The 72,089-nt window shown below is 43.0% G+C and overlaps 1 protein-coding gene across 1 annotated transcript; it reads left to right on the forward strand.

Moving 5' to 3' along the window:
• Positions 1-22,918: 22,918 nt before the first annotated feature.
• On the forward strand, positions 22,919-35,113 carry LOC310779511 (adhesion G-protein coupled receptor F1-like; the record flags this gene model as incomplete). Its single annotated transcript, XM_083640041.1, has 9 exons — positions 22,919-23,041; positions 23,236-23,457; positions 25,400-25,615; positions 25,867-26,013; positions 26,126-26,304; positions 28,600-28,764; positions 28,877-30,250; positions 30,397-30,438; positions 34,904-35,113. The coding sequence occupies exons 2-9, from the start codon at positions 23,292-23,294 to the stop codon at positions 35,111-35,113; spliced, it is 2,499 nt and encodes an 832-aa protein (XP_083496167.1). The 5' UTR covers positions 22,919-23,041; positions 23,236-23,291.
• Between the last annotated feature and the right edge of the window lie 36,976 nt (positions 35,114-72,089).

Genomic DNA, 72,089 nt, shown 5'->3' on the forward strand with positions numbered 1-72,089 from the left:
TAGAGTGAACATCTCTCCAGTAACTTTGGATCTTGTCACAATGCAGAATAAATGAGTAAGAGTTCCTGGATGAGCTTTACATTTAAAACACAAATTGGAAGTGTCTGGGAACATTTTCTGGAGGCGAACAGGGGTGAGATAGATTCTATTAAATAATTTGTAATTTTGTTCAGATACACTAAGAGGAGTACAATTATAGGAAAGATCTTATTACAGATTGCTGACCAGCTAGGCCTACTCAACGTGGCGCCAAGATTGTGTTCCCAGACTGGCTTCAAAGCATCAAATGAAGATGAGCTGGCCATCGACAGAAGAGCATATATATATGAAATTTGGCCTTTTCTGTTTCTGTTTCTGTTTCTTAATGCTTTTTAATCATGAGAGACTAGTAGAAAGTTTAACAAGTCTTTAATGATACAACAAATTAATTTTGGCGTATGACTCCATGATATGATGACACTCTCCTGAGATGATGAGGGCGTCGTCAGTGAAGAATAGGATAGGAAATCCCCCATAGGGAATTCTTCAATCAGGAGTCATGACGATGGTGGTGGTCAGGGGAGGAGGTGGGGCAAAAACTGCTTCAGGATGATGATCAGCAACTGAGAATGACATGGCACATACACAGCACATAGCAAACAGAGTACAAAACATGGACCCTGATATACTACGCTGATTAGGTGATTGGGATCAGCTGGAGAGGAATGGTTTGGGCTGATTGGTTATTGCCACATGTGTGGCAAACTGTGAATGAGGAGACCGCATCAGAGAAAGGGGGCGAGCCTAACAATGAATGGGTTATACAACCTCAAAGAAAGGGGGCGTGCACTGTGATATGACGTGAACTGGGTGTTAGCTGTTAAGTAGTCTTCATTATAGAAAATAGTCCAAGACATCATTTGTTCTTCCATTTTTTTCCCGTTTTCATTTTCGTTTTCCGTTTTAAACTTTAAAACAGAAAAACGGAAAAACTTTTTTTGCAATTTTGTGTGTGTGTGTGTGTGTGTGTGTGTGTGTGTGTGTGTGTGTGCTAAATTCATGGCGGGCCACTTAAAAACGGGCAGCGGGCCGCAGATGGCCCGCGGGCCGTAGTTTGGCCACCCCTGCTCTAAACCTTTTGGCATTAGTGGAAAGTTTGACAACAAGCAAACCCAGTGGACCCATCCAACTAACAACTAAACTGACCCACAGTTGGACTAACTTGGTTGAGTAAAGCAAACTTAAATTAGGCATAATAAAGTATACACTGAATAATGCCGATTGAACTGAACACTTTTTTTCCTTCACTGTAAACTGAACTGGGTTGGATTAGCATTTTTAATAGATGAACCTGCTCAACATTTCAGCTTGTAGTTTATGTGCTGTTTTGTGAACTGTAGGTTTAATAACCTGATAGATTGAGCCAGGTTGATTGGTTGAGCCATACGTCTGTCTGCGTTTTTGGTCACGTTTTTGGTTGCACATTGTGAGATTTGTGATGATTTTGGTCAGCAATGATGTCACTGATGATGTAACAATGTCTATGACATCATCAGTGATGTCACTCGAGCACTCGATGATGTCATCAGTGATAGTCACTCGAGCAATTGTGATGTCACAGAGGATGTCACAATGTCCATGACATCATCATGACTAACTTTTCTCTCGATACCAATCACTCGCTGACGTCATCAGTGATGCTAAGTTGAACAATAGTGCATTGTGCATGCCAATAGAGCAGGCGAGGCCACGCAGCAGCAGGGTGGGCGAGCCCAGGCAGTATCTTTATAGTTACTGTTCCATGGTCTCCCCTCCATTTGTTTCTTTCTTTGTGTCTTTTTATTTTATTTCTTTTTATTTTAGGTAGTTGATTTGTATGGGGATCTATTTCACTGGATAGGCACTGCTTGTACAATTTGGTTATTGAAATGGATGTAGGGTTTTATAGGATTGTTTTGGATGAATCCTGGACACTTTTAGAATTGTAAGGTAAGCTTTAATTCTAGAACTCCCCTTTTCTAGAATTATTGACACAATTAATCTGTGATCAACAATTATTGACATTGACCTTTGTCTGTTAGTAATATATAACTGTCACTAGTCAAGTCAAGTCAAATTTTATTTATATAGCACCTTTCATACACAAGGCAATTCAAGGTGCTTTACAAAAAATAATCGAAAAAACAAGCAGCAAAGCAATGCACATATAAAAAAACACATAAAAAACACAGCCGACAGTTTTAGTTAAAATATATACTCAAATTAACAAACATGAAACATTATTTCTGTTTTAAATAAGTTACAAGGCACTCTTCAGTATTATTATTACATGTACAGTCCATTTGTTGGAAATGTACAGGAATCTTTTTTTTAAATTACAGGCCGAGAGAGGCAGTAGTTTAGTAGCAGTTAAAAGCAAGAGTAAACATAAAGGTCTTTAGCTTGGATTTAAAAATAGGCAGAGTAGGGGCAGATCTAATGTGTTCAGGGAGTTTGTTCCAGTTATGAGAGGCATAGTGGGAGAACGCGGCTTCACCATGTTTTGATTTGGTCCTCGGGACAATTAGTAGACCAGTGCCTGAAGATCTCAGGGATCTGGATGGTTCATAGTGTAGAAGCATTTCAGAGATGTAGTGTGGGCCTGACCCGTTGAGAGATTTGTAAACTATTAGCAGAATTTTAAAGTCTATTCTAAGATTTACTGGCAGCCAATGCAGGGATTTGAGAACTGGTGTAATGTGTTCAGCTTTCTTGGTTCTTGTTAGAACTCTAGCAGCCGCATTCTGAATGAGCTGTAGTTGTTTAATAGCTTTTTTGGGAAGACCATTGAAAAGACTGTTGCAGTAGTCTAGCCTGCTAGAAATGAAAGCATGAATTAGTTTTTCAAGATCTTGTTTGGACATGTAGCCTCTAATCCTTGCTATATTTTTTAGATGATAGAAGGCAGATTTTCTTATAAGCTTGATGTGGGAGTTGAAATTTAGATCAGAGTCAATAATAATGCCAAGATTTTTTACCTGGTCCTTTGGCTTCAAAGATAGGGATTCGAGGTGAGCAGTAACTTTGAGCCTATCTTCTTTTTTGCCGAAGACAATTATCTCTGTTTTGTCTTTATTAAGTTGGAGAAAATTCTGGCACATCCAATCATTAATTTGCGCAAGGCACTGACACAGTGTCTCTATGGGGGCATAGTCATCCGATGAGAGGGCTATGTAGAGTTGGGTGTCATCTGCATAGCTATGATAAGCTATTTTGTTTTTTTGCATAATTAGGCCCAGAGAGAGCATATAAAGGTTAAACAGGACAGGACCTAAAATTGATCCTTGGGGTACCCCACATGTCATTTTGGTTTGGTCTAATGTGTGATTAATACAACTAGAAATGATACAGTGTCAGTAATCAGATTTTAATTACAGATAAATTACTAAAAACGAATTCTACAATATGAAACTAGTTGAGTGAGCTATGTATTAGTATAATTTGCAAACAAATGCACACCAGACAACATAAACACTGTAGCCTGCTGCATGAAATGCTACAAAGAGAAGACTGTCAGGACAAAAATACAGTTGTACATGTTTGAAAACCTTGATAATCCAATGTTGGTGCTTTTCATGTTTTCACTTTAATCAAAGGATTATGTGAGTATAGTTGTGAAAATTATGGAGGAGTTGGACACTCTTACTGTGGTGCTATTCCCCTACAAAAAACATAGACAGTACTACAAAAAACAGACAGTACTACAAAAAACATAGACAGTACCCGTGGAGGTTTTGGGAAAGAGGGTTGCAAGTAACTGTGCTGGTCGATTTGGTGAAATAGTTTCCCAGGATAACCACGCCCAGGCTGGGCATCTAAATAGTCCCCAAAATCCCCCTCTGATGGCTTCCCCTTCCTCTCTCTGAATTAACCACCAAGAAGGGCCTGGCTTGGCTGCCGCCCCCCCCCCCCCCTCAAAATGTAATATACTACATATTACTAGTTACTTTCATTTTGAAAGTAATAAGTTACTTTACAATATTACTTTGTGTGTAGAGTAACTCATTACTTATTACACTACTTTTGCATTATTTTTACCAAAACAACAGCAGCAGCAGAGTGACAAGCATTACTTATGTCAGCATGTATTTTGAGCAGAGCTAAGTTTGAATCCTCTATAAGGCTTAGTCAGTGTCAAAAGTGTGGTTTTGCTATGTGTCAAAAGGGCGTGAGTGCAATTACACCCTTCTGACAGCAAACAAAACAAACGTTTACTGACTGCAGTACGCTATACAATGATTCCCCTGACCCTGTACAAATGGAATGACCTGCCATTTTACCTAAAGAGCAGCTGGATCCTGTGTCCCAGCCAGCACACATTCAATAAGTGATGTGTCCTGGGTGGGACACATCACTTATTGATGTGTCCTGGGTGGGACACATAACTTATTGAATGTGTCCCATCCTGACTGATGAGTGTCTGTCCCAGGGAGAGGTGAATGTGTCCTGCTCCTCTAAGACGGGGGACAGTCGTCAGTACAGCTGGACTCTGGAGGGACGCACACTGGTGGACAGATCGCCTGTCCAGTGATCGCGCAGCTTGCCGATCATGGACCAATAGCAGGCGGACATCCCCATCTCACGTGAGGTGCGGAAGGACTCAACCCATTCCCTCCCACTCCCACTTTACTAATGTCAATTATATCAATTATGGAATAAATTGTGTGGCCCACCCACTTTTATTCAGGCCCACCTGCAAATTCATTTGTGGCTCTGCGCCTGGGTAAATTAAAACGTTTTCTCTGAAAAACATCAGTCAAGTACATTATCAGTGAAAGCATTTAAAATGACAAATGTCCAGTTTTTATTATATTTTCCTTCACAGATTGTAACTTTAATTGAGCAATGTAATGTAATGTAATGCCTTTCTAATGTGAGAGGAAACCATTACTAACATGAGGATTTATATTTTATATTTTTTAATCTCTCCTTCTTAATAACAAACAAATTGAGAAAAATGTCCAGGCGGTAACGTTGGTCAAATCTGTACAGCGCTACACTAGACGTATAGAGATAGTCTGACCGAGCGAGACTAGATTTGTATTGACATGTCCTTGTATGTAACAGTTCCATTTGTAAAATTGCTAACACTTACTATTAAGTATGCTTTTAGAGAACATATTTCATAATATGTTGAATAACAAGAAATATAATACATAGTATTAACTGTAATTTTTATAAAGTGTTATAATTTTGGAAAATGTGAAATTCTTTTAAATTTACATTAAACTGTTTAGAGTAGTGTTGCAGAACAGGATATAACACAGGATACATCTAAGATGGAGGACTCCATGATTGCCACTGAAGGTGTCTTGTCACCTTGCTAAACTTCATATTTTTGGTTGCAGAGTGTCACCTATGTGAACTCTGCTGCAGCCTCCGGATCTCAGCCAGACTCCACCTACCAGACCCTCAGTGCAGCCACCATGGATCATCAGGACCAAACATACTCTACTGTCAGACAGGTGAGGTCAACATCACAGATGCTTTGCTACAAGCAACAACTGCTGGAGCTACTTAAGATACAGGATGGTCCTGTAAGGTCCTCCTCACAGCGGTATTGGTGAAGGGTGGTCAGAACATTCACATTGTTGAGAAGGTCAACCCTTCTCTTCAGCAGGTATCTCAGGGTCACAAGCATTTTGCCCCTTATCATGTACACGGTACACCTCACCTGAGTGGGGCATAGTGAAGACCACATTAGTCTTTGCCTGCAGAAGGGTTCCAACAGCGGACAACCATCTTGAGCTGGTCTCACCTGCCATGGCTATCTCCCTCGTGGCTTAATTCCTTCAGTTGTTTGGGTTCCAAGCCAACCTTCTGTAAGAAATGGTGCACTGATGTTGCTGAAACCGCCACAGCTGATTTCAATGGGGAATAAGGTCAATCAAATTTTGGAAAACGTGAAATCCTTTAGACTTTACATTATATAAACGGTTTAGTGTGTAGTAATGAAGCGACGCAGATGCACCACAAATGCATCTGGAAGAGCAGCCAGTTTCATTTCAGTGCCCTTGTTAAGTTGCCAAACAGGTGTCTGACGCAGAAAGTGCACTCAAGGAAGTCAAATAAATCATGTCGTAATTTGCCTTGGCTGATTATTAGTTTCTATCTCTGCCATGATTCTGCCACCCTGACAACAGATACTTTCTGGAAGCCAGAAGCCAAAGACGGGTAAAATACTATCTACATTTGTATATGAATTTGATCTAATATAATTATATTGATCGTATAGTCAGTGTTGTGTAAAAACTGTGTATCTGCAAAATGTCAACTTTTCAGGAACTAACAAAAACAGGCTTGTTTTTAATTTACTGAGTTTGATGAAAGTAAATAAGTAAGTAAGCTTTATTTATATAGCACTTTTCAAAGACAGGTTATAAAGTGCTTTATAAAGGAAAACGAAAATAAATTACCAGATAAAAGTAAACATACAATTGATACAGTAATAATGACAAGCAAGGTATGGGTTGTTAAAATAAATATAATACAGAGAAAATAACAGATTCAAGAGATAGGAATTCGGTGCATTGAGTCAATTCATCATACACTTCTTGCTATTTGGACATTTTTGTCCAAGGATATAAGTGTGAGAATTTTTTTCCTCTAATATTTTTTTTAATTTCTGCTAGAAACAACTTCAGTCCTCATAAGTTTTTAATCATTTTCAGAATTTTAACCCTTTAATGCCAGTTTGGTTATATAATGCCACTGGGTTTTATAGTGTAAAAAACACAAAAAATCAATTATTTTCCAATATAATAATGCAAAGTGTGTGTGTGTGTGTGTGTGTGTGTGTGTGTGTGTGTGTGTGTGTGTGTGTGTGTGTGTGTGTGTGTGTGTGTGTGTGTGTGTGTGTGTGTGTGTGTGTGTGTGTGTGTTCGGGGGAGCGTTATCAGAACCTGGGATATGTCAAAGATTGGGAGCAACATTGATTTTGATGCATCCTTTTTTGTGCAATGTCAGATTTAACAAAATCCCGATTAAAAGTCCATTAAAAAGGATTCGTCATCGAATAAAAATCACCCCGAAAGCAAAAAAAAAAAAAAAAGTGAGACTTTTGAACCTCCAGCCATTTCTGCATAGAATCATTAATTACCTGATGAGAAGCATTCATCCTGGAGTTACTGTACAGCTTCAAATTTGTAGTTTTGACCGTGTTTTACTATTCCGCACAATTTCCCCGTGTTTGGATCAATTTCATGTAAATTGCATGAAATTACTTCTATGCTCACAGACATTTCAGTCAGTATCTGTTGGCAACTCTCTTCCATTAGAACAACTGACTTACTTATGCTTATCACTCCTTTTTCATGGAGCATAGGCCATTGACAACAGTTTGCCAGAGTTTTCTGTCCTGTACTTTCCTTTCCAGCTGTTTCCATGTCAGCCCGCTGTGCTTGATGCGAGTCTCGAGGTCCCTGCACCAGGGGTTCTTGGGCGGGCCTCTCTTTCTTGTGCCTTGGGGGTTCCATCTATGCAACGACAGTTTTATGCAGGGAGCGTTGCTGCCGTGTAAACAGGGCCTAAGGGCCTGTCATTAGATTAAAGGGAACATGAATCCAGAGATTCCACACCAATCACAAAGAGAAGCAGACAAGTCAAGTCAAGTCAACTTTATTTATATAGCACATTTACATACAGCAGCAGCTGAAACCAAAGTGCTTCACAGGCGAGGGGCAAATAAGGAGCACAAATGTAAACAGGTAGGTGCAGAAAATACTGAATAAAGTGCAACACAATACAAGTACTGAAGGCAATTAAAAGGAGAGAAGAAAAGGACTAAAAACAATAAAACAATAAAAAAATAAACAAAACAATAAAAGCCAGGGACCTATTGAAAGCTAGGTGGGGGCAAAGGCCAGGGAGAACAGGTGAGTTTTTAGTTGGGACTTAAAAACCTCTAGAGTCTGGGCGGCCCATACGTGGAGCTGTTCCAGAGCTTCGGTGCAGCAGCCGAAAAGGCTCTGTCTCCCCTGGTTTTTAGCCTGGTTCTGAGCACCACCAGGTTAGAACATGATTTTTTAAGCTTTGACACAATGGATTGTGAAACCCAATATCTGGAAGATGTCCCTAATATCTTATACATTCAGTATATGCAGATGCATAAAGACAGTAAATTAAAATGAGTGGCCTGTAATTTTACATTTTACAGTGTATAGCTATACTCAAGACTAGAGGCTATATTTTCTAATCTAGTGATAGGCGTTGGTATGGCCTTGAAGCATGTAAAAATGCCAACCGTTACGTATACAAAATTATGATTGTTTGAATATGTATGACACTTTTCTAAGAAGCTTAATGTGCTTCAGATATGGGGGGACTCAACTCATCCACTACTGGCCACCTGGGTGATGCACGGCAGCCAATTTGCACCAGAACCTCACCACATGGTGAAGAGTTGAGGATTGAATGTGCCAATTAGATAACGAGGGATAATTAGGTGGTCATGATGGAAGGAAGGCCTTCCTTATACATGATGGAGACCTTTAGTCTCTCAAGCCAGACTGTCTCTTCTACATTCTTCGAATGTACCAGAGACAGTCTGTACTTCACGCCCACAGGGGGAAAAAAAAATCACACGTACAGAGCCTGGGCAAAGGAAGTTGGGGGAGGGGGAGGGGGGAACGCTTAAGACCGGAGGAAGTTCGAACCGATGCAGGTGATTGGAGAAATACGAGTGGCTGTCCCGGCTAAAGGCGGGACATCCGGGACACCCCCCCATCATCGCTCATTATTTTTCCTGAGTTTCCATTTCCGTTTTGGCCAACTTCCTCCTCTACGAAGTACTGTACAGACGGGTAGGCGGGAAGCATTTGAAAATTGCAGGAGGCAATGCATCCGTTTTAAGAGACTATAAGGCCTTTCTTATGGAAGGAAGTTTGGAAATGTATCCAGGGCACCAGGGTTACACCCCTACTCTTGCGAAGAGTGCCGATGGGATCTTCAATGATCACAGAGTCAGGACCTCAGTTTAAAGTCTCATCCGAAGGACGGTGCTACTCACAGGACAGAGTCCCGGGTCTCTGTCCTTGGGCATTAGGAATGGGGAGATTATTCATGAGACCAGAGGGAAGAGAACCTCCTACAGGTCCTCCAACACCACTTCCAGCACCATGGTCTCCCATCCAAGGACTAACCAGAGTCAGCCCTGCTCAGCTTCCCCAGCAAGCCAGCGATGTAATGCAGGGAGCATGTGCTATCCCAGGGTTCAATGTCCCCAGGGTGATTGGAAGGTGGTAGGGAGTCGGGATTCAGGGGGTGGTTAGAGCGAGTGACTATGGGGATATTGGGGGGGGGGGGGGGTGGGTAGGGTTAGTGCAGGGGTGGGCAACTATTTTTCATGGGGGGCCACATGAGAAACCCAGATTGTTGCCGGGGGCCGAACAAATATTGTCATGCCGTAACCCATGGATGGGCAACTTTGATGATAGAGAGGGCCACAAAAAAATGTCCTCGCTACTAGATTTTGCTGAGGGCTGAACGGCACCAGGGCGAAAAATTTGGGGCATTTGAAGCCAGGTTTAGAGGAATAACTCATTTTAAATTAACAATTGTGATGTCATTATTCAGTCTTAACCACCAATATTTGATCCTTTTCTCACTCACTCCTATGTCACCACCTACTCTCCCTGCAGGGCTTGAAATTAACTTTTTTCACCACCTGCCAATATGGCTGCTAGATTTTAAAGTTACCAGCCAATTAGAATTTCCACTAGCCGAAATGTTTTTCTTGAAATAAACCAGAATATGAGTGGGTTAATTTAAGCATAAGTATCAGTAAGTGGCCCGGGATTCTCAAAGCCTGTGTTGAGGGTCACACAAGAACAAAAATGCACTCTTGAAGCTACATAAATCCAAAACCAACAAGTTAATTATTTAAATTTCTACTTCAATGTAGAACAGTCATTTCTTACACATGAGATTACTTTTAGCCTTTTAGTCATAAATATTATTGAAAGATATTCCATATTCTAGACTGAAATGCTATAACAGAAGAGTATTGGCCAGAAGGGTTAGAAGGCTAGAATGACATGAACATTTGGACACTTATTCAGCGGGTATCTTGCATGTTGCGTTCAGGTGCACTGTAAAAATTTGCAATTCTATCGCGGGCCACACAGGGGGCGCCGCGGGCCGTATGTTGCCCAATGGGTTAGTGGCTAGTGGTTTGTGGGGAGGGGCAAGTAAGCAGGGCTGTTGGGATTATTCTGCGGAGAAAAGTTCCTCCCCAGGCACTGCAGCGTGGTGCAGTGTGGAGAGAGAGAGGGAGGGAGGAGGAGAAGGAACAACGCTAGTCACATAACAGGGGCAAGGGGAGGAGGGAATGGTGGCTCAAAGGTTTGCGCTAATGCACCTGACATTGCTGCTGGGTCACCTTAAGTAGACAAAGCAATATTTTCAACTTGATTCGATCAGGCGAGGTGCTTTTCAGGATTTTACAGGACATTCCTGGTGTTTCTAGGCGTTTCCAGGATGACTTCAACTTTATTATTTTAAATATAGAGCTGGGGAACATTGAAACCTGGGAACATTGAACCCTGGGAGAGCACATATTTAGGCCTGGGAAACATTGGAACATTGAACCCTTTGTCATGTTCCCATTAGGTGCCATATAAATCTGGGGAACATTGAAACCTGGGAACATTGAGCTGACCCCATAATGCAGGAGCCATGGTGCAGGCTAGATAAGGCATGTTTAATACGCCCAGGTACTGTAGTCTGTATAGGTACTGAAAATAGAGATGCATAGATTCACATAATACCATTCCGGCCATGTGTTGGGCAGTAGCTAGCTACAAGTAGCGAAGCTACTAGCTTAACTACATTTCTCAGTAGCGCGGGGGTAACTTTAAATACATTGGATATAGCTTCAATGTAGTGAAGCTATATTTTAATGTAGAGTAGCTGGTAGGAGCTCACTACATTTTTCAAGTAACCAACACTGGTTCCGGCTGCTGTAAACTTGACTGACAACCATGAGTTTAAATACCAACGTGTGGGAACGTTGTCTCCTTCCTGGTAGCATTCCAATAGCCTGGAATCGCCTGACTAATTCACATTGCACTGCTGCCACAGCAGATGACACGAGCTAGCTGGGACTTTCGTCAGGTTCCCAGGCTGGCATTGCAAAGGAATCTGCTGCAACCGTTAATTGGAACTGTCACCACACCTCGTAGTTTCAAGCACCTAGCTCTGTCATCTTCAAGCATGTTTCTATTATGACCCGGCCTAGGGGAACCGGACCACAACACAAAGGTGCCCCCACTCCCAAGGATGATCAGCCAAACCACGGTCAAAAGTTCACAACAGGTTTATTTTCAGAGCAGATCATGGCCCCAACACAACAAACAAAACAAACTAATCCCCAACCTTAAAAACTTACCTAACAAATGAAAAGGGCTGATTACACAAGACACAGCTCTTACCTAAGCTCCTACCTAAAGAAACATGAGAAAATATGTTACAAAAAAACCAAAGGGCTTCTCCCTCCTACTTTCTGCTACTTGGGTAAAAGTTATTTACAGTGTACAAAAGTGTAGATCTGGAACGTAGCTATTTACGGTTTAAACTGCACAGGTCTACCAAGATAACTACACATCTTAAGAAAGTTCCACAGAAGTACTAAAGTAGGCCTACACAGTTACTACCAGACAGCACACAGCAAAGAGTCAGCAGAGCAGCCATCATCGTTGGGAATGAGGAGAGCAAGGGGCAGAAGGATGGCATCAGCCGTCTTAAATCATGTCCACCAGCCAATCAGCCAGCAGCAGCCGCATCACCTGACCAGGCCAATCAGACTGAACACCACCTGCACCTCATCTCTCATTAACACACTGAACACACTCACACTGAGGAGGAAAAGATTGATGTTAACAGATGACAAACAATACAGTCCATATCGCAGGGTTATAACAGTCTCCAAACCATATAGGATCCAAGCAAAAGGGATACTTTTCCATAGTTTTTGAGTGATTTAGTTGTAGAGTACTGTGTGCTAATTGTGTTTTGTCTCCAGTCTTCAGTGATGATATTCCCAAAAGTAGCAAGATGCCTGTTTGTTCTTCTGATATACTGCAGTCTGGAGAAACTGGGATACAGACAGTCTCAAAATGCATTATTTGAGGTAAGAGGGTGACAGCCAGGTACACTACAATAATTTTAGTATGCACTGTTTAGTGTGCAGAAGATCTCTTTCAGGCTGGAGTCCACAACACAGTATAGTGTTAAATAAATTTTGTATAACAGTGTGTAACAAGCAGTAATTATCAGTTCATATGCCATATATTAGGCTATTGGCCATGTTTGATGTTGGTGAAGAACCAACAAAGAGATATTGGATAAATTAATTATTTACCTGTAATTGACTAAAAACTGATGTAATTAAGTAATTAAGTAATTTTAATTAGTAATTAATTAGATCAACCCTTTCCAGAAATCGACAGATGCGCAAGTATCACACATGCATGTCAGAGAAAAACGAGAGGGTAAGTAAAATTTTGCTTTTTCAGCTGAATTCAGTGCTAGTATTAACTATAGAGACACTGCATGAAATAGGCCACGCCCATCACGGGGAAAAGCTCTGTCCATTTCCACACACCAGCGTCATTTTCCTTGAATTAAACATAGCTAAAAGCTGTTGTGTGGTGGGCTGCACAGACAACAAATGTAAAAAATCGCCAGTTAAAGTTTTTTTGTACTCCTGAGCAAAACAAGGAAGCCATTGAGAATTGGCGAGAAGAAAAATGTGGATCTAGCTGTCAAGGAAGTAAGTTGGAGTGTTCATCTTCCGTATATACGATCTTTTTGTGCAACACGTTTTCCCCCGTCTTGGGCGTGGCTTCTGAATGATGACGCATTACGCAGTGTCTCTATTGTAGTGAAACGGTAGCTAACCACACTGAGGACAGTTCCTGTCTATTTTTCTTGTAGCCTTGATGCGAGACTCAGCCCCCAATAGACCCTTCTCACGGGGGCCATTTTGTGTCGAAAAGGCAGGGTAAACACGGGTGCAAGCAAAACACTAATGAGGGTTTCAAACTTCCATGATTGGCATTTGGAAACCCATGGTACCTGGGCCAAATTTGGGACCCAAAGGATTCCAGACCCCTAAATCATCAACACACAAATACCGCTAAGGACAGAATCTGTCCCCAACCTTAAACCTCCATGTCTAGGTTATAAAAAAGGAAAAGAAAAAACAAATAATCAAATTGGGCTTAGTTTTTAGCCGATTGTATGCGTGCCTCAAAAGATGTAATTTAATTCCAACATGATAAGGCAACAACGGCTACGAGCAGGGCCACAAGTTTGTGTCACAACTGTCTATTATATCCTTAGAATCAAAGTGCTCTTTTGTGGCCATTTCTTCCAGTGCATTTGTGTTTGTAAACAGTTTTATATTTGTTCTCATTTCTATGTGCTGATTGCTTCCCACGAAAAGGTATTCAAGGGCATTCCAGGAGAGCCATGCATGCTTGTTGAGAGAGAGAGACACACACACAAACACACACACACACACACACACACACACACGCACGCGCGCGCACACACACACACACACACACACACACACACACACACACACACACACACACACACACACACACACAGAAATACAGAGAGAGAGAGAGAGAGAGAGAGAGACTGGGAGAAAGAGATGTTTGTTTGATGTTGTCATCATCAACTTAGCCTGTCTATACTGTAGATGTTTGGAATTAGTCCAAATGATCAATGTACAGTTGATATCACAGGCGGAGTTGGACTTTTAGCTCTGGGGGGGGGGGGGCACTTCTGCAAGAGACACATTTGAAAAAAAAAGAAAAAAAAATGGGTTGTTTTACATTTGAAATTTTGCCCGTTTGAAGCCAGATTTAATTATTGTTTAATAAGTATAAGAATGGAAATATAACAAATATTAGAATATGAGTAGAATTACAGAACATTAATACTCATTATTGTATGTTTAGTAATGTAATGTATTTTATATAGTGCTTCACTGTTCACTGTTGCTTTTGACCGTGCTCAAAGACACTTTACAAATACAGGATAAAACAACTTTAATAAAGAGAGAAAATATTAAAATAGATGAGAGAGAGGGGGAGAGAGAGAGAAATAGTATAGGTCAAAAGCAACAGTGAAAAGGGCTTTTTTGGAAAGATGACATGAGTATGAAAGACAATGAGTTTTGGCCTGTCAGATGTGACTGGGGAGGGCATTCCAGACGGAGGGGGCGGCTGCAGCAAGGCCCTGTCAGAGGCCCCCCTGTCACAGCTTTAGCTGAGATACCTGTGATTCCTGTCAAAGTGGATATAAATTGTATGATCATATTCAGCCAGACAGTGAGATGGATATTTACAATGGTGAGCATTTTTTTTTATTTTTTACGACTGGGACTATGAAGGCAAAGGGGGGGTTTCTCTCATTTCCACCTGCACTGTGAGCTCCAGGGTTAGGGTTAGGGTTAGGGTTATGGGTTACGGTTAGGGGTTAGGGTTACGGTTATGGGTTAGGGATTAGGGTTACGGGATAGGGGTTAGGGTCAGGGGCGGTTCTAGGCCATTTTTGGGTGGGCTTTAGCCCACCCAAAAATAGTCTCAGCCCACCCAAAAAAATAGAGGCAAAAAAAACATTTTTTTTTTCTTTTTTCTCCTCTCCAAATCCATGGTGGTCATTAGTAGCAGTTTCTGACTACACTCAATGCGCTGTGTGCGTGTTTCCCCCCCCTCTATGTTCTTAGGGTGGGCTGAGATAAAAATCTAGGGGGGTTCAGCCCACCCGAAAAGTTTCTAGCACCGCGGCTGCGCAGGCGCTCCCTCCTCCATCTATCTGCCTAATCCCACATCACTTCACACAGGTCACACACACAGTACAGCAGCGAAGTGGTCCTCCACAGTCCACACAATCGTTCTCCCCACTCATGATCAATCAAACTGAGGTGAGCATTGAGCAGTCAGAGTCGTTAGTAGTTACTTAATTAGCGCATATTGATATGCAATTTAGCGCGTAACGTTGTTTCGTAGGCTAAACAAAAGAACTTGTCGCTGTGCCTGCCAGACAAACAGGTGGACTGGAGGAAGGTAGGCTACCATGGCGCCAGCCATGTCATGCTAGCTCGCAGTAAGCGGGTGTAAATGGATGTGATGTTTTTTGAGAAACATGGCATAAGTGACAAACATTTTCAAACGGGTCCCTTGTTATCTGAATGAAATTAAGCCCTTCAGAATCGCAAGTGGCTGCTTTACACAGCCTGTCTGATGTGATGATGACGATAGTGTAACATGCGTGCATGGCATCACTTATGTCTTGCTGTGATGTTAGTTCAGTATCTCAATAAAAGTTCTTACAGGCTTGTTATTTCCCTCTAAGGGAGTGCAAGGCAGATATTTAAACAGCCTTGTTTGTGTACAGTACCAGTCGCATGGTAGTAATAAAAAGGGATTAAGGACCAGGACCCCTGGTGGTCAGTAAGATGGGCTGGTTGAGCCAATGTTAAAATGATCTTTATTTATTATTTATTTTTGCTTTAAAACTGTTTTTTTAATTTTCTGCTTAAAGTTCATGAAAAAAGTGGCATTCTTGTTTTTTCCCACAATAATTTCATAATACCATTTGTAATGCCACCGTTGTAGTGCTGTTGTTCAAAATTAATGTACATTTTCTCAGATTTATTGGTGTCTTTCTAGTCACACAATTTAATAGTCAGTGTTTCCCATACACTGATCTATTTGTGGTGGTAACACCCTACATAGATTTTGGCCCCCACAAATACTGCCACATATTAATTTCAACTAGTTGACTGCAAACTCCTGCTTTAGTGCTTACAGTATATTATTATCTTGTCGGAATATTATTCCAGCCAATAAATTAGGAAGTTCCCTTTTGATTTAATTTTACTTTTGTTTTGCCTACAAAGCAAAATGTTACTTTACTTGAAACTCCCCTGAAGTGATTTTGGTATTATTTATGCAAGCATAATTCTATCATAGTAACCTGTATGCAGAATATATATAGTATAGGGAAACAATTATTTTTTCATTGCTGTAAAACCACAGAACGGTAAAGAAGATATTGATGTGTGTAGTTCTTCATAGATCTAGTCTCTTCATTTTGATCTCAAAGTGCGCCAGTTTGATCCATTTTTACTTGAAACTGTACAAAATTTTCTCCCGGGGGGGCATGCCCCCGGACCCCCCTAGGGGTTCAGTGGTCCATGACCTTTGGGTGGGCTGAGTCCACCCAAAGCTCTGATGATAAAACCGCCCCTGGTTAGGGTTACGGTTAGGGGTTACGGTTAGGGGTTAGGGTTACGGTTATGGGTTAGGGTTATGGGTTAGGGTTACAGGTTAGGGGTTAGTCCGCCCAAGGTAGCGGGCTGTCGGCATTGCAGGTTGTCGGCATATAGACGCAGCACCTCCCACATATTTGGAAAAGTGAATAATTCTCTCTGTAGCCTTTAACTGTTGTTGGCTGCTTCCTGCTTGTGTGGTAGTCCTTTAGTTTATTTTATTATTAAGCAGTTATCAGCTTAGCCTAGATGTTAGGAATTATTGAACATTATATACTGTTATATTGGTTAGCTTCACAGACAAAATTGGTGGCAGGCTTTATACTACAGTAGCACTAACCTAGTTTTCATTGTGTTTTTCCTCATCTAGTAGTTTTCACAAATGTCTTGTTCTTTTCCCAGTGATCACAAAGCTGACGGAAATTGATGTTGTGCTTAAACTACACATCGCAGTCACCAATGTGTCAGCAGATTCCACAGATCTACTCAGGAACTATCTGAACAGTTTGACCTTTCCCATAAACATCTCAGAGTCTTTCGCTGTAACAGATGTTAATCTTACCACAGGTAAGAGCTTCTGGTAACTAATGTGTTCCTTTAAGGAACAAGCCTGGTATTTTTTAATGGTGTGGATGGTGCAGAACTGCAGATATATTTTCCTTCTTGATTTCCTTCATAGTCTGCACTCCAAACACCACTGGAGTGCTACAGTGTACCTGTGAGGACCGGTTTGGTTGGTCATGTGACAAGTGCGTGACTTATGGTGCGTGCAGTAACACTACAACAGAAACCTGCAGATGCATAAATGATCCTCAAAATGAACAGTTCTGTGAGCCAATCACAGGTGAGCATATATAGCTCTGCAAGCCAATCAAAAAGTTGTATCTGTTTGTATGAGTTTCTTAGTATTCATACAATATTGCAGTGTATAGAATCTTTCAAACGGAATCACTAAGTCACTAAGGCTATTGAATGGATTAAACACATATACTTTTGTGGCTATGTGCTCATCTGTTTTCTGTAATATTTCTCTGGATGTTTTCGACCTACCCTGTAGGTCGAATACACTGTACCAAAAACACTGTAGAGATTTTCATCCGCCATTCATTTTCCCATAGACATTACGTAAAATGCTTATAATATAGTTTTACTTCGTTGAACCAAACAGTTCAGCTAACGCTATAATCAGGAGAGACCATAGAACATTTCACTTGGACCAAAATAAAAAACAACATCGCAAAAAGATTTTATTTAAACCTGCATTTTTTTTACGTTTTGGTCCCAGTGAAATGTTATGCGATATCTCCTGTTTCTAAATATATCTGTACTGTTTGGTTTGAAACAGTAAAACTATTTCTATAAGCATTTTACGAAATGAGTATGGGAAAATAAATGGCGGATGAAAATCTCTGCTACAGTGCTGAAGCAGGAAGTAGGCGGTCACTTTGCCTCTCTATTGAATGGATACATATGATATGGATATGGATATGAATACATATACTTTTGTGGCTATGTGCTCATCATCTTCTGTAATATTTCTCTGGATGTTTTCCACCTACTCTGCCTTACAAAGCAGCAGTTGCAATGATGAAACTATTTTGTGTTGCTTTGAAAGCTAAACACCGGCCATAACATTTGGCTTTTAATTAAGAAGTATTCTCTGCTCTTTGACACTCTGGGGCATCATTGCTCTATGATGCTAAGCTTATCAGAAAGCAGTTGTATTTATATTTATTGATCCCACTCTCTCAAGCCATGATAACATAGAAATATTGCTGCATTCATGTGCTGTCGGAGTAATTGGAAAAATGAGATCCCGACTCGCAAAATTCACTTGAATTGACACTCAAGTCGGAACTCAAAAACTTGGTGAAAATGTGGGTACATGACTTGTCATGATATACGCAGAAACCAGGCAGAAACATGGCCGACAAAAGTGCTTTGTTGATGGTATTGGAAACTTTTTATTTTGCTCCCATGTAATATGGTATTATTGTTAGTTGCTGTCCACGTAGAGTGACCTAGAGTAGTTAGACAAGTTATCTATTATCATTAACCTTGATTTGGTTTCCACATTCCGATCATTACGACACCACATGAACATGAATACACCGACGTCGGAGGAATGACTTGCCAATTCAGAAAATCGAACCATCCAAGGAGCACATGAATGCAGCATATTTCTGTCTAAATCCGCCAAATAGCACCCTAAAGGATTAAATGTTTGTACACTTTCCTTTTTTAAACAATCTTTTTAATCTTTGTTTTCTGTTATCAGGTCTCACTCCATGCGACCCAATTCCAACTCCTCCAACCTCAACAACTCCTCCAACCTCAACGACTCCTCCAACCTCAACAACTCCTCCAACCTCAACAACTCCTCCAACCTCAACGACTCCTCCAACACCAACAGGTATTACACATCATTTGTACTGAAGGTATATTTCGGGGTCATAAATGTGACCAATATTAGATGCATACTGTAACTCAAAAATGTATTGCATTACACTGATTTCAAAGGCAGAAACATTCCTTTATTCCATTCTTCCTGAGAACAGCAATCCTGCACTACACTTGTTATTATGCCTCCGCCGGCGATAGCCAGGCCGGAGGCATTATGGATCCGGGTTGTCCGTACGTACGTCCGTACGTCCGTCCGTACGTCCGTCCGTCCGTACGAGGTTCGTTAACGCGATATCTGAGGAACGCCTTGACGGAATTTCATCAAATTTGCCTTAAACATCCACTTAGACTCAAGGATGATCTGATTAGATTTTGGTGGTCAAAGGTCAAAGGTCAAGGTTACTGTGACCTCACAAACGCAATTTTCAAGCTTGTTAACGCGATATCTCAGGAATGCCTTGGCAGAATTTCATCAAATTTGCCTCAGACATCGACTTGGACTCAAGGATGAACTGATTAGATGTTGGTGGTCAAAGGTCAAAGGTCAAGGTCACTGTGACCTCTCGAATGCCATTTTCAAGCTTGTTAACGCGATATCTCAGGAATGCCTTGACGGAATTTCATCAAATTTGCCTCAAACATCGACTTGGACTCAAGGATGATCTGATTAGATTTTGGTGGTCAAAGGTCAAAGGTCAAGGTCACTGTGACCTCTCGAACACCATTTTCAAGCTTGTTAACGCGATATCTCAGGAATGCCTTGCCGGAATTTTATCAAATTTGCCTCAAACATCGACATGGACTCAAGGTTGAACTGATTAGATTTTGGTGGTCAAAGGTCAAAGGTCAAGGTCACTGTGACCACTCGAACGCCATTTTCAAGCTTGTTAACGCAATATCTCAGGAATGCCTTGATGGAATTTCAGCAAATTTTCCTCAAACATCGACTTGGACTCAAGGATGAACTGATTAGATGTTGGTGGTCAAAGGTCAAAGGTCAAGGTCACTGTGACCTCTCGAACGCCATTTTCAAGCTTGTTAACACGATATCTCAGGAATGCCTTGACGGAATTTCATCAAATTTGCCTCAAACATCGAATTGGACTCAAGGATGAACTGATTAGATTTTGGTCGTCAAAGGTCAAGGTCACATGCCATTTTCAAGCTTGTTAACGCGATATCTCAGGAATGCCTTGACAGAATTTCATCAAATTTGTCTCAATCATCGACTTGGACTCAAGGATGAACTGATTACATTTTGGTGGTCAAACTTCAAGGTCACTATGACCTCATGAACGCCATTCCCAAGTTCGTTAACGCAATATCTCAAGAACGGCTTGATAGAATTTCTTCTGATTTGGCTCAAACATCGACTTGGACGCAAGGACGAACTGATTCCATTTTGGTTATCAAAGGTCAAAGGTCAAGGTCACTGTGACCTCTCGAATGCCATTTTCAAGCTTGTTAACGCGATATCTCAGGGATGTCTTGATGGAATTTCTTCGAATGTGCCTCAAACGTCCACTTTGTTGTGCTCGTTATATATGGCCCCAACATCTTGGACTCAAGGACATTTTGGTGGTCAAAGTTCAAGGTCACTGTGACCTCACACTAGCCTAGGTAAACCCAGCCACCACGTGACCTGCTCTCTCAGTTCCCAGTCACTATCACATAGTGACTGAGAACAGGTCTGAGAGCAGGTCACGTGGGGGATGGGTTTACCCAGGCTAACCTCACACACCCAATTTTCAAGCTCTGTAACGCAACATCTCACGAGCGCCTTGACGGAATTTCTTCCAATTTGCCTCAAATGGCGATTTGGACTGTAGAATGAACTAATGGCGGAGGCATAAGTCCGCATTGCGGTCGTTCTAGTTACTTTTCTTTTACAACAACAAAAAATTGACAATTGCATCCTCTCTTATCAAAATCCGCATAACACAATTACCTCGCCATGTGTGCTTGGCTACTGTATTGTTGTTTGCAGAAAGGCAAACAACAATACAGTAAAGGCAGGAATTTAAGTACATCAATGTCTGATGACTTTTACACATATCCCACATTTGAAAACGTGAATACTTTTCTCTGTAGCCTTTGGCTGCTTCCTGCTTGTGTGGTAGTCCTTTTTTATTTTATTATTAAGCAGTTATAATTGGTTGGTTATGGGACAAGTGCATGACTTGTACAGTACTTGTATAGTACATGCAGTAACACTACAACAGAAACTTGCGGATGCATAAATGGACTTCCTTCAGATGGACAGTTCTGTGAGCCAATCACAGGTGAGCACATCTATCTCTTCACACGAGTGAGAAGGCGGTGTTTAAGTGTTTTTACATCTGTTTAAATAAAACAGAGACTTCCCAAATGGGGGAGCTATAATTCAAGAGTAAAATGTCAGTCTGAATTTTGATTAAACTTGGAGGGGTGATGGTTTTGGCAATTTCAAACTGTGAAGGTTCATGGAGATCGAGCACCTGATGACTTGGTGCAGTCAAAACAACCTGGAGCTCAATGCTCAAAAGACAGTGGAGATGGTTGTGGACTACAGGAGGAATGCAGCCCCACCTTCCTCATCACCCTGGATGACTCCCAGGCAACACTGTGTTTATTAACCTCATTGTTGCTTTAACCGCAAGATTAAACCTTCAGAAGACCTAATTGTAACTTCAAACAGATACGAGTTTTTGAATATTTTTTTCCAGCACACACCAGGATAGGATATAGACACTCTTTCTTATTACATTAAAACTGAAAAAAGCACCCAGGAGAGAGGCACTGCTGTGCACAGGGCTTCCTCAGCTGCAGCTATGAGTTTTTCTTCTTTTGCGATCATCCATTTATGAAGATAACACTTGCCGTTAGTTAGCTCCTTGTAACGTTACTGCTGTCAGGCTGAAATCGAGACTTGGCTTCCCTGTAGATTTTCATGACTGACTGTTGATCTTAATTATGTCTTTTTCTCTGTAACTGTAAGGGATCACACTATTTTTTTTGTAATCTCATTACATACTCCCATTACAGGTAATCTATTACTCCCCAAGCCTGCTAGTAAATGTAACTGACTAATTTTCAGTAACTTGCACAATACTGGAATGAGATTAGGTTACATAGTCTGAATAACATAAGCAATCACATGACCCATCACATTTGTAGCTAATCTTTAACAAGATTTTTTTATTTACAGTTACAACAATGTCATCAACTTCACCAACACCAACACTAACACTACCACCATGTATTACACAGAAAATCTAGAACTGAATGAATGTGTATACATATTTTACTTGTGGTAATAACTGCCTTTGTTGTAGTGACAAAGGAGTTCACCATGGAAATCGACTATGACCCTTCCTTCAATAACCCAACGAGTCAAACATTCAAAGATATCGATGAAGCTGTGAGTCTTTACGTGTGCACCTGTGTGTGTGTGTGTGTGTGTGTGTGTGTGTGTGTGTGTGCATGTGTGCGCATGTGTGTGTGTGTGTGTGTGTGTGTGTGTGTGTGTGTGTGTGTGTGTGTGTGTTATTTATACCATTCAGTTTTATCATGGTACATGTTTGAGAACCACATAACAAGCATGTCACTTTCTCAAACAGATTAAAAGGATTTCTAAATCAGCAAAGTTAATTCGTTTACGGTAAGTACAATTTTACCATTTCTGTTTTACTTTCCATCATTTGTTGTTGTTGTGCTTTTCCATTTCCATTGATCAGTTAAGTCGTAGTCCCCCACACTGAAATCGGGGTGGGACGAATGGATCGGCCCCCTGATGGTCTGTCTCCGATAGCTCGGACATCACTGACCTCCAAGCTATGACTGACGTCTGAATAATATTTGTTCAATTGTCTTACATTGCATCTGCACAATATATCAGACATCGCTGGCTGTATGATTTTCGTCAACTTGATCAACATTGCTCCATTCTGTTTTTTTTGCACTGACTGCCATAAGGGGAATGTTACAGTACAATGTTTGTTTACTTTTCAGTTTTGTAAAAATGATGCATCTCACAACAGTTTTATCAATCAGACCATATTGCAATACTGCAATATTTTATAAATATTTAACTTGGGGAAATGTTATTCATGGTTATTTTTTGTAGAGTGGGTGGTACTGTAACACTGGCACAGCAAATAGGCTATACTGTGGCAGTAAGTGGTTGGAAATGGTTTTGATTATGCCTGTATTTGGATTCAATTCTTTGTTTCAGGAAGGGGAGTGTCATCGCTGAATATACTATAACAACCTCTTCAGAATCCACAGAAATTAATGAACTAGAAAGTAAAATATTGATAGAGGTGGGAAAACAATTTCCAGTAAGAAAGGAAAGTAAGACTCAGATTCTGTTTTTTACAAGTTTATAAAAATATTCTTAAGTCTAGTCATAAAATTGTAATATCTTGCCTCTAATTTGCCAAATTCTTGCTATGAGATTGTTATGGTTTATGATTTAAGGATTATGTGATCACTGTATTCAACTTGTATAATAATAGACTAACCTTTATTTCAATTTCTTGTTTAAGTTACCAACCCATTAACTTTTGAACCAAGTGAAACATTTATCGGGTCTGGGAGTACTATGAAAGTGAAATGTGGGCCGCCGCCCAATGATTTCGACGACACGCGGTTTACAGAGTGGAAAATTAATGGAAAGCCAATCACAATCACTGGGAGACACACTAATAAAAACTTCGCGAATGGAAGTGCAGAACTAACAGTGAAACCAGTTTTCGAAAGTGACAAAGGTAAGTAACAAGATGTGGTCAGTTTCAGTCAATATATGTTTTAGCTCCACCATTAAGGATATTTCATGCAGGATTTTGACTAGCTGAAGGACGCCCATTCATTTGTTGTAGCCACACAAACATTTCCATGACTATCATTGCAGCCATTGTTTTGACCCGGCGCCCAACACTGCTATACACTAGAATGCAATCCTTATCCAATGATGTCATCAAACTGATTTCCCTGAGATGAAATAACTTCAATAAATTAATAACTAAATAACTAAATATGTTAATTTACCTATATTAAAAAAAAATTTTTTTACAGTTTTATTTGTTTAAGTAAAAGGAAACATCCACCATACCACACTTTAACTTTAACCAAAAGTAGCCTCAATAGACCATAGTGGAGCCACAAGTCATGTTGCATTCGGAATGGGTTCAGCTACAATCATATTGTGGGACTCGCCATAATCTTCAGAACACGTTGGATATATGAATATGCCCCTTATAATATATGTATGTATGTGTGTATATGTATATATATATATATATATATATATACTGTGTATATATATATATATATATACTGTGGGCCCTATTCTCCCACAGGCCTTCGGCGCAAAAACTGGCCTTAAACGCAAAAAAACGTGCCTTGCGCCTGCCTCGGGAAGATATCAACATGGCTTTAGGCCCCGAAATGCGCTTTAGGCGAAATGGGTGTGGCACAGTCCCAGAATGGGCGAGAATGGGCGTTTCGGCCTAATGATATCTTCCCTGCTGGTGTTAATTTAGCGCTTTGCGCTTTTGAAAACCAGGCCTATTCAGTGCGCTGGTTGCGCGAAGCGCTCCTCTCTCCTCTGTCCCTTCTCTCTGTGTCACTCCCTCTCTCTTGCTCATCAGTCTGACATGCACAATACGACTGTTTGAAAAAAAGTTTGCCGGTTCTCTCTCTCTCTCTCTCTCAGAAAAAATAAGTTGTTATACCGTACATAGTATAACAACGTGACAGTTTTTTCTAACATGACAGTTTTGAGCCTGTGACATTCAGAGGCTATTGCATCATCCTACCTGTGCAGTGAAAGCGAGAGAAAACAAGATCATTCTGGGCAAACATTCACTGCCTGGCTTCCCTGCAACAGCCAGACATGTGAAATCTCCCAGCATGCATTGGGCTAATACATTTCGATAATAAATCGCATCGAAATTAGCCTAAATAGATAGAAAGGTACATCGAAATAGATCTAAATAATGTGTAATGTTCCCACAACATGCTATTGTAGAACATTTCAATATTGGACAAAATAAAATCGGAAATCCAAACACAACCCTATGTGAAACATATATGTCATCCTGGGCCTATATATATCCCTTGTAGATCTCGTAGACTTAACGTGATTTAGATAAGTGACAGCGTAACGCGGTTCTACTGTCATGTGCTATGCTGTGATGTCTGCTCCAATAAATTGGCCCTACTTCACATTTAGTTTTACAATAAAAACACATTTTCTGAAGCCGGACTGGATCGCTCCGTGGAATTGGAGCTGAAAAGTGAAGCATGTGATTCGTTTACTGCACTTACCTAATGAGCAGATAGTGCATAATTTTATGCTTAAAAGGCGTGGTTGTAATGCTTAATGCTGCGTGTAGCGCCGATACCAAAATATCAAGTGCGCTGGTCCACGCCCACTACTCTGGGCTGCGTCTGGCGTTGAGCGCAGACAGTTCATAGGCCGATGCAACGATATACTGTGTGTGTGTGTGTGTGTGTGTGTGTGTGTGTGTGTGTGTGTGTGTGTGTGTGTGTGTGTGTGTGTGTGTGTGTATATATATATATATATATACAGTGTGTGTGTATGTATATATATATATATATATATAATACTGTATATATATATGTACTGTATACATATATATACATTGCTGGACCTTAACATTGATGGATGATCACCTTTATTTCCAGGAAAATATGAATGTTTTCTGAGAGGCAAAGGGACGAAGAGATTTTTCGTGCAGACTGGAACTCCTAATCTCAAAACTCCACCTAGAGTCCAGGTGAACCCCATCACAAGAAAAGTATTTTGCCAGGAGGGAGATACTAAAGAAGTGACATTGAAATGCACTGTCAATGCCCCCTTCCAGATCCAGCTAAGAAGCGAAACTGGTGTACTTGCCACAGGTAAACTTGGAACAAACAAGCATAAAAAGGCAAATAAGCTCCACTGGAATCGCTTAAATATTCTACATGCTACGGTTAATGCAGTTCAGATATAACAGTTTGAAATAGTATACTCTATATGCTTATTACATATTAATTCTAAGCTACTATAAATAAACTTAGCAGTTATATAATGCGAGTGATTGATTATTCACAATTTGAAACATAACATTTTTCCCATGTTGAGTTGAGTGTTTAATGTGACTGTGTAGGCTCTGCTATCGCCCCTATCACCCATAATTATGAGATTGGTCCTACCGACTGTAAACCGACTGAGCAGCGAAAGCAATTCTTTTGTAAAGAGACGACAACAACAGGGGAATTTGAAAAGACCATCACACTCATCATATCCAGAGATAGTAAGTGTTGATGCAAACATTCCAGAGTATTTTCTATGAAAAAAAGGGTGGGGGACTTAGAAAAAATGTGTTGTTGCCAATAATACTGGGTCAAAGACTTCTTCCTCTCCAGCACCTAGGTGTGAAAATGAAGCATTTGGTGACGGAAAGGTCGGTGACACGGCTACAGCTGGCTGCAAACCAGATGAGGAGGGTGTGAAGTCAGCAACATGTCAAGAAGATGGTATCTGGAAAATTATACAAGACAACTGTACCCTGAGGGTGATTGGAGAACTGCTTTTTGAATCAGAGGTGACATTGTTCTCCAACTATTTATAATTCACGATGGTGACAACATTCAGAACCCATGTCAACTAGGGCCAGAGAGAGATGTTTTGAGTGAAGCTAGAACCATACAGACACCAGACAGACTATTTGTTCAGTGGTGTATAAAGTACTAGAAAACCATACTTAAGTAAAAGTAAAGATATCTTCCCAGAAAAAGACTTTGGTAAAAGTCAAAGTCACTCATTAGAATATTACTTGAGTAAAGGTCTTAAAGTACCGGTACTTGATATTTTCTGTACTAAAGTATCAAAAGTAATTTTCTGATATTAAATGTACTTAAGTATTGAAAGTAAAAAGTACAAGTAAATGCTGCAAACAAAATCAAGCAAAAGACATCCCTGGGCTTAAGTGGAAGTCTATTTCTTCTTCTTGACTTTTATAGCCGCTGGCAAACAACGTTATGTTGCATTAGAGCCAGGGCCGCTGGAAGTCATTTTAAGCAGGGGGTGCTGGGAGGAAGGGACTCTCGGTGGGGCCCACAAGGGCCCGGCCGAAAAAAAAATTGACGTTTTTTTTAAACATTTTTTTGCCATATTTAGAGGAATATCTCATTTTAAATTAACATTAGGATACTGTTGTGATGTAATTATTCAGTATTTTCTCCTTTTCTCACTCATTCAGAGCAAAGAGGGAGATATATAGCATGATGATAATGTTCTATATCTCCCTATTTGCTCTGAATACAGCAGTTAACATGACACAGACTTAACATGATAGAAATATTATCAGCAAACTTAATGACTAGACTAATTATTCTGATCTGAATGGCATATATCAATAAACATTGACTCCTCTCTTTGCTGTATAGTGGGAGGTGCATTTTTGAGTAGGCTATTAAAATAGCATGTCAAGTTCACATTTCTTTATTGCCAGATTAAACAATTCGTATTGGTTGTTGGTTGGTTCAACACAACATGTGCGTGCATGCGCGCTTCTTCTTCTTCTCTAGCCTACAAGCATGTAACTTCCTTGATTGTTATTGTTGATAATTCTATTTAAATAGGCTACATTTTCATTTCCCGAAACATTCTTAAACAAGAAAGGAACATAGTGCACTGCAAAAATATTTTTAATTACATTTGTAATTTTTTTTTTTTTTTTTTTTTTTTTTTTTTTTTTTTGGAAAAAATCTAGGGGGTGCTGCAGCACCTGCAGCACCCCTACTTCCCGCGGCGCTGATTAGAGCCACCAAATGGAATGGCATGTGGATCGTGATTAACATAACTTGCAAACTAGGAGCACTGATTTGCCAAACCTGATCGCTTGCAGGCTACGCAATTTCTTCTAATTTTACTTTGTAACTAAGATGCTTGGGGGAAATGTAGTGGAGTAAAAGTATCCATTTTATTTGAGAAATGTAGTGGAGTAAAAGTGAAAGTTGACAGAAATATAAATACTCAAGTAAAGTACAGATACTCAGAAAAAATACTTAAGTACAGTACTTAAGTATTTATACTTAGTTACATTACACCACTGTATTTGTTAACTATCTAATGGGAGCATTAGGGGCACATGATGTTGGAGCTTAACCCTGGGAATGTCTGTGATGTACAGCATGCCATGTCTTTGATGCCATGTCTTTGAACAGTTGTAAATGACCTGAATTGAGGCAAAGTACTGTAGTTACATGACTCATCAGCACAGTGGTTCCTAAATTGGTGTAAAGACCTCAGGTGGTCCCAAGCAAAAGGAGGAATAGTTACATTTCACTTGTATTTCGCTCACTACAGCCAGAAGTATAGAGCTCAACATTCAGTCATGTGACGTTCCGTGAGGTCTCCTGGTCCGGAAGTGAATTCCCCATTCATTTTCTCCATTGACGTTTCCTTATATAATAAGTTTTAAGGCTGTAACCAAGCCAACTCACTGAATCACTAACTCACTCACTCACTGAAATCACTCACTCACTCACTGAATCGTGAGTGACCATAAAACATTTCACTTGGTCGCTGGTTGGCTTGGTTACAGCCTTAAAACTTGTTATATAATGATTTTTCGAAATGTCTATGGAGAAAAGGAATGGGGAAGTCACTTCCGGACCAGGAGACCTCACGGAAAGTCACGTGACTGTTGAGCTCTATTAGGGCACCAAAATTAGGAGTATCTTTTTTTCTTTTCTTTTTTTCTATATCAAGATGATGATAAAAGATGATAAAACATGCATCTGTACCGCAAAACAGACAAAGCTGTTCACTCTATTCCATTTTTATGTCAACCATATTACTCTACAATAAATGCTTTCTTCCTCTCAAATTTCAGAATTTGGTTGCGGCCGACCTTCCAGCTTTCTTGGGGCAACTCAGCTTTGCCACGGGCAACTTCACTGACGAAGTGGTTTCATCAGTCAACAACGTTCGTGGCGTTGTTGATATACTGAGCCAGGTGGCAGAATTATCTACCCCAATAAATGAAGCCCTAATGACGGTATGTGAATCAGGCTAGTGTTGTACACCTCTGTAAAACAATGTCCATCACGTCTATGTTTAACCTTTTTCTGCCTTGCTCATCATTATATATATTTTTCCTTTGTATTTAGAATGTCCTGGAAACTTTAGATGTCCTCACCTCAGATGGCGCAAAGACGACATGGGACACTCTAAATGACCAAAACAGCTCACAGAGAAGAACTGACACCCCCGAAGTTCAAAGTCCCAGCTCAAACTTATTGTTTTCTATTGAGAGTATATCAAGTGTTCTTACCAATGACTCCTTTGAAATTGCCACACAACGTATCGTATTGAACAAAACCACATTCACAGACTCCTTCAGTGCTGATCTCAACTCTTCCGTGGTGATAAACATACCAGCTTCTAACAACCCTTTAAGCACAATCACAACCATCACATTTGCCTCAATGGATAATGTTCTCCCAGCAAGAAATTCAAGAAATGAGACTGTCAACACCATTAATGGAAATGTGGTTCTGGTCAACTCCACCGGTACCATCAACAATGTGTCCTTCACCTTTGACATAAAGAACGCCACCCTCGACAACCCTCAATGTGTCTTCTGGAACTTCAGCCTCTTCAACGGTCTCGGTGGATGGGATGACGAGGGATGTGAGTTGGTGTTCAACATTAACGAAACTGTCACCTGCAACTGCAACCATCTCACCTCGTTCTCCGTGCTTATGTCACCCTTCATTCCCAAAGATATTAAGGAAGCTTTGGAAGTCATAACCTACGTTGGCGTGGGCATATCCATAGGTTGCTTGGTCATATGCCTCATCATCGAAGCCATCATATGGAGAAAAATAAGCAAGAACAGCACTTCCTACCTCCGTCATGTTTGCATGGTTAACATCGCCGTGTCTCTCCTAATTGCAGACATTTGGTTTATTATCGGGGCTTCCATCAATCCTGATAATGCTGATAATCCCCCAGCATGCAATGCGGCAACATTCTTCATCCATTTCTTCTACCTGGCCCTGTTCTTCTGGATGTTGGCGTCTGCTCTGTTATTGTTCCGCCGTCTAGTCTCCGTCTTTGAGGGGGGTTTGTCTGACAGAGGCATGCTGGCTATCGGTTTCTCTCTAGGCTATGGGGCACCTCTCATCATCGTGATCATAACTATAGCTGTAACTGCACCCCGTGACCAGTACATAGGAGACGAGGTCTGCTGGCTGAACTGGAACGAGTCCAAGGCTCTCCTGGCGTTTGTGATCCCTGCGCTCTTGGTAGTGGCCATAAACCTGCTGATCCTGTGTGTGGTGATCTACAAAATGTTGAGGAGCAGAAGCGTGGGGGGCTCCGCGCAAGCAGCGGAGAGACATGTGCTGGTGGTTATTGCCAGAAGCTTGGCCGTCCTCACACCTTTTTTCGGAATGACTTGGGGTCTGGGAGTAGGAACCATGGTCGACCCCTCCAACAAAGGAATCCATATTGTGTTTGCACTCTTCAATTCACTGCAGGTAATTGACAAGTAGTTACTAATGCTGTGTTATGCATTATACGGTAGGTACTCTAAATTATTGAATAGGTTTTTGAATAATAAGAGTTTGTATTTTGGCATAGGACACATCCTAGCTGAGGTTCTAATCTTTGTATCGTTATACAGGGTTTCTTCATATTGGTGTTTGGAACATTATTGGATAAAAAGGTATGTAGGCTATGTGTGTTTGTATGTATGTATGTACAGTAGTATGTATCTCTGTCTGTTAGAAGTCTTAAAGGAACAACCAGCTTTATCATTACATTGAGGGTAGTATATGCAGATGAATAATGTTTAACTTCCCTTCATGTTTACTGCATGGAGAACTCCCTGTTCATCTGCTGGCAGAGACTCCGCCCCCGCCAGCTGGTATGGCTCGTTAAGGCTCATTACAGCTCACCATCTGATTGATCCTGTGGATGCGCATACAAAAATGACTAAGTACAATCTGTAGTTTGAATAACAGCCATGCGAGCCTAACCTGACACAGCCAGATGGGGGCGGTATTGTTTTCACAAAGCTTGTGAACACAATACCGCCCCCGTCTGGCAGAGTCAGGCTAATGCGAGCCAGTGCAGCTTCAAGATGTGCCCTACTACGTCCTAGAAGTGACATCACTGGCTCTAGGAAGCAGAGCAGATCCTGAAGCTGTTCCCCAGAGACAGAGCATAAAAAAACGTTAGGGTTGTGCTACAACCCGGGTTTTACGAGTGAGAACGAGAGCTCTCACTAGTGCCTACAACGCTGCGTACGCAGCACTATGGAAGACTGTCATTTTGCTCCAAAATTACTTTTCATTAAAACCGACCACCCACCCTTAGGTGGCGTGGTGCCCCCCTGGGGCTGACTTGGCCACCTACCTCACCCACGTGACTACGTCACGTCCTGTCAGCCCCAGGGTCCGCCACTCTACAATTCTTCCAGCCAGCTGAGATCCGACGCACCCAGTGACGCATCGACGCAGCAAGGCTGGGTAGTGAGAGCTCTCGTTCTCACTCGTAAAACCCGGGTTGTAGCACAACCCTAACGTTTTACTTCGTTTCGAACTCAAGCTCTCACTAGTGCCTTAATTCAACCGACCTTGCTGCCGGGAGCACCCCACAGGGCGACCCGAAAGGCACCGGTGAACCACGGCCATATGGCAACGTTTATGCCTAACCGTCTGACGTATTAGAGTGGCAACGATACTACTTTCTTGCCACCGACAGCACCGCGTGCGCGAACTGCGAACCGGACAAGTCGAGACTGTAGTACCTGACAAAAGTGTGATGAGAGGACCATGAGGCCGCGGCACACATGTCCTCCACCGACACACCACGCAACAACGCAGAGGATGTCGCAACACCTCACGTAGAATGCGCCTTGATACCCTCCGGGGGAACCTTGCCCACGGCAGAGTATGCCAACGCGATCGCCTCCACTATCCAGTGTGATAAGCGATCCTTGGAAAGGGGTCCACCCTCGGCCCTTTGCCCAAAGCAGACCAACAACTGGTCTGTAATGCGTAATGAACGCGTCCTGGCCACATAGGCCGAGAGCGCCCTTACGGGGCACAGCATGTGCAAACGTCTCTCCTCACCCGAACTGAACGGCGGGGGACAGAATTCCGATAAGTCTATGACCATAGACCTATAGCTGGCATTAATATTCTTGGGCTGGTACGCCGGGTTAGGTCGCAACGTAACCCTGCGCCCATCGTCCCCCAAAACCATACAGGCCTGCTGCACCGAGAGGGCAATCAGGTCACCGACCCTCTTCCCTGACGATAAGGCCAGCAGCAGCGCGGTCTTTAAGGACAGAACCTTTAAATCGGCGGAGTCCAAGGGCTCAAACGGATGACCCGTTAGCCCGTCCAGCACCGTAACCAGGTCCCACTTGGGAAAAACGCAACGCAACGGCGGGCGCAGTTTACGTGCCCCCCTCATGAAGCGCGAGACCAAAGGGCACACCCCCACGGGGCTCCCTTCAATTCCCATGTGGCAAGCCGAAATCGCGGCTACGTACACCTTAAGCGACTGCGGGGACTGGCCCGCGTCAAGCAAGCTCTGAAGGAAACAGAGAACTGGTCGCACGCCGCAGTTCACTGGATCCACACCCTTACTTGTGCACCACCGCGAAAAGACCCGCCACTTGTACGCGTACTGAGTGCGGGTCGAAGCAGCCCTAGCACTCTGAATAGTGCGCACCACATCATCGGGCAAGCCCTGGGCTAGCAGTTGGTCCCGTTCAGGAGCCAGACTGCTAGCTTCCACCTGCCTGGGGAGGGGTGGAACACCTCCCCCTCCGCCTGGGATAGGAGATCGGCCCGCACCGCCAATGCCCAAGGCGGGCCCTGCGCCAGGGAGACCTGGGCCAGAAAGGAGCCACTAGAACGAGTCGGAGACGCTGTTCCTTCACCCTGTCCAACACCTGACGGATCAGGGGGATCGGTGGAAACGCATAAAGCCCCTCCCGTGGCCACGCGTTCGCCAACGCGTCGTGTCCCAATGGGGGACTGTCCTCCTGGATCGAGAACCACAATGGGCAATGCGTCGCGCCGCGATGCGAAGAGATCGACGCGGGCATTCAGACTTCAGACTTCAGACTTCAGACAACTTTTATTAATCCCAGAAGGGCAATTCAGTTTCACAGCCTACCCAATACCTTCAAAGCTCACAGTGAGCTACAAACTTCAGACATGACAGGACGTAACGTAACAGCATGACATGACATAAACAAACAAATAAACAAACAAATAATGTCAGAGATAACAGATCAGACTCATATAAACATATATATACATATACATATATTTCTATATGTAAAGACATGAGAACATGTATAAAAAATAAAAATATATATATATATGTATGAGCAAGCCTAACCTGTTCGTCACAGACAGGATACGTACAGCCTGTTGTGCGCTCATACTGTATGAGTGAAGGCATTCACTTAAAATGACTACTGTCTGTGTTTAACAGCCTGACAGCTGAAGGAAAGAAAGACTTGGCATGACTTGGCATGACCGAACCTGTCCCAAATCTGTTCCACCACCTGAGGGTGGAGGCACCACTCCGTATGACGGTGGTAGCCTCGAGACAGCAGGTCGGCGCCGTAATTCAGCTGTCCCGGCAGATAGACCGCCGACACTGACAGGAGACGGGGATACGCCCACAGGTGAATCTCCGCCGCTAAACGGTTCAACGCCTTCGACCGCACACCGCCCTGTTTGTTCAGGTGGGCGATCGCCGTAATGTCCGAGCGAATCAGCACATGGCGTCCATGTATGATTCGCTGGAAGTGAAGCAGAGCCAGGCGAATCGCCTCCAGCTCCAAGACGTTTATGTGGCGACGCTCCTGAGCCTCACATCGGCCGTTCGCCAACAGAAGCCCGCACACCGCACCCCAACCCCAGAGGGAGGCGTCGGTGCGAATCATTAACCTGAGCGGGACCGGGCCCAATCGAGTGCCCCTCGAGAGGTAACGGGGGTCTGCCCATATGGCCAGCGCCTGGCGGGCCTGACCTGTCAGAGGAACCCTGCGATGACGGTGCCTGGCCGGATCCAAGCGCAACCCGAGGAACCAGATTTGGAACGGAGGCATGTGTAGCCTCCCCAGAGGGAGCACATGCAGCGCCGAGGCCATCAGGCCCAACATGACTGTGCACTGATGCACTGACACCGAGGAGCAAAGACTTAATGTCCTCGCTGTCCGCACCATGCGAGCCTGTCGCTCCCGCGAAAGGCGGGCTCGCATGGCCCGGGAGTTTAACTCGAGCCCCAGGAAGATCGCCGTCTGCTCTGGGGCGAGGCAGCTCTTTTTCCAGTTCACCAAGAACCCTAAGGTTTGTAGGTGATCGGTCACCACCTTGGTATGTTTCATGGCACCAACCCTCGAGTCGGCCACAATAAGAGCGTCGTCGAGATAAAGGAAGATGCAAATCCCCCTCGCGCGGAGGGGGGGGCCAAGGCCGTCTCCACGCATGTCGTGAAGGTTCGCGGGCTCAAAGACATGCCGAAAGGCAAGACACAGAACTCGTAAGCCTTCCCCAGGAAGGAGAACCTCAGGTATTTCCTGTGCCTCTTGACCACGTGGACATGGAAGAACGCATCTTTCAGGTCCACGGAAGTAAAGACATCTCGTTGAACAGGTGGGAAAAGGAGAGCATTCGGAACGGGAACTTCCTCAGCGTCTTGTTGAGGCGCCGGAGGTCCAGAATTGGACGCATGGAGCCGTCCTTTTTGGGCACGACGAAGTACCTGTGGTAGAAACCCGAGCGCACCTCTGCCTTGGGAACCGAGCGGATCGCCCCCTTGGCGAGGAGCGAAATGACCTCCTTGTGGAGTATGTCCATGGACTCCCCTTCCACGGCCGTATCGTGGGTCCCGTCGAACCTGGGTGGGGCCCTGGCAAATTGTAGGGCGTAACCCTTCTGAAGGGTGCGCCGCAGCCACGGGGACGGGGAACACAGACGCTCCCAGGCCTCGAGCCTGTCGGGCAGAGATGGTCTGTTGTGGCCAAAGGGGGCGGAACCCGGTGTTTTGGTTGGGGAAGAAAAAGGGGGGTCGGGACATAAGAGGCTAAGCCCCCCTGCCGGTTTCTTACGCGGGCTCCGCCTACTGACGTGCCCTGTGAGCGTGTTGAACCGGCGTAGCCCCCCGGCCGTGCAGCTTTCGCCGGCCGGGGGGAGCAAGGAGGCAAGGCTCTCTTTCGACCGCCACATGCGGACTCGTCCGCTCGTGCGGTCCCCAGGACCAACAATGGGCTCCCGACCAACAATGGGCCCATGCACCATTGGTGGTGGGGTTGTCCCGGGGGCCTCTTGACGGCGGCTGCTGAGTCCCGGACCAAAGTTGAGCGCTGAGCTCCAACGACGGTGGGCTCATAGCCCCCCCCCCCTTCCCCAGGGAGGTGACTAAGTACGGGGCTGGTTACCCGCTCCCCGCGCACCCCCTCGCTTTGGGGGGCGGGGGCCGCGTACCCTGGCCTGCCGTGGGACCCATCCTGGGCCCACTGCGGCTGAGTGGGGCGCGTCCATTAGAGGCGCCCTAGGCTGTGGGGCTCGTATCCGCTGGCGTGGGGCGGTCCGCGGCGCTAGAGGCCCCGGAGGACGACTCTGCGCGCGCGCCTGCACCTGAAACCGGCGGTACTCCCCTTTGCGTCTAGGCATGAGGGTGCTGACCGCCGCCGAGTCCCTCTGACGCTTCTCCAACCGCTGGGCCAAGTCTTCCACGGAAGGACCGAACAGGCCCTCCGGTGAGATCTGGGCCCCCAGCAGCCTCCTCTTATCCTGCTCGAGGAGCTGGGTAAGATTCAGCCACAGGTGGCGGTGGGTGAGAACAGAGAAGGCCATGACCTTCCCGCTGTTCTGCGCCAGGCAGTCTATCATACGCAAGGCGTAATCCGTGGCCATCCTGAGCTCTGTAAACAGCTCGGGGGCGGGGTCACCCTGCATCTCCCGCAGGAGCACTGCCTGGTAGCCCTGCAAGATCGCCAGGTTGTTGGTCATGGCGGCGGACTGCCCCGCCGCCAAGTACACCTTTTCGGCCAGCTTGGCCGTAAGTTGGCATGCCTTCGAGGGCAACGTGGGCCTCACGAGGTTAGGGGCCAGGTGTCTGGCCACCATATCCTCGAGGGGAGGCATCGCGGCTAACGCTAGCTTATCCGCCCCTTCTAAGGCCGACCACGGAGCCATGCCCGCGCAGTGCGGCTTGGCCTCCTGAGGCTTTTCCCATCCTAACTGCACCGCGCGAACCACGTCTATAGAGACGGGCAACAGGGGCTTCGGGCGGGGTGCCTGTGGTGCCTGGCGTGGCTGGAAATAGCACCCCAGCAAAACTGATTCGGGGGGCGGGGGTGGTTCGGCCCGGGCGATGCCGAGCTTCGCTGCGGCCCTAGACATCACCCCCAGAAATTGCTTCTGATAGGGCTCGTTGAAGCTAGCCTCCGAACGGGTCCCTACCAGAGAGGTGACAGCGGTTGCGCGGTCCCATTCCTCTCCGCCTGACAACTCCCCCTGGGGGGCGTCCTGGGTGGGAATTAAAATGGGGCCGTAGGGGAAGGGCCCCCCCTGTTGTAGCACAGGGTCGATGGGCTCATCCCCCCAGCTTAGGATCTGCTGCTCAGGTAGGACCGGGGAGCCCCGCTCGTCAGGCAACTCCTCCTCGACCGAGTGGTCAGACCCACCGCATGCGCCTCCCTCCGGAGGTGCATGGCTAAGCTGCGGGCCCACCTGGACAAAGAGCAAAGCTCTTTCCCGAAGCACGGCCAGGGTGAAGCCTTCGCAGGCCTGGCAGAAGTCGGAATTCAGCAAGACGTCAGTAGCATGGTTATGCCCGAGGCAAAACACACACTCCCTGTGGCGGTCCTGACTCGCCAATGTAGCCTCGCAGCTAACACAGCTCTTGGCTGTCTCCCCCTGTCTCATGGCCGCCGCCCGGTTCATTGCGCGAGTTCAGCAAAGCTAACCCGCCAACAACCCCCGCCGACTGTACCAGAATTAGCGGGAGTTAACCGTGTAAGCTGACTAGCAGTAGCTTGCAATGGTGAAGATGCTGGAGTGCTACAAGCTAGCTGCTAGCTGCACTGAGCAAACTAGCTAACTATCTATCTATCGTTACTCCAGCCGGAGTAACGCGCGCGCTCTAACACTATTAGCCAGCGTCTAAAGTACCTAGCACACGGACGCTAACTGCACGGGTGCACGCTAGGTGTCTGTAAACAAACTGGGCTAATTAGCCTATTGTTCTAGTGCTACACGGTACAAGCTATTTCGCACGTATGCAACCTAGCCTATAAGTTTTGAGCGCGGACCTTAGTCAGCCCTCAAGCCTTTTATTAACGCTACCCCAGCCGGGGAAAACGTTTCACATGAGCTGCACGGCGGCAGCTAATACAACAGTTAACTGTGAAAAGACACCCTATAGCTTTGGATGGCTTGATCCGACGCCGCTGGTGGAGAGTACAGGATCGGGTCCCCAAAGCCTGCTTTATCCCATCAATCAACTCAATGAGTTAAGCGCATTTTAGTTGGTTGAAAGAGGACAGTCAGACTGAATATTTTCAACTAGAAATCAACACTGAATCCCGGTTGCTGCTCAGTGGGTATTATTGACATGACATTGCAAACATGATGGATATTATGCATCTTACAGGCTAGGCAAAAACGACAATGAAACTGTTTTGGCTAGAAGTGGGCTGAAAATAGCTGGTCGAATTAGGAGCTAAATTATGGCTACGCATGGGTTACGAATACCTTGTAAAACCACTCGAAAATATGTTTTCCTCGAAATCACCATTCCTTAAGATTCTGTTTTAATGTCGGCCAATGGTCATAATAATTTCACGTCCTGAACCAATGTCTATTGGATTCGTTCACCTTGACGCAGGCAGAGAAAAATGTTTGCTGGGTTCATGCTTTAAAAGGGCACAGCCCCCACCCCTCCTGTCCCCTTAAGTGTCACAATAACGATGAGTAAGCAATTAACATAGAGATCTATATCAGAAATGTCTGATGCAGAGGTAAGTAACTGCTGAGTCATTGGTAGCAGTATACTAATTTTGGGGAAATGATTTTGCCTACATTTTCAGGTCCGGTTAGCACTTGCAGAAAGGTCACTGGATATTAGTGGTAGTGGCACAAGGGTAAGATTTATTTATTTATTTATTTATTTATTTATTTATTTATTTATTTATTTATTTATTTATTTATTTATTTATTTATTTATTTATTTATTTATTTATTTATTTATTTGAACATCATTCTTTGTCAATACTTTTTTTTAATCCACTTTCAAATATCTTGGTGCTTTATGTTTTGGGTATGTTCTTCTTGTAGACCACCTCTGCTGGAAACTCATCATCAAGTGGATTGGGCTTTTTGCGGATTAACTGGAGAAGAGGAAGAGGTAATAGCTTTATTTTAAAGGAACATGAACAGGGGCATTTTGGTGTTGTTTTTTTCACCAGACATTTGTTACATTTTGTACTGACATTTCAATTAACTGGAAGCATCTCATCATGGTTGACATTTCTTATCCACTCCAAAGAGCACTGTTTTTTGGGATGACATAAGTTACAGCCGTCAGAACAAAATTTGTTTAAAATGAGTTTGTTTCAAATGATATGTGTGGGGACAAATGTCAAGCCTTTTCCCCCACCTTGACAAGAGGCTGGTGAAGAAAAAATATAAAGTTCAAAATGCCCGGTATAGCACTCTAAAGTTGTATCTGTTGTTGCTGTCACAGTTCTTGTTTTTTTCTCTCCCCCCAGATGGTTACAATGTGACCTCACATGAAGGCTTAAGCAGCTCTGGTGCATCTGATTCCCAGGCCAACACTTGATAGCACTGTGCAGTGGGCAGAAAAAGTAATGACCAACCAAGCCACTAAAATAATTATTCATCATTCTTCAAGATAACCTTCACAAGTATTAAAGACCCTGGAAACCGAAATTCACAAAAACCTTCTATGTAATTTAGGGTCTTACAGTATGTGATTAATTGTAAGCCTCAAAAAGTTTGAGACATTAGTTTCAACCCAAATTCTAAATATCGCCATTTCCCTGTTGTCATTGTTTGCTGGGGCAGGATTTGAATTTGGCAGTGATTATGGCTCCAAAAATGACTGTGTATTGACGTCAATGTGGTGTGATGAACTGAAAATGCATATTTATGTTGGGTTTCCAGGGTCTTTAAGTTAAGCATGTGCTAGTCTATAACTCTCCCCAGATCGGCAGAGGGGGTGGAGCAAGGACTAGGACAGCAGAGGGAATTGGCCAAGTACAATTGGGGAGAAAATTGAAGAAAAAGAAGATAAAAAAGAGTGAGACTTGATGTTTACACAGACAGACAAAACAATAATTTAGCCATAAAAAATGCATTCATATTCAGTATTATATTCAGGTCCCGATTCTCTGTGGTCATTAAAGATGGCTAAATTCCCACACAGGCCTTCCTTCAATCATGGCCACCTAATCATCTCTCATTACTTAATTGGCATATTCAGTCTTCAACTCTCCACTGTGATAGCTGATGTGTGGTGAGCGTTCTGGCGCAAACTGGCTGCCGTGCATCACCCAGGTGGGTGCTGCTACACATCGGTGGTGGATGTTGAGTTCCCTCCCCCTCCCTCCCCTGATATGTGAAGCACTTTGCGTGTCTAGAAAGGTGCTATATAAATCCAATCAATATTATTATTAATTATTTTATATCATATTCAATATTTTTAGTGTATTAATTGGTGTACATCTAAACTATTTTAGCATATGCACAAATCTTTTGAGCAAAAATATTACTGCTTGGTCATTCTGCTGTATAGTCAAAAGGTGCAGTACTGTACATTGGGTGAGACTGTGGCACAAATTAGCATGCTGTAGAAATGGTTTCTACTGGCTTCTACAGTATACACGCATAATGGCTTATTTTAATGAAAACTGCAATTAGTAATGTGTAATGTTAGTAATGTAGCGTAGCCCCTGATACTATACACTTGTATATACTGCCTAGGAATACCATATTGTCTTTTAAGAAGAATGACTAGTTTGCACAGTGTATAGATTTTATAAATGTGATTCTTGTAAATTTGAACAGAAAATTGCACTTACAAATTATAATGTAGAATATATGGTGTGTGTGGGTGTGTGTGTGTGTGTGTGTGTGTGTGTGTGTGTGTGTGTGCGCGCGTGCGTGCACATGCATGCGTATGCATGCATGGGTGAATGACACAGGCCTTCTCTATGTGAAATACGATATAATCTGCTCAGACTCTCATTTATTGTGAAATAAAGTTCCCTTGCTATTTCCCCCCCATTTCGAGTATTCATTACATCATTTCACAAAATGTCCACAAATTAGATGCAAAATGGGGTTTAGTTTACTTTGCCAATCAAATCAGTTAGGGCAAGACTGGTCTCGCAGTAGCCAGTCATAAAAGTAAGACGGTGGGTTTGACCACGTGAGACTATGGGCAAGGCTGCTTTGCACAGATTAACGACCTAGTAGACTCACAGGGTGCATCACAATTGTAAATTGACCTGGACAGATAGTCTAGGATCTGGCTCAGATATATGCACTTCATTTAGGAGAGAATATCTCAACTGTTATAGACTAATATGACCCCTGCGAACAACGTGGGATGTGTCTATCCGGTACGAAAAACCAGAAAATGGCCAAAATGGCCAGTTTTCTAAAAAAGGTAATGGGATTTTTGGCCAGCGCAAGCGGGCCCTATATCTGGCTTTGTCCAGTCCAATGTGCGTGCCGATTTGAATGCCAGAATTCAGTGACTTGTATTTCAAAACCAGAATTTCTCTTTGTAGATTGTTTCGCATTTGTTTTCACAGTTTTGACACTATTGTACCGCTGTTTTGAAGTCGCTGAATTCTATTTGTGGATCATGATGTGTGTGTTTGTGAATTTTAAATATATTTGTGAGTTGTGTTTCACATTTGTGGATCATGGTGTGTGTGTTTGTGGATTTTAAATATATTTGTGAGTTGGGTTTCACATTTGTGGATCGTGTTATGTGTTTACAGATTGTACTCTCTATTTGTGAATCATAATCTGTCCATTTACAGCTGATCTGACACCATTTTACCCCCATAGGGTAGCTCTGTTTGTCAAAATTGAAGCCAATGCGGAAGTGTCCTCTTTGCCTGCAGGGGGCGACCCATTGGTTTGTGGACTTCTGTTTTGAAGCCTCAAGTATGGCCTCAGTAAACACCTTCCTAATGTGTTTATGGTCTCAATCACTAGTTTCAGACTATGTTGTAGTTGCAGACTATGTTTTGGGGCGTGATTGACAGGTCGCTTGCCCACTGATCACACAGCTCGCCGATCATGGACCAATAGCAGGCCGTGCTCTGTGGGAAACCCCTGGACTTGTCCAGATCCAAGATGGCAATGGCCAAAATACCATATGTGTCAAAAACAGAAGTCCACAGACCAATGGGTTGCCCCCTGCAGGCCATTCGAAAGAATGCTGGTTTAAGTGCACTTCCACATTGGCTTCAATTTTGACAGAGCTACCCCCTTGTATGTAACACATTTATGTGTGATGAATGGTTTACACTTTAGATTAGGGGATGCAGAAAGCCTTGTAAATTAATTGTAAATTATTTACACATCATTTATAACAGGTGAGGAACACTTCTTTTACTAATGGTTTATAGATGACTTACAACACATTTGTGCTATGTTAACATAGCATTTATTAATCATCTACAAATGTATATTCATGTTTTGTAAGTGATTAGTTAATCATTAACTAAAAGCCTATAAATGACTTACGACTGAACGTTATTATAAAGTGTTGCCGTCCAAACTGCCATCGACTGACAGTGGCTATAGCCTTCAAAGTACAGGGCAAGGAATTGGACTCAGCATAGTACATGACATATTTAGTCAGGATCTCAATACAGTGCAAAAATGACAATTTGAAAAACTGTTTAATCCTGTCACAACTTTCTTTTCTACAAAACAAATATTTAGGAAGCAGACTGCCCCAATAACAACATAGCAGTCCTATTCTACCAGTGGTTATTTGTGTATTATTTGTCTTTTGTAGGGCTGTTGATCATGATTTGCATAGCCAGACTGTGGCTCAGGCCTCATATTGTCCTGCAGGGTGCTGCAGTGCAGGGTAAACACAGCAGCTATACCAATATGGCCACCAAACGTTGACTGAGGCAAATCTGTACAATCGGGCACTGTTCAGGAAACCCTCACTTCTATGTGGCATTCATACGCACTTGCTTCTCCGTGTGAATATATTGTTGGGGGGAAAAGTAAAATGCAGAGTTTAGGTAGTTGTAAATTTGTTAAAAATGGGGGTAGGATTACAATTGATTTACAGACTGCAATTCATGGGCTGGGGACACTTGACACGTGTTAGTGATTTTGATGACACTTTACAATAAGGGTCATTAAATTAATGGTTAGTTAATGCTTAATAAGCATTAATACGTATTAGCTAATGCTTAATAAGAATGAACTAACCCTTAGCATTTGTTCACACCAGGCGCTTAACAGAAGCAGAGCTGAAGCTAAAGCCACGCTGAAGCTGAGCTCACGCTAAACCGGTCACAAAAGAAGCACTCTCCTTTCCTCAGCGCCTCGCTCTGCGTGCCTTGACCCCGCCCACAACTTCCATTGACTTCATGCCTGGCAGCTTCACGCTTGGAAAATAGAACTGAATCCTGAACGATTGCTTCAGTGTGGCTTGAGCGTGGCACGCGTGCGGCCGGTGTGAACGGCCTCGCCTGCTAACAAGGACGCCGAAATGAAACTTGTGGCTTCAGCATATGTAGCTTCAGCGTTGCTTCGGTGTATGGTGTGAACCCTGTTAGTTAATGTTTATTACCTCTAATCCTAACCCTTAACTAGAACCCTTAACCCTAACCATAACTAACCCTAAACTATTAAATAATGCATAAATTAATACCTGGTTAACATGAACACCATTAGTAAATGATTACTAGACACATTAGTTAACTGTTAATTAAGGGTTGGCCCTTATTGTAAAGTGTTACTGTGATTTTTAAAGTTGATCTTATGACAACACCAAACCCACTTGGGGTGGAGTTTACTCATTACATTACATTACATTACGTCATTTGGCAGACGCTTTTATCCAAAGCGACTTACAATAACACATTTTTTGTCCGCAATAGAGCAATCAACTATGGAGCACAGTCTATGACAACTACAACTTCTGAAGGAACAGTGGTACAAGTTTAGGTTAGTGGTACAAGTTTAGGTTAGTATACTATATATATATATATATATATATATATATATATATATATATACACACACACATATATATATATACATATACACATATATATATATATATATATATATACACATATATATATATATATATATATACACATATACACATATATATATCTATATATATATATTTTTTTTTTTTATTAATAAAGAAAGAGAGAGAACAAAGTTAGATCAAGAAGGGCCCAGATGGAGCCTGAAAAGGTGAGTCTTTAGTCTTTTCCGAAAGATCGGCAGTGATTCAGCCGTCCTGACCGAAGGTGGAAGCTCGTTCCACCATTGAGGTGCCAGGGACGAGAAGAGTCGAGATCGGGATGAGCGACTTTTGAGCCCTCGTAGCGAAGGAGGGGCGAGGCGACCTGCACTGGTGGAGGAGTGAAGGGAGCGCTGGGAGGTTTGGAACCTGACCATAGATTGCAGGTACAGGGGAGCTGACTGGTGTACTGCCCTGTAGGCCAGTACCAGTGTCTTGAATTTGATGCAGGCCGAGATGGGAAGCCAGTGGAGCTCCTGGAAGAGGGGAGTGACGTGAGAGAATTTGGGTTGGTTGAATACCAGACGGGCTGCAGCGTTCTGAATGAGCTGAAGCGGTCGGATGTCGGTGGCAGGTAGGCCGGCCAGGAGCACGTTGCAGTAGTCCAGGCGGGAGGAGATAAGAGACTGGACCAGGAGTTGAGTCGCTTCTCTTGTGAGAAAGGGACGGATTTTGCGGATGTTGTAGAGAGAGAACCTACAGGAGCGTGCTGTAGCAGCTATGTTGGCTGAGCAAGACAGCTGGTTGTCAAGGAGCACCCCAAGGTTCTTAGCTGTTTGGGAGGGAAGTACAGTGGTGTTGTCAATGGAGATGGAGAGATCTGCAAGAGGGCAGTCTTTTCCTGGGAGGAAGAGTAGCTCTGTTTTACCAAGGTTGAGCTTGAGGTGGTGGGCAGACATCCAGTCGCCAATGTCTTTGAGGCATGCAGAGATGCGAGCCTCGATTTGAGTGTCGGAGGGGGGGAAGGAAAGGAAAAGCTGGGTGTCATCAGCATAGCAGTGATAAGAAAAGCCATGAGAAGAGATCACATAGGCAAGAGATCTGATATAGAGAAGGAAAAGTAAGGGGCCCAGGACTGAGCCCTGGGGGACACCGGTGGTAAGAGGACAGGATCTGGAGAGGGACCCTCTCCATGAGACCTGGTATGAGCGGTTCGAGAGGTAGGAAGCAAACCAGGAGAGTGCAGAACCTGAAATGCCGAGGTCAGACAGAGTGGAAAGAAGGATTTGGTGGTTGACTGTATCGAAGGCAGCAGACAGGTCAAGGAGGACTCCACTTGGACCACTTGGACAGTGGAGTTACATTTGTTTATGGTGAAGTCCACTCACTGTACTTGCCTTCTCAAATGTGCACTTCCCGTTCAGCGACCTAATGCACTTTCACGTGCCATTCTTAAGGGCCCACAGACCCCAAAAAGGACTCTTATTACAACTTGTGAATGAAAGTAAACTTTTCAATTACTGAATACCAACATACTAGCTAGTATTTTAGTAAAGAGATCATCCAGAAATACTAATCTGACATGGTCTGTCAGAGTATGTTACTGATTTATTCTGAACCAGAGCTTGGCACTGCACAAGTAGGCTACTGTACAAGTTTACTTGAAAAATATAACCCTACTTTTACTGATGAAGCACAGTCGTGACTGGTGGTACTAGTAACAAAGAGATCAAAATCGAACTAATAGTTAACCTGAAGTAGAGGGGATAACGTTGATGATGAGAAAGGTTTAGTTTAGAACTGTCTAGACTCAGTCTAGAGTCTAGATGTTCTCTCTAGACCAGATCTCTAGACGGTCTAGACTCTCTAGTCTAGACCATCTAGAGCAGTGATTCTCAAACTTGTTCACGTCAAGGACCATGACCAAAAGTGTCATACATTGTCATTGTGTAACTTATTGATGGAATTATATTGAAAACAATGATTCCCCTTTTTGCTGGGGACCTCCTTGAACCCCCTCAAGGAACGCTGGGGGCCCGGACCCCATTTTGAGAACCACTGGTATAGAGAGAACGTTGAGTGATTGCTCTGCTTTCTCTTGAAGAAGAGGATGCTTAATCTATTGCACATAGTCAATGTGTGTTTAGCCTACTTGTTCTTCAGAATGGAAATGCCTGATGCAGTGCTTAGAAAGCTGAAGGAGAAGGAGAACTTGAAGGAGAAGGCTTGATTTGGTAGACAAATACCCATGGAAAGTTGAAAAGCTCTGTCCCTGTGTTGACCAATCCAGAAGGCATGGAGAGATCCCATCAATGCAAATGGGGGTTCAGCACAATGTACGCCATAACCCCCCCCCCCCCCCACCCACCCACACACACACACACACACACTCTCTCTCTCTCTCTCTCTCTCTCTCTCTCTTTCTCTCTCTCTCTCTCTCTCGTCCCCACGCCCTCCTCTAGTTCTCCAAGAGACTTTCTAGCCCAATCCGTTCCGACAGACGCGCTCACTCACTTTGAATGTTGGCTCTAATTCTGATGGGCACTCGCTGGCTATGGAGTACAGACTGCTTTCAATCTGCTAATTACACCCTGGTACACTGGTAAAACGTCTGCTTTCTGGACAAGTAGAGCATCTATGACCAAGGTGAGAGTATATTTTGAATGTCATGTGTTTTGACTGCCTGTATATCATTGAACTACTGTACTTTAAAGAATTTTTCTTCACAACAATGTTTTTATTAGGCTATTATTAATTGTGACATACAACAAAGCAAATGCACTATACTGTAGTCCATTTGGGCAGATGCACTTTAAATTGATACTGTTTAGTCTACAAGTTAAATTAATATGTCACATGAACTACACCCTGATTTGTTTGACTGATTTCTCTGTTGGTCCATAAAGCCCTGCATCCACTGAGTCAGCTGACTGGATCTTGTGTAAATTTGAAAACAGCTCTCCTGAGAATTTGGTTTCTACTTATGCCTTTAGAAAATTAAGATCACAGTAAAGATGAATGACCGCTCAGTTTAATAATTAAAATGTTATTCGTGCGATTGAGAATTGTCCGGTCGGTATTTGTTCCAGTGCCAAAAAAACAGAGAACCAAGACATTCATTTGTGATATCATTGACAACATGAGTGGCTGGCTGTGTGGCATCAGAATGATTTAATGAGTGTTTTTACTTAATGGTTCTGAAACAAAAAAATGCAGCAGGTTTACCAGGGGTCAGAAAAATGTGTGTAGTGAATCTTCACGAAAAAGGCTGAAATTACCACTAAACACAGGGATATCATATTGAATAATATTCCCCTTGAAACTCTTCAGACTTCAACAGGCAGCAGCAATAGCAAAATTATAAACCTGGATTAAGCAACAATATCCTGAGACCTACACGTCAAACTGTTTCACCTTTATCTTCAATTAGTGATTTTCTAATGTGACATACCAGAACTAAAGCTATTGTTTGTGAGCAATGTTTAATATATTTGATGGCTTGATTATGATGTCTGAAAGTATAGAAAGGTTAATTAAGTTCATGCGTACGTATGTAAATTTGTATGTGTGCTCACGCACAAATGAATGTGTGTGTATGTACGTATGTTTATTTGTGTGTGTGTGTGTGTGTGTGTGTGTGTGTGTTTATTTTTATATATCACCTTTCACAGAGCAATGGCATAGTGCTTTGCAAGAGTAAAATAGTGAGTAATGTTCTATGGTCTCTCCTGATTTCAAATATAGCTGAATCGCTTGGTTTGACCAAGAAAAACTATTTTCATACACATTTTACGAAATGTCTATGGGAAAAAAGGATGGCGGAAGAATGGTGCCCCGCCTATGTGCCGACAGGCCGCAGTGCCGACAGCCCCAATGCCGACAGCCCGCAAGCAGAACCAGCTGAGTGAGGCGACGTGCAGGGACTGGCTGGAGCTAACTTCTCCCAGCCCCCACGTCTAAACCTAACCTCTCCCACCCCCCATGCCTAAACCTAACCTCCCCCAAACCCTAACCTCCCCCAGACCCTAACCCTAAACCTAACCTCTCCCACCCCCCACACCTAAACCTAACCTCCCCCAGACCCTAACCTCTCCCACCCCCCACGCCTAAACCTAACCTAACCTCTCACACCTAAACCTAACCTCCCCCAGACCCTAACCCTAAACCTAACCACTCCCACCCGCACCCCCCACGCCTAAACCTTAAGTCGGCATTGCGGGCTGTCGGCACTGCCGGTGGTCGGCATAGCGGGTGGACCCCGGACGAATGGCTCTGGTACAAACCGGAAGTGGGCATGTCTTTGGCTCTCTATACGACCAGAAAACTGTAAAAAACAATAAGACCTTGAATGAAAAGATATAAAAAACAATAATAACACTTGAAAACACAGAATTAGGGACACAGGCGAAACAAATGGCAGTTTCAACAGAACTGTCAACAGATCTCAAGTCTAATTTGGATGAGCATTCCACAGTTTCACAGTTTCAAAGGCTTGATTATAGTTTTAAGTCTAGAGTGAAGAGTCAGAAGACCTAAGTGACCTACATGTCTGTTTTGCAGTACTGTATCTTTTACAAGAAAATAAGGTGGTTAACTACAAAGTTCAAATGGGTAAGTCATGGTAGGTAGGCTATGCCCTACTCTCACAAGAAAATGAAATGGTGCACTGTACCAAGTCCATATGCCCTTGACCTATTAGTGTGTGTGCACATCAATGTGGGTGGGAGTGACCACCAGTGACCAGTGCACTGTTCCAGGAAGCAGTCAAAACCACCAACTGCTTGCCTGCTGTTTGTATAAATGACAGAAATGCAAAGTGATGCAAACACAAGTTTGTCTAGCTAAATGATTAGCTTCCAGTTCTTCTCAGCTAGCTGGTGATAAGAGTCTAAAGTAGGGGGGTACTGTGGTGCAGTGGTAAGCGCTGTCGCCTCACAGCTCGAAGGTCCTGGGTTCGATTCCCACCTGGGACGCTGTGAACGCTGAAGGAATGCGCGCCCGTCCGCATGTCCTCGAGTGCCCACCACCCGGGTGGGGTCGTCAAAAGGGCCCTTCTGTGTGGAGTTTGCATGTTCTCCCCGTGCCTCCCGGGGGGTTCCTTCCCCCTTCACCAAAATGCAATATCCTGATTGCTAATGTGGTTCCTCCTCTGGTCGTTAAGGGCGCCTGTTCAGAGGGAGGGGAACTCGTTGGAATAGCGTGATCCTCCCACGTGCTATGTCCTACGGGTGAAGCTTCCTCTGTCAGGTGAAAAGAAGCGGCTGGCTAACTGCCCATGTCTCGGAGGAAGCATGGAGCCAGTTTCGGCTCTTCCCAGATCGGCAGAGGGTGGAGTAGCAACCAGGATACATAAATTAATTAGCACTAATGGGGGATAAAAATGGGATACAAAAATATATATAAAAAAAAAAAGAGAGTCTAAAGTAGCCTATAAGCTTTAGAATTAACTTATATTGGGATTTAGCACAGATGCACCGCGATTGTAGGATTCATAGTCGAAATAGATACAGACTCTTTTGGGTTGTGTTGAGAGCGGCGAATGACAGTAAAAGCAATGTTAAAGGAGAATGTCAATGTAATTTAACCCATTTACTTGTCTACATCTGACTACTATACTAAGGCAGAGGGGTGCGCTGCACAGTGCACATTATTGCTCAACTGCACATGCTCAGAACGCTAGAAATGAACGTAAAAAGAAAGAAGGTCCGCACACTGAGCTCCCATTTACCTTTTAATTAGCCATCCAACACAGTGACGTTTCGAGCACACGCTCTTCCTCAGACATGAAAATACATAGATAGACGCCATGTTTAAATAACCCTGTGGCCCGGTCATGTGACATGTCACATGATCCCGGAAGAAGTTAAAGTAGAACATACATTTGACTCCGTGTGCTCAGGAGGTAGAGAGGGTCGGCCAATGACGCAAGGGTTGGCGGTTCGATCCCCGCTCCCTCCCAGCTGTTAATCGTTGTGTCCCTGGGCAAGACACTTAACCCTCCTTGCCTCGTATGATTGGTATGATTGGTATGAATGTAGACATGAATGGTATGATTGGTATGAATGTAGACATGAATGATGGTGGTTCGGAGGGGCCGTTGAGCGCCAATGTGTGGCTGCCACACTTCTGAACCACCGGTACGAATGGTGTGAACGAATAATCATCCTGTGTCAGCGCTTTGAGCCTTGGAAAGGCGCTATATAAATCCAATGATTATTATTATTATTATGTGTGTTCAACCCTACAACTGTTCATTTGTTGATTCCATTATCTGTTTGATTTTGTTTTCCACCAGAATAACAATGCAGTCCAGGGCCCGTATTTATCAAGCTTCCTAGAATTACTCCTAAGAACACTGCTAAGAGTACACTTATGAGCAAAAAAATTCCCAGCCAAAAGCTGCACTTAAAAGTCAGTTATTATGCATCTCACTCCCTCTTTCAGCGAGGTGTAGGTCTGAATCCTAAGTGTCAATCTCAGAGCTGATTTACGACAGGTGTGTGTGCCGTAAAGGGAAATGTTGATGACGCAATTCCAAGTACACAGGCATGGCCAATCGCTGAATGGAATCCCTTATGCACGAATATCCTAAATAGAGATGATTCAACAGTGAAATGCACAATGGGAGTGTAGCATATATTCACCAATAATTTCAGAAGAAATTATCAACAAAATAATACAAGATAGCCTACATTGAAAATGACTCAAGAATAGGCTAAATGTTTCCTAATCCACCCAATTTACCTAATCCCACAACTGACTCGAAACTGGTGTGCTGTCAATTGACTACCTATATAGCCAGGTTCTATAGGCTGTATGATGAGCAAACATGGAATCCAAAAGAAAGCCGAATTGGACGGAGGATGACACGCTGTGCTTAGTGGAGTTAGTAGAGCAGAGGAAACAAATAATCAAAGGAAAGTTCAGCCCAACTCTCACCAGTCGAGACAAGAAGAAGGCATGGGAGCATATTGCATTGGAGCTGAATGCATCACAAGTACATTGTGTTCGCTCACCAACAGACTGTGAGAAGAAATGGTACAGTGTCCTATCAAAGAGCCGGGCAGAGATCTCTGCTTTCAAGGCCTGCACCATTGCCACCGGTAGGCTATGTTGTTTCCCTCCTTCTTGCATGCATGATAGCCTAGGCCCTTTTCCATTAGTCATACCCGATTCACTCAGTGCATATAATCAATTGTGACATCCACTTGCAGGCGGAGGTTCCCCGTGCAAAGACATTAGCACAGTTGCTGAGGTTGTGCAGCGCATCCTTGGGGAGGATAACCCCAGCATCTCTGGGTTGGAGGGAAGCCAGGATCCAGCTGCGATGAAACTCGAGTTGCTTTCAAAAAGGTGAGTTGCCGAACTACACTGCTCACAACAACACATGGATATTGCAGTGTTGGTACGTTTTAGTGAGGGATAGGCCTTCATCCTTGCGCAATAATGGCCTACCTGCTATTGGCTGAGTTTCCCAACAAAGAAGCTTCTTAAGAGTTAAGAAGCTTCTTAAGGAGTTAAGAAGGCTCCAAAGAAGTGTTTCCCAAACGCCTTCTTAACAGAAGAGAAAAATAAAAAAAATAGAAGGCTCTTAAGAAGCATCTTAACTGGAGCTGTCCACCATCTCGATGTGAGAGGTCCTCTGCGGCCCACTTGATGGCACTCTGAGCCCACCAGTGGGCCACGACCCAGTGGTTGAGAAACACTGTTGTAGAATAACCTAATCGTGGTCATGTTAAACAAGAACTTCTTCTATTAAACATTATTTATTTCAGACATGGACTGCAGTTCAAATTGCTTTATATACACAGCATACAACAAAATTGCGAGAAACACTACAGAATTTAAGCGACCTTGGGTTCTGTGAAAGGTGCTATATAAATCCACAACATTACAAAAGGAATCCATTCTGATTAGAGCAATATAGCCTACGGTAAAACATTTAAAACACAAGTAACCATACATACAGGGGAGATTTTCAAGTGTTCCCCAATTTTAAACACTAAAGGGTGCATGAAAGAAAGGAAAAAGGGAAAAACACAAGAGGAACAGTGGACACAAGTATCTCCTTTTGCCTGACGCGGCTGGATCTGCCAGTGTTTTGTCATTAAGAAGGTGTTAAGAATGCCCCAGACCCTTCTTACAAAACCTTCTTAACGAAAGATCATCTTAGCGCTAAGAAGCTTTTGGGAAACGCAGCCTTCTTAACGGAAGATAATTGGAAGATAATTTTAGGCTAAGAAACAATCGGGAAACACGTTGGCTTCGTTGGCTTCTTACGGGAGCCTTAAGAAGGGTCAAAGAAGCTTCTTAGCGCTAAGAAGCTTTTGGGAAACGCATGCCTTCGTAAAGAAGCAATTGGGAAACGCGTTTGCTTCTTAAGGGGGCCTTAAGAAGGGTTAAATTAGCTTCTTAGCGCAAAGAAGCTTTTGGGAAACCCAGCCATTAACTGTGTTCCAAAATGATTAGCCTACCCTTATTGAATTGTTCCTGCAATCACATGTCTTTTTTGGGAGTCACTGGAATATTGTAATTGTGGTCAAATCAGAATCGTGACAATACAATTATTCTGGGGACTGAGTGCCTTGGAGTTCCTGGTAGGCTATTTATAGCCTATACTTTCTCTCAAATGGTCAAATACCCCACATCACAATGAGCACCCCTCCTATTATTACTAGTCTTAAAGGGGAACTTTCATGCTTTTTCCAGTTGTGCTTATTTGGATTAGATGTCGTAAAGTATGTGTAGAGGCATTTTTAAAATCACTGTCAGTGTAGCCATTTCCTATGTATGGGGAATTCCAGTTGCAAAACTTCAAAGAAGAGTCCAGTGATGTCATTGAGCTGCTTTCTCTTTGAGGTTTTGCACCTGGAATTCCCCATATATAGGAAACAGCTACACTGACAGTGATTTTAAAAAGGCCTACACACATAATTTCATAATTTAAGCATGACAATACAAATTTGACATTTCAACCATATTGTTTTATTTTACAGTTTGTATGAATATGCGTCAGGAGAGGTGGTGTTCCCGGGCATCCCCAACGCGCCCCCTCCATGCACTCAATTTCACACTCTGGATGTGCAACCAGGCCCCAGCACCCATGAAGTGAGCCCACATCAAGTGGTGCATGATGGCGGCCCGGTAGAGGACAATCAATCAGTCAATCAGTCAATCAGTTTAATACAGACCCAGAGGAAGAGGACCTGCAGGCACTGCGGAGACAAAAGATAAAGCTCCAAATTAAAGTTTTGAGGCTCCAAGAGGAGTACTACATTTTGGCACTGAAAAAAAGGAGAGATGCCCAAGAGCAATTGTTTATTCTATGACTTTTCATATAGACGTATATGTTCAGAGTGCTCCAGACAGGTCCCACATTTCACGTTATGCAAAGCTCAGCTCTATTAATGCCTTAATCTGCTGCTGTGAAATAAATGTTTTATTTGATTTTGAATAGTAGTCTTGTGTTGTTATTGTGCTTTTCAGAGGTTATTATGGTTAAAAAGTCCAGAAATAGGCATAGCGGGTATATAACCTATGTTTTACGATATATTAAAAAAAAAAAAAAAAAAAAAAAATCAGCCCCCTCCCCAGTTATAACCGCCCCCTCAGTCATTTCATTGTGGCGCCGGCCCTGGTGTGTGTGTGTGTGTGTGAGGAAGAGGTCAGTGATGAAGAAAGATTGTGTGTGTGTGTGTGTGTGTGTGTGTGTGTGTGTGTGTGTGTGTGTGTGTGTGTGTGTGTGTGTGTGTGTGTGTGTGTGTGTGTGTGTGTGTGTGTGTGTGTGTGTACACACGTGTCAGAGGATGAGGGTCGGCAAAAAGAGTAATCATCATCCTCATCGTTCTAGGTTGCTGCTGGAGGAAAAAAAAGGAAGAGGTGCAAGGTCTGCAAGCCACCACATGTCACTCATGTTTTGGGAATAATTAATCCCCCCCTCTCATTTCACTTATTTTTTTTTCAACCCTGAAGTTCTTTCCTATGTTCAGAACAAGGAGTATGTTATGTATGTTTATGTTTTAATGAATAAATAAATACATAAATAAACTTGATATTAAAATTTAATTAAACTAATTAATTCAACTATGATTAGTAGGATTTTTGGGGTTTATAACGACTTTAGAATAAAAAAAAAAAAAAAAAACGATTTTCAGACGGCAGCCCGTCTTTATTGTCACACAACACACTACAACACATGCACGGAGGGCCACAACACACACATGCTGACGGTGGCCGGTGAAATTTGTCCTCTGCATTTAACCCATCCTGGCTTTGTCCTTTCCTCCTATGGCAGGCCAGGAGCAGTGGTCGCTTTCTCGTACAGCGCCCGGGGACCGACTTCGGATGTTGTCGTCACTGGTCGGATGACGATGACGATCTGATCTTCTGCATGTTTTTAGTGGGGGGGGTTATATACGGAGGAACCCCCCTGGGGGAGCACGGGGAGAACATGCAAACTCCACACAGACAGAAAGGCCCTTACGACGAGATACCCCACCTGGGTAGTAGGCACTGAAGATATGGGGGGGAACACAACCACAGCGCCCACAGTGTCCCAGGCGAGAATCGAACTCAGGACCTTCTGACTGCGAGGCGACAAGAATTTCACACGTGGTACTTGTACCACGGAGTGACAATAAAAATCTTGAATCTTGAATCTTGAATCTTGACAGCTCTACCACTGAGCCACCGTGCACAAGAATTTCACACGTGGTACTTGTACCACGGAGTGACAATAAAAATCTTGAATCTTGAATCTTGAATCTTGACAGCTCTACCACTGAGCCACCGTGCCCCCCACCGTGAATGGTTGAACATGAGCCGGGTCAAATTGGCCCGAAGGCCCTCGGTGTGACTAAAAGACGAAGACCATACGAGGGTTAAAAACGCCCACAGCGCTCCTCCAAAAATAACAGATGCCACCAGCGCTGAAACGCCAGGTGCGTTTAAAGGTTAAATAAAATAAATAATGATGACTGCATGGATCATCTTTTTGTTTTTCTTCCTCATGCCATTTCCACATCAAAACTTTGTTTGGAATGAAGAAGAGTTGCCTATCAACTCCACCCGTTTAGATGAAGCTGTACGTCCTCTGGCCTGGTAATAAAAAATAATAAGCTTAGGGTTTTATAAATAGTCGCCAACTTGTCAGCAACTTGGAAATGTTTGCAATTTCAAGGTGATTACACCAGACATGTCATTATGTAATTAATCATGTAGCAGCACTGGTTTTGATCTAATGCTTGTTGCGTGACATGAGCCGGGTCAAATTGGCCCGAAGGCCCTCCGTGTGACTAAAAGACGAAGACCATACTAGGGTTAAAAACGCCCACAGCGCTCCTCCAAAAACAACAGATGCCACCAGCGCTGAAACGCCAGGTGCCTTTAAAGGTTAAATAAAATAAATAAGGATGACTGTCTGGATCATCTTTTTGTTTTTCTTCCTCATGCCATTTCCACATCAAAACTTTGTTTGGAATGAAGAAGAGTTGCCTATCAACTCCACCCGTTTAGATGAAGCTCTACGTCCTCTGGCCTGGTAATAAAAATAAATAAATAATAATAAATACGCCAAATGCATTGATGCAAAAGATAGTTTTTATAGGGTTAGGGTTTTATAAATAGTCGCCAACTTGTCAGCAATTTGCAAATGTTTTCAATTTCAAGGTGATCACACCAGACATGTCATTATGTAATCAATCATGTAGCAGCACTGGTTTTGATCTAATGCTTGTTGCGTGACATGAGCCAGGTCAAATTGCCCCGAAGGCCCTCGGTGTGGTTAAAAACGCCCACAGCGCTCCTCCAAAAACAACACGCCACCAGCGCTGAAACGCCAGGTGCGTTCATTAAAAGAGGAGCACGTCTAGCTCGTCCTTACCTGGTCCTTACATACACAGAATGAATTGCAGAAAGACGTTGGCAGCTCCAAAAACGCTATTGGTCTGAATGGCTTAATAACTTAATTTTTCCCTCTTTCTTTTTGGGTGTGCAGCTGCCTGTGTGGGTGGCATTGGCACACCCAGGCGCACCCATAGCTACGCCATTGCTGTACACTCAAGACTGGCTCCATTCAAACCATTATAAAGGTTGAAAAAAGTATAAAACCTAAACTGCGATTTCTCAAACAGTACAAAATATAAATTAAAGCCTATAGGTGAACTGCTGTTTAAATGAACGTCAGTTGCACCCAGAACAGAAGTATACCAATCCAACAAATATTAGGCTATGTGACTTGTATGCCGGTGATAATTTTGTCATAGTGGAACAAAACACTTCATTGACATACTGGTATGTACATCACCTGGAAAATCTATATTTTTCTAAATTCCTAAAGACTTGACGTTCTGGAGATGCAAGCTTTCGACAACACACAGATTATATTTCATGTAGGACCCTTATAGCCTTTCTTGTGGCATGTAGTAGAAGTTCACCTACTCCAGAATCGAAACTAGGCATTCACTCAGAAGCTTATCTTATGGTACAAGACTGATCTTTACTAGTGTGTACAGTAGCCTAACATAAGTGTGGTGTAAAGTGTCTGATTAAATACTTAATGAAATAATGTACATACAGTCAATGTGTAAGTAAGCCACACAGGATTGTAAACAAAGGCATATACTGATATGTCTCCAAATATTGAATGTTTATGCCGATCAACATAGAAAAAATAAACATTGTAGACAAACAAGGCTTAAATACATACAGTATATGTTTCAAATATTGCACAGTTATATGCTGTTCAATGAGAACGAAGCTTTGAGTCAGGTATTGCACAGATATTTCCCAGCTATTTTCAGCATGATGTCACAGCTGTGAGCCTCCAGTGCACCAATGTGATGAAGCTGTGTGTAAATGGATTAAATCATGTGTGTCTCTGTGTCCAGGTTATGATGGTGTGATCCTGGAGAGTCCTATCCATCCTGTGATGGAGGGAGATAATGTGTCTCTGACCTGTACAGCCTGGCCTCCCTCCAGCCTCCCAGCTGAATTCTATAAAGATGGCTTCCTCATCAGGACTGGGTCTACAGGACAGATGACCATCCACCATGTTTCCATGTCTGATGAAGGCCTCTACAAGTGTAACATCTCTGATCGTGGAGAGTCTCCACTCAGCTGGCTGGCTGTGAGAGGTGAGGAGCTTATAGTCTGACATCAACACTTTATAAACATAAAATGGATAGTGTCTGTCCTTGATTGATTGATTGATTGAGTTCTTTATTGATAATGAATACACAGTATATACAATATACATATATACATACACAGGCCCACCATTATCAAAAGGATAAAAACGCAATAAAGCTAACAGCCTTGAGTATGATTGGCTGATTTGTTCAAAGCCAAATCTCTATAAGCACAGACCTGTGACCTCATCACAGTATCTGTGCGTCATGTCGTGCCTAAGAAAACCTCTTAGCTGTTAAACCACGGCCTGTTGGGGCTTATTGCTTTAATCTTAGCTTGTCTAGTTTACCAATTCCTCCATTTTATGTTTCTGATGTTTAATTTGTCTTTTGATGTCATTTAGTTTTGGTCTCATCCTGATATTTTGGATATTATTTGTTCCTACTGAGGTTTTATTATTTACGTGTGTGCAAACAAACTCTAAAATGTTATTTTGCATGAAGGTAACAGTCGAATTCAGTCGAAAGCATTGCAATATTTGTGTTTAAAATACAATCATTGAAACCTTAAGGCCATGGCACACCAATCAAACATTCTCAAATAAACACCAACAAACACCAACAGACAATTGTCTGTGAATGTTGGCAGATGTTGGAGATTGTTTGAAAGCATGGCACACCGACCAAACATATTCAGCACAACAGTCCCAAACATGTAAAAAAGAAACACCAGAAAAATAGAAACTGCACTGTGTTACAGCACATAGAAGATGGCTCAGACTGACAAAGTTAGTTATACATCTGTCGAGTAATACAATGATACACCCATTTTAATTCTTTTGTAGCGACAGATGGCCTTAAACGCCACACTCACGTGACGCTTCTTGAGAGAGAGGTGAGGTAACTGCATCTTTCTGCAGACTTTATCGAGGGACCATGAAGGCGTCATGTGACAGGCAACGCTAGTTGAAGCCTGGAGGTCCTGCTGATGGCAGCTGCAACAGTGTTTTCTCTGCTATCAACCTGGTTAATCTCGCTATATTCTTCATCACAGCGGGTCATTACCCACTGTGCACTTAATCGTGCACTAGTTCTGCATAAGCACCTGCAGCTCTCTCCTTATTTTACTGACGTTCTCAGTGATCACACGGCTGTTTACATGTGTTTCTGAACGGCTAGCTAGTTATTAGCATAGCTAGCTGTTAGCCGTCATGGATGTTCTCTCTCTCCCTCATTATGTAACCTTGCTTCGCATAACATTACTTATTTGCGGGAGTGCATGGGAGAAGTCTCCCGCTAGTGTTGTTGATGCCCAGTGTGATGGCACATGGTTGGCAGAGAAACGTATGTTTGCTGCGTCGCGTGTAACGTTAGAGGAGGCTCTGCCTCTGACCAAACTGACCAGACAACCACATGCATTAGGCGCGCATGCGTGAGCTCCGTTTCCATGGATACCGGACTGAAAACATGGGAAGTTACCAGACAACAGCGAACAGCGAACAACGCCGGATTGAACAAGTCGAATCCTGGCAAACATGACAGAACATCGCCGAACACGAACAGACAAGGACAGACAGCTATGGCACACCAAACGAACATTTGTCTTTGTTCGTGTTTGTTTGTGTTTGTTTGAGAATGTTCGTTTGGTGTGCCATGGGCTTTAGACTTCTTTCTTAATGAGCTACAGAGATGTTAAACTGATAACTGTTCAGTTGATCAGATTACTGTATGCAACTGTTTAATCAACTGCAAATGAGAGTAAACTGTTTCAGTATTTCAACAAGTTTTAATCTAGAATTATTTTCTTCACCTCTGTTCTTTCGTTTATAGCTCTCCCCACTACCACAGCTCCGCCCCCTCCTCCAGCTCCTTTCCTGCCTATTGACAGACTGATCTGCCACCTAGTGGTGATCTGCCCTTACTTCATCTCAACTCTCCTAATGCTGTCTTTATATTGGGGCAGGCGTAGAGGTAAGCCTAACTAGCCAGCTAACTAAATCACTCTAAATTACTACAGTCGCTAGCTAACTAAATTACTAACTATCTATCGAGTGATCTAGTGTTGATCTTTAAGTACGTTCTTGTTGTTGATTTCAGAAGATTTAGGTGAATCCATCAGTTCCGTTCACATAGCCTAGATGTTACTCATTTCGTTTGACCACCTTACCGCTGGGTTCCAAAGGTACTGCCACAGTGGTCTTGAGGGAGGAAGATCTTGCACACTGCTCTTGCTCAGCATCACAGCATCACAGCATCACAGGTGTAGGACAATCAGTCTCCTGTGGGGGAGTGTCTCTCAATAATTGACAGTAACGATGTATCACCTTAAAAAGACCCAAGACAAACTTGAACAAGTGTTGGAGGGGGTGGAGCATTGTCTATTTAAGATAATTGTGGCAGGAATGCTGTAAAACACTTATCAAGGGTCCAGGGGACCGAAACGTGTGATGATCAATAAATGTTGATGCTGAGCAACAGCAGTGTGCAGGATCTTCCTTCCTCCAGACTCAAGTGATTCTTTCCAACACAGCTGCATCAGGGAGGATTGATGTGTGAATATCTCTTTGAAAAGAGCCACAGTGGTAAAAGTGGAGGCATTTGTTTTAAATGTTTTCTCTGTTCTTTACAAAAGATCCCCCTCACTGCTGCCACAGCAGTGCTGCAGTACTGCCATGCTGCCACAGCAGTGCTGCAGTACTGCCACAGCAGTGCTGCAGTACTGCCACACTGCCACAGCAGTGCTGCAGTACTGCCACGCTGCCACAGCAGTGCTGCAGTACTGCCACGCTGCCACAGCAGTGCTGCAGTACTGCCATGCTGCCACAGCAGTGCTGCAGTACTGCCATGCTGCCACAGCAGTGCTGCAGTACTGCTGCAGCAACACGTCCAGGTTAAAAGAGGAACATCTGTATTAGTGGTGGATCTAATTATGTAAACGTTCCTTTAACTCTGCTCTGACTGCAGGACATGTCCCACCCGTCTCCATGGCAACAGTCACACACAACCAGGCTGACGAAGGATTGGAAGACGAGTATGATGACATCACTGCTGATGTCACCACCGAGCATGACTTCTGAGACGGATGGAAGACAGACAATACTTACTTAATGGTCTGCTGGAGTTCAGCCAGGACAAGCTGGAGCTACAGTATAGCATTTCACACATTTCATCCAGTTAAAATAGAACAACATTGTATCTTTAAAATGTCAAACCTGATATTTTCCCACTTTAATTCCAATGTTTTATTAAGTCTGCAGTGCCCAATCACATGAATCGCAGTGCTTTAATGTTGCAGTTCACTAGGCTAGTTGAGCTTTTCAGTTTATTAGAACTTTAGACCAGCTGTCATTCTGGACTCTGGGGGATGAGGTGGGGGACCAGGGGAGCCAGTCAATTCAAAATATTCCAGTCCTGAGTCCAGTCTGGCGGACAAAATGTCTCAGCAGCAAGACTACTGTGTGTGTGTGTGTGTGTGTGTGTGTGTGTGTGTGTGTGTGTGTGTGTGTGTGTGTGTGTGTGTGTGTGTGTGCGCGTGTGCGCGTGTGCATGTGCGTGTGTGTGTGTGTGTATGTGTGTGTTTTAACACCTCTTCTTGCTGACTGAGCTCTGCTTCCTGTCACAGTGACACATACAGTAGATCTAATGAATCGTTATTTACACTTCTAAATGAAAATGTTAGATTTTATTAATAACATAGTATATCGGCTACTTGCTTTTATTGTTTACACGTGGCTTAATAAATAATAGACATGCAAAAAAAAAAAAAAAAAAATTTGTAAACAGTGACTTTATTGCTGAGTGAACCTGAAGCTATACGGGTTGACTGACGGGGGCGCGCTCATACCGGAAAACAACTTTCACACATGAAGGCATTACACCGCTTTCTGGTCATTTCCCGGTATAAAGCGCATGTGTGAAAACGGCTAGTGACACATAGATCTAATGAATTGTGTTATTTACACTTGTAAATTAAAATGTTACATTTTATTAATAACATACTACTACTACTTGCTTTTATTGTTTACACGTGGCTTAATAGACATATACAATTATTTTAAAAATGTTTTGTAAACAGTGACTTTATTACTGAGTGAACCTGAAGCTATACGGGTGAAACAGGTTGTTTTCTATAATAAAGTCAGTGTCAAGTCATCTCAGTGTTCTGTGGTTAATTTGGATCTATGATGTTTCTGTGAGCGACCAGCACCTGATGACTCATCCTGGCTGCACAGGGAGTTGTCTTCACAGCTACAGAGTGAAGCTGTTGATGCTGTGGTTAAAACTAAAACAACATGTCTTCCTGTTATAGTTTCCTCTCAGCACAGCCACAGGCCTCAGCTCCAGGAAGATGCTGCTGTTTCAGAAAATAACTTATAGTTGATTATTGGTTTACCACCATCAACTGTGCTATTCTCTAAACTTCTTCTTTTGACATTAGTGGAACGTTTTACAACAAGCAAACCCAGTGGACCCATCCTTTTATAGGTGCCCCCCATTAGGTTAGATTAGGTTATATTGCTATCTGTTTTTGTGTATGAATGTACGTATTGTTTTCTTCATGTTTTATGTTTTTGCACACAGGCATACATTTGCACACGCATTGTCATGCACTGACCTACATTATACACACACACTCCTGGGACCACAATGGAAACAAGCTCTTGAGCTTTCTTGTGCCTGTCCCATTGACAGAGTTGGAACTGTATGCATTTTGTATGCTGTTATTTCTGTTCAATAAATAATTCAATCAATCAATCAATCCAACTAACAACTAATCAACTGACCCACAGTTATGGACTCACTTGGTTGAGTGAAGCAAACTTCACTGCTTTTGTTGTTTTATTCTGCTGTTATAGAGAGCATTATACGGTATGGAATTTCTGTTTGGTTTGGCAACTTATGAGTTAAATCAAGATCACAAATCAATAGACTGGTTAACACGGCAATGAAAGTGATGGGGTGAGAAACCATCCCACCCTCCAAATGCTTTTTGAGAAAATGGTAATTAGACAAGCTAGGAAAATGACTGCTGAACCCTCCCATGTCTTGCATATAGAATACCAACTGCTTCCATCTGGTAGACGCTACAGAGTCCCAATAAAAAAATAAAAAACGATACCTCAACAGATACAAGAACTCTTTCATCCCCATATCAGTTAGTCTCCTAAACTCGGGTCATAATAAGCATCTACTGTAACTATGATGCACTTGCACTTTAATTGTATGTTTGCACATGTTTGCACTGTCTTGTGGTTTGCACTGTTGTTTTGTATGTAGCAGCCTGTATGTATGTCCGAGACAAATTTCCCTTGGGATAAATAAAATAATCTTGAATCTTGAATTAGGCATAAGTACAGTATACACTGAATAATGCCGATTGAACTGAACACTTTTTTTTTCTTCAGTGTAAACTGAACTGGGTTGGATTAGCATTTTTAATAGAGGAACCTGCTCAACATTTCAGCTTATAGTTGATGGGCTGTTTTGTGAACTGTAGGTTTAATAACCTGATTGGTTGAGCCATGTGCACTACCAGGTGCACTACCAGGTGCATACACCAGGGCTTCAAACAAGCTTGTGTGAGTCACCTCTATCCCATCATCATCATCGAGTAAGTGGGCTCTGTCTGTTTGCGTTTTTGGTCCTGTTTTTTCGTTGCACATTGTGAGATTTCTGATGATTTTGGTCAACAATGATGTCACTGATGATGTCACAATGTCTATAAAAACATCAGTGATGTCACTCGAGCACTCGATGTCACTGATGATGTCAAACTGTCTATGACATCATCAGTGATAGTCACTCGAGCAATTGTGATGTCACTGATGATGTCACAATGTCTATGACATCATCATGACTCTACTTTTCTCTCACTACGATCACTCGCTGACGTCATCAGTGATGCGAAGTTGAGTAATTGTGCATTGTGCATGCCAATAGAGCAGGCGAGGCCACGCAGCAGCAGCAGGGTGGGCGAGCCCACTGTGTCTCTTTATAGTTACTGTTCCATGGTCTCCCCCCATTTGTTTCTTTCTTTGTGTCTTTTTATTTTATTTCTTTTTATTTTAAGTAGTTGATTTGTACGGGGATCTATTTCACTGGATAGGCACTGCTTGTACAATTTGGTTATTGGAAATGGATGTAGGGTTTTATAGGATTGTTTTGGATTCATCTTGGGCACTTTTAGAATTGTAAGGTAAGCTTTAATTCTAGAACTCCCCTTTTCTAGAATTATTGACACAATTAATCTGTGAAAATGAAAAACAATTATTGACCTTGTCTGTCGTTAGGCAACTTCTTCATCTTTGGTGGCATTCTGGAGTTACCATGGTAACTCAGTTCCTCTCCAGAATCCATATGCACCCCTTGGCTGTCCAAGATGAGGTGGGTGGATGCTGGAATCCCTCTCTCTCTTCCACAACTCTCAACCAGCTTCCCGTAGGGATCCGGTGGAGTTCAAAGTAAACAAAAAAGTATTTTAAACTCTTACAAACAAACCATTCTGAAATCTTAGCTAAGGCTAATTGATGAGCTCTTTCCCGTCCGGTATGACCAACAGGAAGGTTAATAAGTTGACTGAGTTTATTAACCCTGCATCACCAAATGATATCAGGTTAAATAGGGTTAAACTCAAGATGGCCCGATGGATGAGAGACCACCATGATGCCATTATCATTTGGGGAGTTGGGTTAGGGTCCATCAAGTGGACCAAGGCTCGATACGACCGCACACTGACCAACTCCTACTGATACTCTCAAATCAATGCTAATGACAATTAGGGAAGATCCTATTTTACGAGTAGATTTATCCCAAGAGTCTTCCTGCACCTACTGTACTTTACAGCCCGTGGAGGTTTTGGGAAAGAGGGTTGCAAAGTAACTGTGCTGCTGGATTTGGTGATGATGTCTCCACCACTTTGGCAAATAGTTTCCCAGGATAACCACGCCCAGGCTGGCCATCTAAATAGACCCCAAAATCCCCCTCTGATGGCTTCCCCTTCCTCTCTCTGAATTAACCACCAAGAAGGGCCTGGCTTGGCTGCTTCCCCCCCCCCCCGCCACACACACACACACACACACACACACACACACACACACACACACAGGCACAGGCACAGGCACAGGCACACGCACACGCACACACACACACACACAGACACACACACACACACACACACACACACGCACATGCACATGCACATGCACACGCACACGCACACACACACACACAGCATTTCTGGTGAAGTCCATTCATCCGGACCTGGCAATAATCATCTAGTAGTGTAGATGGAAAATATCATCACCTCTGTCTCTGTCTCTCCTCCTCACCCTCCCTCTTCCTCACCTCCTCATATTCCTCAGTCGGGTGTTGAGGGCGGTCAGTGCAGCCTAGGCTGGCTCGGCCTAGGCCCACCCACTTCTTGCCTCGGCCCATCCAATCACAAGACTTTAAACCGGCCCACATGACTGTCTGTCAGAGGCTGTAATGGGCTCATCTCTAGTGATGGAGTGAGGGTTCTGCTCTCACATGAAACTAGAAGAGCTAAGGTGCCAACCTGCCATGTTCACTAGTGTTAATTTTGACGGCTATTTTTTTAGTCAGTCTTAGTCTTAGTCCAGTTTCAAGATGTCCTTGTCAGTTTTTATCATATTTAGTCAACCTCATTCTGTTTTTATTTAGTCAAGTTTAGTCGACTAAAAGTCTGAGCATTTTAGTCTTATCTTAGTCAAATAAACCAATAACTATTTTAGTCTAGTTTTAGTCAACAAAAACTGTTGACATTTTAGTCGTATCTTAGTCCAAGTATTTTAGTCCATCAAAACCAATATTTTAATCTCATTATCCTTCTGATGAAAATACAGGTTGGTTGGATGAATGATTAAGAATGCATCTCGTCTGTGTCTGGATATACTGTATTCCTTAAATTGATACAGACCACATCAGACATGGAACATGTTGTGATGTGCATATTTATTTTGAACATGATTCAACAATACAGGATAGGCCTACTGTAGTGTATACACACCCAATTGCAATCTGCTTACAATAAAATTAAATAGAAGAGAAAAAACATGTCCCATGGGCATAAAGACAAACAAATGGCATGCTACATTTGTAAAATAACAAGCACTGACTGCAAGAAAGGATGCTGTGAGCCCCTTTTTAGTCCAGATATCTAACCCAATGGTTAGTTTGCGTGCCATGGACAATCTGTGTTTGAATTTTTCCTTTTCAGCCTGGTACATTTTGTCCACAAAGTTTGTTATTTTAGTTTTTTTCGGCACAGTGAGTCTTTTAGAATTTTTTTGCATCATCATGACAAAATCTTCATCCTCCACTGTCCGTGGTGGGAGGGCTGTCCGGCCTATCCATTGAGCTATTGCCTCTTCTTTGCAACGTTGTTCCTGAGAGTCTGGTTTGTACTTTGTGTGGGAAAGCAAAGCACCTGCGATAGCTGGCCTCCTCTTTCCTGGGGGGCTGGTATATTGGAGATCTATCTGGAAGCTGGGACAGGAATAAATACAATGTCAGGACAGACGCAACATCAGGAAATCCAAGTAATGCACTATAAGTAAATCATCACTATGTCTGTCTTTCACTCCATTTCTTACATTGTTCCGTTACATTCTTCCAAATGTGGGTTATCATTAATTGCATCATATGCTATAGTTTTCTCTTGCAGTTGGCCAAGATTGGATTTGGAAATCAGGGAAGGGGGTAGCCTACTTAAGCAAAAAAAGTACGAGAACCACTGCCATACAGTAACATGTAACAGTAACTAACATTGCTAACAGATGGTTTTGCTAACAGAGGGCTTTCCTACTGACAAAAGGCCCAGCCAGCAAGCTAACGTTAGCTAGCTTATCAGTGCTACACTGCAGTTAGCACTGCAGTTAGCACGCTCCCACACACCAGTCTAAACATCTTAATTTAGACAACCCCCACCGATACAAACGCCAATTGACTGCACAGTGTAGCACTGATACGCTAGCTAACGTTAGCTTTTTGGCTGGGCCTTTTGTCAGTAGGAAAGCCCTCTGTTAGCAATGTCCCGTTAATGAGTTCGGCTTGGCTTAACTTATAGTATAAAACAAAGCCTACCTAGATAATGCAACACCACCGCATTAGTAACGTTAGTTGACTTAGAAAAACAACCAAACGCTTTGTTAACTTACCTCAATTTCTTTGTGGTAAGGCTTGATGTGTCTCTTCAAGTTTGTAGAAACGGTCCATAATGGCCCACCGTCAGGCCTGTTCTTGGGGCAGTCGATGCCTACCAGCCGGCGCGCCAATGACGTAATGATGATGACATCATCAACGATGACAATGATGTCATAGCATAGAGTTCACCTGTGAGGTCATTGGCGATGTCAGACATAACACCGATGATGTCATAGCTCCCTCGAACGTTGTGACATCACCAATGACGTGATGTCATACACCGGGACCATATAACCAAAGTGTTCCGTGACGCTACACCACATCCGAGAGATTCCTGCTTGATCCTTCGAGATTCCTTCGACTTCCATACTTCTCCAGGTATTCTTACCCCTTCATAATGTCAACCATTAGCACAACCAATTCCGGACCCGAACTGAACCCCTGCTGTCTTACAACCAGCCAGGCCCTGGTGACCGACTGCCTTACACCCAGACAGGTCAACAGTGGTAATTCAACCGCGTCCCAGGACCGACATCTCGGTCCCTATCTCCATCTCCGTGATTCTGATCGATCACAGCCCGTGAGCCCTCATACACGATCCAGCACACTTCACGGGGCAAGCCCAGAAGCTTTGCCCCCAGCAAGCACACAAGCTTCGCTACAAAGTTTGTAGTGTTCTTCCCGGCTATTTTATGGCCACATTGCGTCCCTTCTGATACAGCAATGCATTCGGGTTTTTTCTCGGCGTCATTATAGCGAAAATATGCCCAGATGTCAGGTCGTTTCTTTCGCCCAAGCATTTTGAGGTTAAGACGAGATGAGTCCTCTGTCCTGACTGTGCAGCTGTGATGATTAGCAGCAGTGTTGCCTGCTGGCTTTATGCTGAAGCCGGTGCACGCCGCACAGGAAACAGATTGCAGCATTGAGAGGGGGGGGGGGGGAGCAAAACAAAACTATCTAACGTTATAATATTTCGTTTCCTCTTTTTTCGTCAACGAAAATAAAGAGATATTTTGGCACCGTTTTTATTTTGTAAACTACGTTTTCGTTTCGTCTTTTTTCGACAACGATATTGGATGTTGATATCGTCACAGTTAGTGTTTAATCACTTGGGTACTGTCTCGTCATCGTCTCGTCTTAGTCATGGGAAAAAAGGGCGTTGACGAACATATTTCGTCATAGTTTTCGTTAACGAAATTAACACTAATGTTCACTTGTTGGGAAGGAGGCTAAATAATGCTCTAAATTTAGGCTCGATTTTGGCGAGACAAAAAGAGGTCCCTTGACCTCTCACCTCAAGATATCTGAATGAGAATGGGTTGTAAGGTACCCACAGGTCTCCCCTTTACAGCCAGTTAAAGGCAGCCAAACGTGGAACAGTCTGCCAGTCCCCATAAGGGAAAGTCCCTCACTTGCCACTTTTAAGGGTTCACTGAAGGAATGGCTGAAAAGCCACCAGTCTTGTGGCCACAGGTAATAATGTCAATTTCTGAACTTTTTTTTATTATTTTTTTATTTTTTTTTCTTCTTTTTAATGTATACTGTTGTGTTTTTTGAGTGTATTACTGCTGCTTGTGTTTTGCTGTTTTGCACATGTATACTTGTTTTACGGGTGTAAAGCACTTTGATGCCTATGTTTTGTTGTTTTATATATTCTGTTTTTATGTTTTTGTGTTTTATGTTTCGGGGACAACGGATGGAAACTAGCCTTGTGCTAAATCCGGCGATTTTTACACTTTTATTATGTTCCAGATGTTTTTATCTGTTCCATGGTTATTGTGTTCATTAATTTTGCATTGTCCCGTCTAAATAAATAAATCAAATCAAATCAAATCAAATCACCATGCACACTTTATACTAATCCTAAAAAAAACATGCAAAAAACATGCAATTTTTAGCATGCAGTATAAATGTGTTATTTGCACCTATTCTATTCCAATATGTTTGCATACTGGGGTCCCTAAACAGTTTTGGAATTTCATAAATTGGGTATGAGTGGAAAGTTGATCCTCTTGTTATTAGAATATAGGAGACATTATGTGAGCATGCTGCCATGTTAACATTACTTATGTCAGCATGTATTTTGAGCAGAGCTAAGTTTGAATCCTCTATAAGGCTTAAGTGTGGTTTTGCTATGTGTCAAAAGGGCGTGAGTGCAATTACACCCTACAAAACAAGCTTTTACTGACTGCAGTACGATATACAATGATTCCCCTGACCCTGTACAAATGGAATGACCTGCCATTTTACCTAAAGAGCAGCTGGATCATGTGTCCCAGCCAGGACACATCAATAAGTGATGTGTCCTGGGTGGGACACATTCAAAGAACTGTAAACCCCTGCAAAACTCTTACTATCAGAGCTCATCTTGACAAGTTCACACTCCTAACATTCTAAAATAACATTTGAATCTAGGCCTAACTATTTAATGGGAATATTAACATATTTAGATTAATCTAATATTGACATAGAATATGAATTAGTATAGGATAGTAGAAATTATGTTATCATGCTGCAATGCTAGCATGACTTATGTCAGCATGCATTTTGAGCTGACCTAAGTGCTGTTAGGATCCTCCAGTCTACCCGGCTTGGTCAGTGGCAAAAGTGGGGTTTTGCTAGGTGTCAAAATGGCGTAGATGCAGTTTCACCCTTTTGACAGCAAACAAACTATACTTTTACTGTCTTTGCAGTGAGCTATACAATGATTTATACATAGGTATACAATTATTTCTTTATTTTACTCCTGCTAATTGTGATGTACAGGTGGTTTTCCTGCTTGGCACCTCTGCCTGCCGCACCTCCTCCAGTGCACTTTGGGTCAGCTGCAGGGTTGTCAGCAGATTTTGTTCATAGTGGACATTCTACATCACACTTATTGTATAATGTAAATAGCAGTTGCTTTATATAGGCTACCTTTGATCGCAGTCCTTGTTTGTTTGTATGCATACCTTTTCTTTTCAAGATTCAACATTCAAGATTATTTTATTTATCCCAAGGGAAATTTGTCTCGGACATACATACAGGCTGCTACATACAAAACAACAGTGCAAACCACAAGACAGTGCAAACATGTGCAAACATACAATTAAAGTGCAAGTGCATCATAGTTACAGTAGATGCTTATTATGACCCGAGTTTAGGAGACTAACTGATATGGGGATGAAAGAGTTCTTGTATCTGTTGAGGTATCGTTTTTTATTTTTTTATTGGGACTCTGTAGCGTCTACCAGATGGAAGCAGTTGGTATTCTATATGCAAGACATGGGAGGGTTCAGCAGTCATTTTCCTAGCTTGTCTAATTACCATTTTCTCAAAAAGCATTTGGAGGGTGGGATGGTTTCTCACCCCCATCACTTTCATTGCCGTGTTAACCAGTCTATTGATTTGTGATCTTGACTTAACTGATAAGTTGCCAAACCAAACAGAAATTCCATAACGAGTAATGCTCTCTATAACAGGCTGTTATAGAGAGCATTACTCGTTATGGAATTTCTCGGACATAGGGCGACGTGTTGTTTTATTCTGCTGTTATTAACAGCAGAATAAAACAACATAAGCACCCTACATTACATTACATTACATTACATTACGTCATTTGGCAGACGCTTTTATCCAAAGCGACTTACAATAACACATTATTGTCAGCAGAGCAATTAACTATGTATTTTTTTTTTTTTAGAGAGAGAAAGAAGTTAGATCAAGAAGGGCCCAGATGGAGCCTGAAAAGGTGTGTCTTTAGCCTTTTCCGAAAGATCGGCAATGATTCGGCCGCACCCTCTGTCCGACCCCAATGTGCTTTCCTTTGAAAGCACATTAAGAGCAACGTATACCGGAGTCATATCACCTGTTTGTCAACATACTAGACCAATAAAGCTGAATCTGATTCTGATAACGCCAATTACCTCAATAGTGTGACCCATCCACTTGATTCAGGCCCACTTGCCATAAAAATTTACACACACACACACACACACACACACACACACACACACACACACACACACACACACACACACACACACACTGCACAAACACACACAGAAACTACAGTAGGGTTGGGCAGTAATGAGGTAATAATAGCTTATACTGGGGTGTTTGAAAATAGCAAAGATATCCATTTCATTACTGTCATTAAAAAAATTCTGTGCACACAAATCATATATATAAGTGTGTTTTTCCAGCACTGCTGTCTGTGTGGCTATAAAAGAGACGACAGATCCTTTTATAAATAATGTGTCATTTGTCAAATAAATAGCCTGTCAATAAAGAGTAAAGGATGAATCAGCGTAAAAACACAACCACCCAGAGATGCAGAACATCGCAGCAGTTAACTAGTATGAGTTGTGCCAAAGCAATGTTAATATCTCAAAGACTATACATCACATCGCTTATATTTTGACATTCTGAGAGAGAGCAGAAGTTGTAGTAGTAGTAATATATGCATGTCATGTGAAAGTTGTGTGAACTGTTGCAGTTTTTAAAATGAGGTGAATTTAGTAAACAGCACAGCTGTGGGTGTTCATGCCAATCTACAATAAAATAAAATGGACGTCCAACGGGCGTTGTGCCACTTTTTTGGCTGGGGTTGATGGATTAAACCCAGCCAAAATCAAGATTGATGGATTAAACCCAGCCAAAATCAAGAGGGGAGGAGGGGGAAGGGGAGGAGAGGAGTGATGTCATCAGTTGTGATGGCTAAGTGAGTGGTGGGTCTAGAGATCTGATGTGATGTCATCAGACAGTTGTGATGGCTAAGTGGGTGGGTGGGTCTAGAGATCTGATGTGATGTCATCAGACAGTTGTGATGGCTAAGTGGGTGGGTGGGTCTAGAGATATGATGTCATCAGACAATTGTGATGGCTAAGTGGGTGGGTGGGTCTAGAGATCTGATGTGATGTCATCAGACAGTTGTGATGGCTAAGTGGGTGGGTGGGTCTAGAGATCTGATGTGATGTCATCAGACAGTTGTGATGGCTAAGTGGGTGGATGGGTCTAGAGATCTGATGTGATGTCATCAGACAGTTGGCCTAGAGATCTGATCTGATGTCATCAGACAGTTGTGATGGCTAAGTGGGTGGGTGGGTCTAGAGATCTGATGTGATGTCATCAGACAGTTGTGATGGCTAAGTGGGTGGGTGGGTCTAGAGATCTGATGTCATCAGACAATTGTGATGGCTAAGTGGGTGGGTGGGTCTAGAGATCTGATGTGATGTCATCAGACAGTTGTGATGGCTAAGTGGGTGGGTGGGTCTAGAGATCTGATGTGATGTCATCAGAAAGTTGTGATGGCTAAGTGGGTGGGTGGGTCTAGAGATCTGATGTCATCAGACAATTGTGATGGCTAAGTGGGTGGCTGGGTCTAGAGATCTGATGTGATGTCATCAGACAGTTATGATGGCTGGGGGGGCCTATAGAGATCTGATGATGTGATCTCATCAGACAGTTGTGATGGCTAAGTGGGTCGGCCTCAGTGATGTCATCAGACAGTTGTGATGGCTAAGTGGGTGGGTGGGCCTAGAGATCTGATGTGATGTCATCAGACAGTTGTGATGGCTAAGTGGGTGGATGGGCCTAGAGGTCTAGTGTGCGTAGCGTGGACGTTCAGTGACATAGGACAAAAGTTGGCTATGACAAATATGATGTCAGTCAGTAGTGATGGCTAAGTGGAGGCTGGGTGGGTGAGCACTATGTACGGTCAAGATTTTCCGATGAAAAAGAGAAAAGGGGTGATGGAGAGGAGAAGAAGGGGAGGAGAGAAGAGAGAGGAGGACAGGAAGGACCTGCATCCGATCACCTTTTCAGCATTGTGCGATGCGCTGCAGTCTGGAGATGTCCTTGAGGGCAGCAGCATCAGCACCAAACGGATGGTAGGAGGATGATGATGGAGGAGGTGGTGAGGATGGACTCGACGGTGGAGGTGTAGAAAAGCTAAATATGTGGTCGCAACTATTGCGAATTCACACTTTTTAATATCTTGTGTTTCTTGATAGTGGAAGACAAAGGAAAACATAATGTGGAAACTTGTTGATTGATTGGTTGAAATAGAAAAGGTCCTCAGTTATTATACTCTCATATAATTATCTGTTTTTATTTTGCTCGCTCAGTACCATATTATACAGTGCACCTTAGAAGTCTCAGCTGTCCAGCTCAAATCCTCTTTGTCTATGAAGGAAGAATACACCCCTCTCCTCCAGTCAGCCAGTTGGTCATATTGCCTGCATGTGAAGTGAGACCGATACACACTTCCCTTTTCCTCTAACACAGGAGTTTCCGTGATTAGACGTTTCACAATTTCTGCACGGCAGCAGAGATAACAGTGTAACACATCAGGCTTGTCAGGGTAGGGTCTGCTGAGGGACAGAGAAGAGACATGGAGGCTGTGATTGGAATGTTGATGATGGTGCTACTGGGAGTCTCTCATGGTGAGCTCTTTCACTATTCCACACACATTCATGATTTATATTGTGTGAGTAAACTGTTTTGTGTTGAACCAGTACTCCATACTCCTGAATCAATACTAATAGTGATACTCCTGAATCAATACTAATAGTGATACTCCTGAATCAATACTAATAGTGATACTCCTGAATCAATACTAATAGTGATACTCCTTTAGGCTTTAGCTCAGGAGGTAGAGTGGGTCGGCCAATGACGCAAGGGTTGGCGGTTCGATCCCCGCTCCCTTCCAGCTGCTGTCGCTGTGTCCTTGGGCAAGACACTTAACCCTCCTTGCCTCGTATGATTGGTATGATTGGTATGAATCCAGACATGAATGGTATGA

This window comes from Poromitra crassiceps (genome assembly GCF_964638095.1).
Source record: "Poromitra crassiceps genome assembly, chromosome: 7".
NCBI classification, from domain to species: Eukaryota; Metazoa; Chordata; class Actinopteri; order Beryciformes; family Melamphaidae; genus Poromitra; species Poromitra crassiceps.